The sequence below is a fragment of the Caretta caretta genome, chromosome 11 (assembly GCF_965140235.1).
Source record: "Caretta caretta isolate rCarCar2 chromosome 11, rCarCar1.hap1, whole genome shotgun sequence".
In the NCBI taxonomy this organism is placed as follows: domain Eukaryota; kingdom Metazoa; phylum Chordata; order Testudines; family Cheloniidae; genus Caretta; species Caretta caretta.
The window spans coordinates 52120691-52192779 of NC_134216.1; the positions used below are offsets into that span (position 1 = coordinate 52120691).

General features: G+C 40.4%; 1 protein-coding gene across 1 annotated transcript; it reads left to right on the top strand.

Moving 5' to 3' along the window:
* The first annotated feature begins 17798 nt into the window (after window positions 1–17798).
* Window positions 17799–57259, top strand: WDR75 (WD repeat domain 75). The gene is made up of 21 exons (XM_048868619.2): window positions 17799–18068; window positions 26780–26909; window positions 29196–29261; window positions 31523–31622; window positions 32983–33107; window positions 34991–35061; window positions 35814–35930; window positions 36728–36816; window positions 37711–37869; window positions 38366–38425; window positions 38516–38631; window positions 39301–39476; window positions 40311–40474; window positions 43307–43487; window positions 46021–46115; window positions 47627–47722; window positions 48565–48734; window positions 49364–49423; window positions 54221–54367; window positions 54474–54565; window positions 56976–57259. Exons 1-21 carry the CDS (start codon window positions 17983–17985, stop codon window positions 57181–57183), a joined length of 2508 nt encoding a protein of 835 aa, XP_048724576.1. The 5' UTR covers window positions 17799–17982; the 3' UTR covers window positions 57184–57259.
* The last annotated feature ends 14830 nt before the right edge of the window (window positions 57260–72089 follow it).

A 72089-nucleotide genomic window follows, 5' to 3' on the forward strand; every position in this document is an offset into this window, starting at 1 on the left:
CTGAGCTCTGAGACTCGGTGCCATGGGTTTTTTATTTCAGTGTAGATGTAGCCTAAGTGTGACTGCCTATGTAACCAGATGGGCTGAAACTGTTTGACTGCACAGAGAGCTGAGAAAAATCAGCATACATTGATGGCACCACTCTTTTGCATGTCTACCAGGCACTTTATCCCCCACTACAGCCCAAATTTTCCCAAAATACACTGATACAAACAAAAGGCAGTATGGTAAGTGTGGATGCAACAAAAGTAATGTGCTATTCAGATTAAAGAGTCCTATTAAAACCAAATTATGTTATTACACTACAGTTTTACCTCTCATTGGTTAGAATCTAAGCCTCAAGTTGGAATTCTGTAATAATAAATATTATGGCAGCATTTGTTCTATTCTTACCAGGACACTGTATCCTAGACTAAGTCTTTTAAATTAGAGATGTTCATCAGTCACACCAATATTTAGCAAGATTTACAACATTATTTAGCTTCTGAGAAGTGGTTTAAATGCGAAATACAGGAGAACGTCTTTTCCAAGCCAGTAGAAATAGTGATGCCATCATCAGAGAAACATAGTCTATTACTTCATATGTACAAAATTAGCTATATCTGACCTAAATATATTGGATCAGATCCTCACTGGTGTAGATGGGTGTATTTCTATTGAAGTGAGCAGGGCTGCACTAACTCTCTTACATATCATGCCTCTCTTACATATCATGTCTTTCCTTAATTTAAAAGTGTCTCAATACAAAGCTAATTTGGAAAGGTAAAACCATTATTTCCAACGTATGAAACTGTATAGTTTAAATAAAAATCACTAGTTAAAATACCTTTAATATTTAGCAGTTACTAATATTAAAATAATTGCTTAAGGCATAATTCTTCCCTATGGTGCTCACCTTTGATGAGATGTCACTGTCTCAGTGATTGGGTGCATGATGCCATTACCTATAGAGAGACTTGCCCTTGAACCTTATCACCACCATCCCCGCACCATGAGAGGTCCTGTCCTGCAATGTGCAGAACAATCCTGAGAGATACTGAGTGCCCACAGCTCCAATTGACTTCAGGGCCTCCTGAAGTTGCTCAGCACCTCACATATGAAGGCCAACATCACTACAATTTTTGTATTTATTCTGACTCTGGCAGGTACCGTAGCACAAAGTAGAACTGCCATTTATGGCAAATCATGATGGGTCTGAATCAAAACTGTTGACCTGAACACCCAAACTCTGGGGAAGGTAAATCGAATATCATGGCCCGGGCCATTTATATTCTTTTAATACTTTGAGCTACTAGTGTTCAGTTCTTAAAACCATAACTTTTCTTTTAGCACACTCTAGTGTTCATTGCAGCTCTGAATTATTATTTAGACATAGCAGTAATGTGATACCATTATAATCCAACTCTCTGTGAAAAAGTACTTTCACACTTTAAAGAGAAGGCTAATGATATACTCCATTGTTGAATCTTCTTACATTGACATATCTGTTCCTATGAAGGGGACTAATGATGCAAGCTCAATATTAATCTGACTCATTTTAAATCTTCCTCATTCAGTCTGGGAATGAGGGACTGCTTTTCATTTACCTGAAAAAAGAAATAGCCCTTAAAGATCAGATAATCCCTAAAGAACTCATTCTCCCTTCCAAACATAATCTTCTTTTGAAAAACGTGTTCCTATTGGTGAAAATTAAAATGTAAGTTATTGCCTCTTTCAAACAGAAAATAAATAATGAATGAATTATTCACCTACAATACATTAGCCAATTATTCTGTGTCAGTCACATCACTGCCTAAATGATGGGATTATTAAAATGTGCAGCCCTTCTTGTCTCTTATTTCATTTAATGCAGACTGCAAGTCCTAAAGATTTTTACAGCACTCTTCCTCGTCTCCTCCCCTCTCCCCCAATCACACACTACTGGAAAATTTGAAATGGAAAACTTGGCATTTATAGGTTGTTTATTCTACAATTACTGTTTATTCTAACAGAATTAAAGGACATTTAGGCCCAATCACTAGAGTTTACAAATAGCAGATTTTGATGTTAAAGTCTCATACTTGACCTAGAAAAGTGATGTCCATGTTGTCTGATATGATTAAGAAATGTAGTATATAAACTATCCTCAAGCTACACATAAACTAACTTGAATTTTGACTGTTATATCAACATGCATGTTGTATCGCATGAATTAGCCATTATTTATGATGGACAGCCTTCAGCATACAGTCATAAAAAATATAACTAGGGATTAGTATAAGATGAAAGACTAATAAAAAGAAAATATATTTTATTTTGAGAAAATAAGTAATCTACTGAACTCTAAAAATTAGGGTTGCCAGGTGTCGGAACAACCAGTCAAAAAGGGACCCTGGCCGCTCCGGGCAGCACCAATGAGATAAGCGCCATCCGGAGCTTGCAACCCTCCCCACCTGTGCCCCAACCCCCTGCCCCAGCCCTGATCCCCCTCCTGCCCTCCAAACCCCTCAGCCCCAGCCCAGAGCCCCCTCCCTCAGCCCAAACCCTTCATCCCCAGCCCCAACTCAGAGTCTGCACCCCCAGCTGGAGCCCTCACATCCCCCCACACACATCCCAACCCCCTGCCCCAGCCCTGATCCCCATCCCGCCCTCCGAACCCCTCGGTCCCAGCCCAGAGCCCCCTCCTGCATCTGAAATCCCTCATCTCCAGCCCCACACCAGGGCCCACACCCCCAGCTAGAGACCTTTTGGAGGTCAGTGACTTCATTCTTAGATACAAGGGTGGCAATAATCCAGTCTAGAATAAAGCATGCATGTGCCTAAGTCTGTGTATGATTGTCGGAGCTTAATCTTATACAGATACACTCACACAGATGGAAGCAGACAGTTTGACACCATTGTTTTGGTGTATCTAGTGGCATTGAGGAGTCTAAAAGGACCCCAAACTGAGAACCAACTAGATCTGGGGAGGGGCACATCTTTTTTCCTACCAGTATCACCTTAGTCTTGCTTGGGTTTAGCCTTACACAACTGCTCGTCATCCAGATGCTGATTGACTGGCCCAAGGACACACAGGAACTCTATGGCAGCAGAAGGAACAGAACCCAGGTTTCTGGACTCCCATTGCTGTGCCTTAACAATACTTCCTCCCTTCTAACCCAAATTATTATTTTCCACTCTGTTCAGATGTAAATTGGGAATAGATTCCATCAACCCCAGGAGGGCCTCTGGGGCCAAGGTCAGGGTTATTGAGATTAGGGCTCCCCAGGCTAGGATGGAGGGTGGCAAGGATCCCTAAGTTAGGATTAGTTGGGTCTAGTCGGGTTCTCTGGTCTAGGGTTAGGGTTGGTTCAGGCTGCCCTGAAATAGGAACCAAAATAATTGTATACAAAGAAACCTCCTTGGTGGTCGTATATTGGCATGTGGTTTAAGTTTACATATTGTAAGTGTAAATTTAAGCAAGGTAATCAGAGCTAGGCATCAAAAAGCCCTCACTTCAATCAAATAAAGACCATTTGAGCAACAGCTGGAATCTGTGTAGTCCCTTATCCCATACAGTATTACATATTGGAAGCCACTAGCGTCTCTTATTCCTTCAGCTACAAAAAGCTGTTTCATGATTTTTGTAATGTCTGTACACCTATAGGAGTGTTAAAAATAACAGAACGGAAAGGAGGCACAAGAAGAGAGATAAGCTGCAAAGAAATCTAAGCCACGGCTTGTAACATACACCTTAAAATTCAGAGAAAAATCTTATTACAACAAATCCTCCAGGAGTTGCTCAGCCAGCAGGAAGTGGGAAGGTGACTTACACACTGAGAGCATGAGTCACACGTCTTCCACATGGAACATTTGAAAAGAGGCCTCAAACACAGAGCACTTTTTTTTTTTTTTGTTATTTGGGCCTAGTTTGTTAGTTTCTTGGTCAAAATAGGAAAATGACTCATTTATAGCATCTCTTAGGAGCATTTTACATTACCAAGATGTAACTCGAGTGCCATCCTGTGACATATATATAATTCACACCTACTTGAAAATATCAATCACAGATTTTCCTTAGTTCCATAGTTAATAGGAAGCTATCAGTTTAAATATCATGATTCAGTCTGAACACATTTTATCTGTTATTGTTACAATTAATACTTTAGATTACTGTTCATGAAAGAGAATAAGCTGATTTTCCTCTAATCTATTTTTTTCAAGTTGTCTAGTCACCTTTATTGTTTACCCTATATAGTCAGTTTCCAGTTTTGTTTGTGTGGCCCTTTGACGCAGCAATGGGCAGAGAAACAACATTAAAAGATAGTGAAGTTGCATTGTTAAACTACCAAAAGTAGCAGACGATTTAGGGGGACTGGTGTGGCACCTGAAACTAATTCAGACTCAGTTTTTTAAACTGACAATTGCACATATACTGTTCTTCTTTACCTAACACTTAAATAAACACCAAGGATCACATTCTGCCTTCCAATCTCAACAGGATCTCAAATTCTGCCCCCTAAACTGAACAGGAGCTACATACACATCCAATGGCAAAAATGACCCAAAATGGAAGCACAGCAGGACAAAGCAAACAAATGGGCCACGTCTGCAGAGCCTATTCAAATCAAAATACAACGCCCTCCGCCAGAGTCAGTGTAGCAGGCCAAGACAGACAAAGAAAGGACTACACCTGAGAAATTCTTTTCAAGACAAACTGTAACATACAGGCCCCTAGGCCAAGGGTCCACTGTTCTTTGCAAACAACTTGTCTCAGACCTGATAAACTCTTTATATCAAACATGTATCTTGCAGGGTATTTATCCATAAGGGATCACATGTAAGGTATCTATAGAAAGCTCATAACCTATCAAGACTCAATTATTGTGAGATTCATGTACGGGTAATATTTAAGGAATAACGTAACTGTATTGAAAGTGTGCTTTATGGAGTAAAAGTTAATCACCAGGGGATAGTATGTCTCAGTGATGGTCCATCCAAGTAGAAGGGAGCTGTTGGCCTTGCTTGTTAGCCGGTGATGTAACGCAAGGTCAATTTGTCTAGTCTTACTCCATTTCAACTCTATCACTGGAAAACTAGAGACAATTGCAAGCAATTGAAACCCCTTGCAGGTTAAAAAAAGGAACATTACAACCGACAAAATCACCCTGTCTATAAATAAAGACAAAAGAGTTTTTCAGTATAACAGAAGGTGTGGAAAGGCACTCTCTATCCATTCACCAACGAAACATCTTGTAGAGCAGTGGCGTTTCCATGCAAGTTAAGATCCTGGTTCCTGTGAAGCCAACCAGCTCTGTAACAGACTGAACTTTGGAGGGGAAAACCTACTTTATTAGATAGGAAAGGTAATGTTAATAAGTGTAGGACCTAGTTCACATTTTTTTATATTGTTTCATACGGTAACTGTTTCTTTCCATCACTCTCTCTTGTTTTTAGTTGAATCTCTACTCTTTCTTAAATAAGCCTTCTTTTGTTTTATTACAAGTTCTGTGTGGTTTACCAGAGTGGTGGTTTAAAGTAAACTGTTCCTCTCAGGACAGAGGATCTGGGATTTCTGATACTCAGAGTAGCCAGTGTCGGGGCTGGATATCACAAGGGAGTGCTTCAAAGGGACTCAGACACTGGGGTGCATCTATTGTTAGGCTGCAAGGTGAAGACAGGGATGGCATAGCTCAGAGGAGAGATCTTGAGAGATTAACAGGCTGGTGGTGTTTCGCAGCTAACACCCAGCCATCTGGGGCAAGGCTCTCTCTCATTAGAGGCAGGGGGTAACAAGATGATGCACAGTCCTGGGTTCCTTGAGGATTTTCACACACTGGGAGTTGGGTGTAGCGAATCACTGGGTGAGCAAACTCTTGGGCGCTTTCTGAGAGGGGTTAAAAAGCAGAACCCTCCAGAAACACAGGCTCCTGTGTAGCTATCCAATTGGCTCATCCCTAGGGCTGGCTTGGCTGAGTCCCCAGCCTTCTCCCCCACAATGCATCTGCATACCTCCTGCCATTCCTCTTGCTCAACAGATTTCTCAATTTCCAAATATTTGTGTTTGTGAAAGCGAATGCCCTTGAGCTGCTGTGGTCAGTGCAGCCCCACCCCAATGACTACACTGAAATCATGCAGATTGATTTTTAGGCCAGGACACACACAATGACACAGAAGTGAGAGTGCAGAGAGAGCCAAAACTAGCCCACTCCTAGTGACAGCGCTCAGGAACTGATGGAGAACAAAGACCCTTGGATGCAGAGAGCACCACAGATGATCTCTTTCAAAAAAAAGAGAAAATCAGGTAGGAGGAAGCAGGTCAGGGTCCTGACAATGGCCCAGACTACGGTAACAACCAGGAGACACATCACAACCCAACACTTGACAACAGAGAAGCCCAGCAAGGCTCTACTCCGAACAAAGGCAATGGCCAGAGTCCTGTCCTGGACACTAGTGATGCCCAGGGGGCAGTGTTATGCTTATAAAAAGCCAGTAGCCCTACCCTGATACCACCAGTATCATGGAAGAACCAAGGTATTGTTCCTCCTTTCGAATCTGTTTTCTCAGGTGTCAGGTCACCAACCCCACAAAACGTTATTCCCCACACCCCTCATTAATATAAAAACATTCACCAGCAAGACAGACAGCATGAGGTAGCAGTTAGATCAGAGGACTGGGAATCAGCCAGGAGTCTTGGGCCCTGGACCCAAACATAGAAGGGAAATGTAGTTATCAGGGCAGGTGAGATTGGGAGTCAGGATTTCCAGATTCTATTCCAGGCTCTCATTATACTCCCCCACACCAGAATCGCTTCCACACCTGATGCTCCCAACCCATGTGCCACTTTTCCCACTACAGTTCCTGCCTACTCATCCTCTGAACAAGTACAGTGAGGCAGTAGTCACAAGGAGGACCTACCAGGGTAGGGAGACTGTTGGGTGACTGCAAGCCCCTCTCCAAACTACTTCATGCAATTGCGTGGATCTCTCTACAGAGGGAAAATAACATATGATTTGTTGCAACCAAATTAACTCTTATTTTACATGTTTACGAACCTGTCTGTATGGCAATTATAAGCACGTCAAGGGACCACTTTGGTAGCATACACAGAATCCTAACTACATAGCTGAACTGTGCTAGAGCCTTAGCTCTAGACCAGTGGTTCTCAACTCTGGTCCACCGCTTGTTCAGGGAAAGCCCCTGGCAGCTGGGCTGGTTTCTTTACCTGCCGCATCCGCAGGTTCGGCTGATCGTGGCTCCCACTGGCAGCAGTTCGCCGCTCCAGGCCAATGGGGGCTGCGGAAAGTGTCGCAAGCCAAGGGATGTGCTGGCCGCCCTTCCCGCAGCCCCCATTGGCCTGGAGCAGCGAACCGCAGCCCGTGGGAGCCACCATCAGCCGAACCTGCGGATGCAGCAGGTATCTAATATTCAGTCACTGTAAATGATATCCTAATTCCAAGTCACACTCTCAAATGTGTAGGGCCCTACCAAATTCACGGCCATAAAAAACACATCATGGACCATGAAATCTGGTCTCCTCTGTGAAATCTGCCAGGGAGGGGCGGGGCTGGGGGCGCTCCAGCCAGGGCTCCTACTATGTGCCGGGCTCCAGCTCCAAGTCTTGGCAGGGTTGGGGACGGACGGTACTTCCTCTTCTCTTGCAGGTGCCATTGCAGGGGCCACTCCTGGAGCAGGGTCAGACCCATCTCCAGGAACCTCTCCCCAGCTGCAGAAAGCGCCACACCCCTGCCCCACTTCCTGCCCGTATCCCTCCCCAGATGTACAGGGAGCAGCTGCTGATGGTAGAAGCCCCCATCTGGGACGCCCCATGCAATGGTGTCAGAACCAGGGAGACCATCTGGTCATGCCCCACACCTTTTAACATGGACATTGTTTGGGGGGCAGAGGGTGACATTGCTCTCCCAAATTGCAAGTCACAGGTCCCCTGCCATGAAGCGCAGCCCCCCCCCGGCACAGCTCTGCGCCTGCCCGAGGCTTGCAGTTTGGGTGAGCAATGCTGTCTCTGCTCTCCAAAACTACACCCATTTAAAAAGTGGGGGGCATGGCCCCCTTCCCCTCAGTTCCAGCACTGGTGGCTACCCACTTCTACAAAGGTTCCAGTGCTCTCGTCCCAGCCCAACTCTCCCTGGCTCTAGGCCCAGCGCTCCAGGGTTAAAGGGACCTTGGGCTGACTGTGCTGGGGAGGACTACAGCGTGCCCCTGACCACAGCATCCTGGGCAGTCACCCACCTGTAAGGCTAGTCCTGCCCCCACCAAAAGTGAACCCCCCCATACCGTGCAACCCTCTTGTCTGCGCTGCCCACTGCTCTCCAGTTGCCCAGCTCTGAAGGCAGCACCTCCATCAGAAGCAACAAGGGTGGCAATACTGTGACCCCCCCTACAATAGCTTTGTTACCCACACACACACACACACCCTTTTTTGGGTCAGGACCCCCATGGTTATAACACCATGAAATTTCAGATGTAAATATCTGAAACCGTGAAATTGATGATTTTTAACATCCTATGACCATGAAATTGATTAAAATAGACTGTGAATTTGGTAAGGTCCTAATTTTAACCCCATGTACACAGCATTGTTTTGCTTCTGCTGTTGCACTGCCAGAGAACCTTTTACATTTCTTACCATATTTATGATGAATGACAGTTTGGGATGAATACAACATTGGATGGCTCACCACGAAACAAACTCAAGACCATACTGCACAAACATAAATGACTTTCATAAATGACAATTAGGAAAGACTATGTACTTTCAAGTAAGGACATGACTTGCCAAGCTGTTGGGTGTTTTAAAGCCAGACCTTGAACTAACAAAAGACAGGGTAAGCTACATATAGAATACTGACGATGTGTTTTTGAAGGCTGGATTTCTAAACCACGGCTACAGCTGTACACAGTAAGATTTGCTGCCCTTATAATGCATGAAGAGCCATAAAAATTTTCCACTTAAATATTTTTATTTCTAAAAGGCAGATTCTGGCTCCAAGTAATTAAAGACAGATAAAAACCCTGTCTACACAGCATATTTCACTGCAATTACAATTCTGCAGCCAAGAATATGTAAAGTTTAGTTAATGTTTAAAATAAAATCTTGCGCAAAAGAGCTGACTGTAGATCCCTGCATTCAGCCCTGCTTCTGCAAAACCTTGCTGTGGTCTCACTGCTGCCATCCCCACTCATGGTGTAGCAACTCTTCCCACTCTTGCACCCCTTGCCAATGGCTACTGAGGTCCTGCAGCAGACTTTCTTCTCGTAACTTGGCCCTCCCATCAGGTCACATTTTAATTCCACTGCTTACAAAAAAAAGTCCAGAAACGTCCCAACACAAAAGATCTTTTTTGCTCCCTCGGCTTGTTCTTTAAGCTCAATCTTACACCCCACCCTGCCTGTGTACTGAGGAGTTTACACTTGTTACTTCGTTGGTGAAATCTAAATAGAGAACTCATAACCATTTGGGGGTATGTGCCCTGCTGTTAACAGTTTGCCCTGAGGTTCGTATTCTCGCTCATGAGCCACTCAAGACAGCCTGACAGCCCCTTCCTCGGGCTGTTAAGGGAACCCAGGCCCACCCTCTGCTCTGGTTTCCAGCCCAGAGACCTTGAATTAAGCAGCTAGGTCTGCTCTTTCAGATGCATGGCTTTTCCCTGGGCCACTTCCTACGTCCTAGCCCCTTGTGCCGCTTCCCTGTAGCCTCACTTCTATCTTATCCCTACGTCCTCCCAGCTTCTTCTTTCTCTACTGGAATACCAACCCCTCAAGACTGCCTCTCTGTGCCTTGCCACCACTATAGGTGTTAATTTTATCCCTGTGGCCTTCTTCAATCAGTCTTCTCCCAAACCCTTCCAAGAGAGAGGGAACTATCTACCTCCTCTCTTCTGGGTCTCTGTCTTGGCTCTCTCCTAGACTTTCCCTGTGGCTTTCACATCCTTCTTTTATTAAGAAGGCCCAGCTCCCCAGCTGGGTCTAATAACAAATGAAGTCTAATTAGGTGCAGCAAGATGGGCTAATGGAGATCTCAGATGTTTGTTAATCCTCTGTTCGCCTATGTAGGATAGACTCACTCAGATTACTGCATGAGTAGGTTTGCAGAATCAGACCTTTAATTTTTATTATAATTGGTCTGGCTTGTTAATAAAAGAAAATAATCTCAGAAAATATGGATAGGGTGAAATCTGACTCACTCCCAGGTTTGGGCATTTGAACTGTCCAAAAATAATTGTTCAATTGACCAGTCAAATAATGTCCAAAATGGTCAAATATTTGAGAGCACTAATTTATTAGAAGAGTAACTGAAGTAAGACAGCATGGTTTCAGCAGGCATAGCCTTAGATACTTATGCCTAATTACAAAAAAAAAAAAAAAAACTCCACAAGTTACTTGAGTTATTTTAACTCAGAAAAACACAAAACAATGAAACAAAGTTCTGAAAAAATGAAAGAATTATTACCTTGTTTAGCAATATTAAGTTAATATTTAAATGTGATGATTATTCAAGACTGAACCATTATAGCAGAAAAAAATAAATTAAATAAAACAAACACATAGCAACTATGAAAGAAAAAGGTAATTTTTAAGAGCACTTATGCTAGGTAGGCAGCAGGCCAACTCTTGAAACAGCTTCATGGCTGTTCATCTCTTCTCTGTGTGTTGTGGGAGGTGGTTTAAATGACTTCTTCTCCCTCCCCCATTCCGGTTTGAGTTCATTTCTGTAGGTTTGTCTGGTCAGTTTATAATGTAAACTCTTTGGAGTAAGGACTGTGTCTTGTTTAATGAGCTCTGTAAACCACCGTTTACACCGATGGCCTTGTACACAAAAAAGAATATACATAATGTGATGTTTATTCTGGAAGATTCTAGCTAATGCATCCAACGAAGTGGCTAATCACCACGAAAGCTTTCTCCAATATGTCTGTTAGTCTATAAGGTGCCACAGGACTCTTTGCCACTTTTACAGATCCAGACTAACACGGCTACCCCTCTGATACAAAAGACTCAACTTTCAGTTGGTTCACCTTTCTCCCATGAGGTGACATTAGGGTTAGTGACCAAAGCATTTAAGTAGACTAACAGATGGCACCATGATGCTAACAAAAAGGTAGACCACAGCCTACCTCAGGGCGTGCACATAGGGAAAGACTCTGGCAAGGGGGAGGCAGTGAAAGCCTTTCCCCAGTCACTGCCTCCCCTCAGCAGAGTCTTTCATTACAGCAGGGAAAGGCTCCAGGAGCAGGGAGCTGCCAGAGCCTTTCCCTGCTGCCTCCCCCAGCCAATCTTTCACTGCAGGAGGGAAAGACTCCAGGAGTTCCCTGTGGTAAGGAAAAGTTACAGCAGTGGGGAGGTACTGGAGTCTTTCCCCATTGCCTCCCATATACCAGAGCATTCTCCCGGTATCCATGGTACGCCCACATCTTGAATACTGCATGCAGAGGTGGTTGCCCCATCTGAAAAAAGATATTGGAATCGGAAAAGGTTCAGAAAGGGGCAACAAAAATTATTAGGGGTATGGAACGGCTTCCATATGAGGAGCAATTAATAAGGCTGGGGCTTTTCAGCTTGGAAAAGAAACAGCTAAGGGGGGATACGATAGAGGATACTATAAAATCACGACTGGTATGGAAAAAGTAAATAAAGTGTTATTTATTCTTCTCATAACACAAGAACTAGGGGTCACCAAATGAAATTAATAGGCAGCAGGTTTAAAACAAACAAAAGGAAGTATTTTTTCACACAACACACAGTCAACCTGTGGAACTCCTTGCCAAAGGATGTCGTGAAGGCCAAGACTATAACAGCATTCAAAAATAACTAGATAAGATCATGGAGAATAGGTCCATTAATGGCTATTAGCCAGGATGGGCAGGGATGGTGTCCCTAGCCTCTGTTTGCCAGAAGCTGGGAACGGGCAACAGGGGATGGATCACTTGATGATTACCTATTCTGTTCATTCCCTCTGGGGCACCTGGCATTGGCCACTGTCAGAAGATAGGATACTGGGCTAGATGGACCTTTGTCTGACCCAGGATGGCCGTTCTTATGTTCTGCCATGTCTGTACTCTACTCGCCTGATTTACACAGATGTGGATTAATGTCTTCCACCTTTACACATCTTCCAAAACATAAAAGAGAAATATTGTTGTATTACATCAGATGTTCCAGACTTTTATTAATATATTCAAACATAAATACTGTATATATGAAACATGAGTAGAAAACTTTCTAATAACATTCTATTTGACACAAAACACTGATAGTGCAATTAAATTTCCTGAATTACATTTCAAATTATCACAAAATTCAGCATGAAGCGTGCAAGTATCTTGTTACTTTTTGTATATTTAAATACACATCCCTTTGTTGACAAATTGTTTGGTAAGCAGTAATCCTTTCATTGGTCCTCCATGTATTCACCTAGGATGCGTCTAAATCTAGAGCCTAATAAATTATAAAAAAAAAAGTCTCAGGAGGGTTTGAACATTTTTAAATCACCAACTAACTTTCAAAAAGGAAGAAGGTTTGAGCAGCTTTCTTCAGTTAGCAAATTTCACCCAGCTGAATTACAAAGAATATCATATGGTAACATGGCAAGCAGATCTGAGTTATAGAATCATTTTTCCTGAGGGCTTGTCTATTTGGGGAAATTTACCACTATCATCATATTGGTATAATTGAAAGTATAACTCCCCGTGTTATGAGAGTGTCCACACAGGGAGTTTATACCAGAACAGTTATGCCAATAAATTTCCTTCCCCATGTAAACAATCCCTGAAGCATCATTGCTATAAGGACAGAGAAACAAAACTTTCAACGTAAAAGCTTTAATTGGGATTTTGCATTATCTGCAAGTACCACACAACTAAAAAGCAAGCAACAAGCTGTGCAGAAACAGAACATTCATTTAAAAAATGCTAGAAATTCAGCAGGTGGCTCACTACATCAGAGACATGTATAGTGTATATGTGTGAATACTGCTGCTCTAAAGCCTTCTGTCAACATCAGACACCAGTTAGCTCAATATTCACATCCACAAATATTCAGATTGGATTTCCTGATGTCAATGTCCCAGGCAGAATATTGATGTCAGATACAAACTGAAGTGTAAGCTGGTCTTTCTGATTAAAAACAACCCACCCCACACCCACAAATAAGAAGCCACTTTAAAAGTTCAATTGTTCTGGAGGCTACTAAAAATATTTGTTAGCACTATGGTTCTTATGTAAACCCAGTGAGACTATTCCATTAGAAATGTTTCAAATCTAACAACACAGCCAGATCTACTCAAAACATTGAATATATTCATACACACAAAAACTATTGCTGCAAATTAGCAGAGAGTGGTCCCAAGCCCAGCATTCATTCTCTGTTATTGACACGCTAATGTGGAAACCAAGACTGTTTATCAGTATTAAGTACATGTTCAAAGGCTTTTTCGGATCTTTTCTGAAAACTGAGCAACAACATAGTGAGAGTTAAGAGCATGAAGCAGCTAGTTACAAAAAAAATGTAGACAATTTACCTTTCTGTGGATGTCTCATTTTATATGGCGCAAACATTCACTGAGTAACACTCTCTGGAATCAATTATTGCAGAGAAGATTTTACGAGTCAATAATCTATTTGATGCATATAACTCTTACTATCACTTACCAAATTGCATGCATCAGGACTGAGTTAGACCCCTTAGTATTTCTGAACAGTGAGGCAATATCATAAACAAATGCAAACTAAGTAGTGAATGTTCCTCCAATTTTAATGAGATTTTGTACCATGTGAATTTTACATTTCCAATAAAGATGAAGGTTTTTCCACCACAAAACCGAACAATGGTGTAATGAGGGTATGATACATTATCAAACAGGCTTGGCAGAATTCAAATTTTTTTTTTTTTTGGGTGGTAAATTCAATGATCAGTATGGATTTTATTTTTAACCTTCCTGCCCCTCCCCAACTTTAAATAAATTTTCACCATTTCGCAGCAGTGCTGCAGGGGGATCCCTACACAGCCACGACAGCAGGGCTGCAGAGGACTCCTTGCAAAGCTGGAGATACCGGATTCCTACAGGTGCAAAGAGCCTGGGAAGCTGTGCTTGCTAACTATTACCTATGGATATTTTTTTCGTCGATTTCAGTGTGCCCAGTGAAATAGACATTTACCAATGATGACTAATGATTTAAACTGAATCCTGCCATGACTAATAATAAATGTGCTATTTTGGCAATGGTTAATATAAATTTTTTAAACTGTTCTTTTAATGTTCTACAATATCTCTGATGTAATCCAATTACATGCACAACAAAATTAGATATAAAAAATGTACACCAAAGATATAAACCTTAAATCTCCATTTTCATTTTATGGTCAAATTTCTTAGAGGAATGTGACCTACATCAGAATAAAATTGCATGTATGGAGTTAAAATAGTACAGAATATCAGAAATAACTACCAAAATCATATGGGGATAGAATATATAGGAGTTTTATAAGACTTCCTGTATGGCCCTGGGAAAGTCACTTAGTCTCCCTGTGCCTCAGTTCTCCAACATGTAAAATGGGGATAATAGTACTTCCCTACCTCACTGGCATTGTGAGGTGCTCAGATACTATGGAGATGGGGTCCAGATAAATACTTTAGGTAGACGGACTTGAGTGAATCTAAAAGAACTGACTGCTTAATAGACAAAGGTAAAAAGATTCTAAACAGTCTCTGAACTTTTGTGAAAAAAATAAATGATTTTTATTTTATTCAATATACAGACCAAAACAGCTGGTAAATAAAAAGATCAAGTCTTTCAGCTACAAAGTTTATATACATATAACATTTTTCCAGGTTGGACAGCAGTCTTTACAGATCTTCAGCTAAGTTGGTCCAAACCCAGCTAAAACTTTGATGTGAGACCTAAGGCCTAGTCTACACTTAAAGGTTTTGCTGGTATTACTATACTGGCAAATCTCTGCTAGAGTACACATAGATTATGCTGGCAAAAAAGTACTTTCACAGATATAGTTTATATTGTTCGGTAAGCAAAATAAGCTATACCAGCAAAGGCACTTTTATGTCGGTATAACTGCATTTACACTAGGGCTTTTGCCTGTATAGAAATGTCATAAAAAACCACCACATTACACCCTTAACTGATATTGCTAAACTGGTAAGTTTCTAGTGTAGACATGGTCTAAGAAAACAAATATTATAAGCATTTTTTCTATTAACTCTACACTAAATTTTGACGAGTGTATTAACCTAACATTGAGAGAAATGGAAGCACTGTATTTTGGTTTGGTTTCTCTGAGGTCCTAACGCTACGTGGAAATGTAAAATACCATGACATTTTTCCTCAAGAGTAGAGGTGTTAGCTTAGCATTCAAGCTAAATTTCAATTAGGGTACAATTATAGAATATATTCTAGGAAGCACTAAGTCCGTTGACACTGACATTGCTGCTTAAACAGGACAAGGCTATCTCTTGTTTAAGGCACTGGATTGGAACTCGGAAGATTTTAATTCAATTGTTGGTTCCACAACACACTTCCTGTGTGATGACGGGCAAGTCATTCAATTTCTCTGTACCTAAGCTCCCTATCTGTAACATGTGGATAATAATACTTTTTCCTAACAGAGATGTTGTGAGGATAAATTCATTAATCTTTGTGAGACACTCATCCAATGGGAATGAGAGCCATATAAGTATAGCCCAATGCTGAAGTCCAAAGGTGCAGCTGTTGTCAATTCTGCTTAACCAAGATGAAAGCCTCTCCAACCAGTGGGTGGGTACAGTTAATTGGATTCTAATATAATTTCAACCATCCTATCTCGAGTTCCCCTATCTAGGGTTCCCGAGCATTTCAAGTGGATACAATACTATTCTTCACTTCCTATGCTAAGATACTGTTGAGCATTGCTGTGTGCAGTTGGACAGCAGCTGATACTACCTGAGACAGGGCTGCATTTCTTTGTCATTCCCATATTCATAAAGCACATTAGAATCCTTTAAAGTCAGAGGGATTATTAATTATTTATAAATGCAAGGTATTTCTATGGGAAAACAACATGAGACCAAACACTTATTATCCATCTGTCAATTAAGAAACTAGCCTTTCCATGTTGTTAGCATTAAGGCTAAAATATTTTGTGACTTTTTGTGACCAGCTTGCTTTTGAATAAGTATACTCTTTAAGGCTTCTTTGTATTAAGTTTATGCATTTCATGAAGTTTTAGATACTCAGTTAGCTGCATTAGTCTTGTGTTTATATATATTTCTTTTTTACAACTTAATCTCTTTCAATTACAAAGAATTTTGTTCTGGTCCTTGGTCGCCTCATCAAGAATGTATACAGGTTTTTAAACATCATCAACTTAAATTCTGTATTTTTCAGATACTAAACTACCTAAGAACACTTTTTTAAGGCTTGAGTAGAAACTGTAAAGGAAGCAGATTACTTTGCAATCGCTGAGATTTATTTTAACATTATAATACCGCTTTGGAACGGATTACTCAAAGTCACATTGTGATCAGTCACCCAGACCTCTCAAAATATGCACTGGAACCACATCAGGTGTCATCTCTCTTTGAAATTTAATGCCTTGGGATGGGCTGAGAATTACACTTCATAGTAAAAAGAAAAGGAGTACTTGTGGCACCTTAGAGACTAACCAATTTATTTGAGCATGAGCTTTCGTGAGCTACAATAGTTCAATAGTAATTGAACTGATGAAGTGAGCTGTAGCTCACGAAAGCTCATGCTCAAATAAATTGGTTAGTCTCTAAGGTGCCACAAGTACTCCTTTTCTTTTTGCGAATACAGACTAACACGGCTGTTCCTCTGAAACTTCATAGTACGTTACCCTTCTCTTTAAAGAGGAGACTGTTTAAAACTGAAGGGAGAGCTTTTTCTAGTGCTCTTAATTCTGTTTCCTAATCAAAATACAGAAGCTAGCTGTGCTGAAGAAGAGCTTCAAAAGAGACGGGGAGGGGGCGTAAGAGGCAATGCTCTTTAAATCAATGCCTTCCTAGCCATGTTGTTTTTGTACGACCCCTTTTTTGTATTTCATGATAAAAGGTAAAATTGATTAAGGCCTGCACCCCTAACAGTCATGTGCTGCAATCATGTTAAGATTCACAAGCGCAGTTGGAAGGCTGCATTCCTCTCCGAGCACCCGGTTAACACAAACACCTGGGCGAAGGACAGGAAATGCAGACACACGCGACCTGTATAGGGGCTTGTCTACACTCACAGTGCGGGAGCTGCGCCACAAGAGGACGAGTGAAGATGCTACCTACGCTGGGAGAGCTTCTCCCATGGCACAGGAGGTACGCCCCGTCCCCAAGAGGGGGAGCCATGTCCACCGGACGCCCTTTGGCCTAGCGCCGTCTACACCGGGCGTTAGGTCAGTATAACTATGTGGTTGAGGGGTGCCTGCCACAGAGTTGCCATAGGAACGGAGCCGCGTGACCCGCAGCAACAGGCGTGCCGGGGCACCAGCCAAAGCTCTCGCTGCCGGCCCTGACAGCGTCCCGACGCGAGCTGCGTGCTCACCCCACTTCCCCGCCTCCAGGCCCCGCCCCTCGCCTCTGCAGCCTGATTCTGTCGCGCATTAGTGACGTCACTCGGAAATGCCGAGTCCGGCTTGGAATGACAGCGGGAACAGCAAGAAAGGCTCTGCGCATGCGTTCACTACAGTTTCTTGCCCCTCTCATTCTCCCTCAGGAAGGGGAGGAGCGAAGCGCGGTGCGCTCCAGCCGACGGCGCTCCTCTGTGACCTCACGAAGATCACTGAGAGTTTCCTGTTCCCATGTAAACTAAGGGCGGAAGTGCCCTAAACGCTATGCAATGCGCTTGAAAGGAACGGGCGTAATGGCCTTCCTTGCCCATGGATAGGATGGCAGGGAGCCAATGGAGCAACGTCTACGAGAGAGTTCCGGGGAGTGCACGGCCAGAGCGGCGGCGCTCGCTGGGGGCGGGGCAAGGGTGAGAGGTCGAAGGTGGAAGGTCTCGCAGCGGGAAGATGGTGGCGCAGCAGCCGCTCCGCGTGGTGCGCTGCGGAGGCAGCACGTTGAGCGGCGCCAGAGCGGCGTTCTCCGCCGATGCTAAGTGAGTGGGGCGGATCGGGGGGGGGGGGGGGAATGTGGAGCTTCTTCGCCACGGTCAACGGAGCCCGCTCCGCGGGGCGCGACACGGCCCAGGAGCCGTTGGTGAGCCCCGCTGGCCTTGCGGAGCCGCGCGTGTAACGGCTGCAGGCGGGGCGGTACCAGCGCTGTGGGCGCGAAGCCTGCTGCTCTGTCAGCCCAGCGCTGCCGCGGACCGGCCCCGGGCGCAACCCGAACGGCCCGAGGGAGGCGCCGCCGCTTCCTGCAACCCGCAACTCGGGACAGCGAGTCGGGCTCGAGGAGCCGCCACCAAACCCCAGGGCCTCTGGGGTGGGAGCCAGGCTGGGGTCCTTAGCTCCGGGCAGACCCGCCGTGCCAGGGTTTTGCGGGCCAAGTTCTGATTCATGAGAAATTTCCAAAACGTGGGATTCAGGCTAGTTGGGAATAAAGCCAATTTTTGAAATACTGAAATTTCTCAGATGGCAACTCAGCCACCGGCTGGTCACCTTCTCTATCCTCAGCACATGTGGTGGGAAGGGAAAGATGAGGAGGAACTAGGAAGGCTGCAGATGGCTTGGCTGCTTAAGAGATGTAGGAGTAATACAGGGGCCCTGGGAAGGGATAGCAGGGGGTATATAGCAGTAACTTGCTCTTGTTTAGTATCTGCATTCAGAGACTTTCAAAGCACTTGTAAAAGGTAGTGGGGAAAGATACTCCAAAATAGCACATCAGGGTAAAGCATTAGACTGATGGGGGTAAAAAGTAATTAAATCCTTCCATCACTGGTGGAAAACTGGAGGTGGTCTGTTGGTACATGGCTTGACTTGGCTTAGGATGACTGGTGCATAAATAGTGCATGGATAACTTTGAATGTACAAAAAGAAAAGGATTACTTGTGGCACCTCTTGTTCATATTCCGACCTATTCATGATGACACCACTAGCCATCGCCTTCAGCCGCCAACTAAAACCTCTCCAGCGCATCATCAAGGATCTACAACCTATGCAGAAGGACGACCCATCACTCTCACAGCTCTTGGGAGACAGGCCAGTCCTTGCTGACAGATAGCCCCCCAACCTGAAGCAAATACTCACCAGCAACCACACACCAGAACCACTAACCCAGGAACTTATCCTTGCAACAAAGCCTGTTGCCAACTGTGTCCACATACCTATTCAGGGCCTGATCACATCATAGGGCCTGATCACATCAGCCACACTATCAGAGGCTCGTTCTCCTGCACATCCACCAATGTGATATATGCCATCATGTGCCAGTAATGCTCCTCTGCCATGTACATTGGTCAGATTGGACAGTCTCTACGTAAAAGAATAAATGGACACAAATCAGATGTCAAGAATTATAACATTCAAAAACCAGTTGGAGAACATTTCAATCTCTCTGGTCACTTGATTTCTGATCTCAAAGGGACTATCCTTCAACAAAAAAACTTCAAAAACAGACTCCAACGAGAGACTGCCGAATTGGAATTAATTTGCAAATTGGATACAATTAACTTAGGCTTGAATAGAGACTGGGAGTGGATGGGTCATTACACAAAGTAAAACTATTTCCCCATGTTTGTTCTCCCCCCACTATTCCTCAGACATTCCTGTTAACTGCTGGAAATGGCCCACCTTGATTATCACTACAAAAAGTTCTCCCCCCTCCCTCCCGCTCTCCTGCTGATAATAGCTCACCTTAAGTGATCACTCTGGTTACAGTGTGTATGGTAACACCCATTGTTTCATGTTCTCTTTGTATATAAATCTCTCCGCTGTATTTTCCACTGAATGCATCCGATGAAGTGAGCTGTAGCTCACGAAAGCTTATGCTCAAATAAATTTGTTAGTCTCTGAGGTGCCACAAGTACTCCTTTTCTTTTTGAGAATACAGACTAACACGGCTGCTTCTCTGAAACATGTTTGAATGTACAGTAACTCCTCGCTTAACGTTGTAGTTATGTTCCTGAAATATGCTACTTTAAGCGAAACAATGTTAAGCAAATCCAGTTTCCCCACAAGAATTAATGTAAACGGGTAGGTTAGGTTCCAGGGAAGTTTTTTTTTTCACCAGACAAGACATATATGTGTGTGTGTGTGTGTGTGTGTGTGTGTGTGTGTATATATATATATAACACACACACGGTATAAGTTTCTTAAACAATTTAATACTGTACACAGCAATGATAATTGTGAAGCTTGGTTGAGGTGGTGAAGACAGGGTGGAAGAGGATGGAATATTTCCCAGGGAATGCGTTACTGCTAAATGATGAACTAGCACTTGGCTGAGGTTGTTAATGTGGCCTCACACTGTGCAAGGTAGCAGGAATGGAGGGAGGGGAGACACCATGGCAGAGAGAAACAGAGAGAAACACAGTGTGTGTGTGTGAGAGAGAGAGAGACGCGCATTGCCCCTTTAAGTAGACTGACCCTACTCTAAGTACATTGCCTTTTTAACTAGCTCAGCAAGTTGAGACAGCATCTGCTGCCAGCAAGTTCCCTCAGCCCTGTTGTGTCCCTTCCCTCCTGCCTTCCCCCACTCCCCCGTGGAAATGGGGTAAAGGAATTGGGGAGGGGGAACACCTTGACATTAGCACCCCTCTTTTCTCCTCAAGCAAGCAGGAAGCTCGCGGGAGCAGCACCAAGGCAGAGGGCAGGAGCAGCACACAGCAGTGGGGGGCGGGACATCTGAACTGCCCAGCGGGGCTGTGCTCCCTCACAGGGAACTTTGGGGGGTTGATATGGGGGCTGCCGGTCCACCCTGGTTCCAAGCCCCCACTAGCTATCTCCAATGGGCTGCTCTTTCTGCAAGCAGTGGACAAAGCAGGCGTTTGCCAAAAGTTATAAGGGAGCATTACATAACTTTAAACAAGCATGTTCTCTGATCAGCAACAAAACAGCGTTAACCGGGATGACTTTAAGTGAGAAGTTACTGTGTCTGTTTTTTAACTCAAAGGGTCTGTCTACATTACAGTGGCACAGCTCCAGCACTGCAGCTGTGCTGCTGTAGCATAGGCGCTTCCTGCATTAATGGAAGGAGCTTTTCCATCAGCTTAGGTAATCCATCTCTCCAAGAGGGTAACTAGGTCAGTGGAAGAATTCTTTTGACCTAGCTGCATCTACAATGAGGGTTAGGTTGACCTAATTATGTTTCACAGTTGTTCACAGCCCTGAGCAATGTAACTAGATTGACCTCCGTTTTAGTTGTAGACCAGGCCTTCCACACAGAGAATGTGAGAATGCTGTCTGACATGCTCGTTCTCCCTGATCCCCCTCCTCCTGGACTGTCACCACCACCATGCTATCCTAATACTCTTTGTTGTTTTTTTAAATCCCCCAAAGGATGGAATCTGAGTACTAAGGATGCTTTCCCTTTTATTCTATCCCCCAAAAGGTTCTTGTGGGTTGCAGCTAGCTTATCGCCAATGGAGGAGACTAAATATATCTCTATTTGAAGTCAGTCAGGCCTAGTCTGTGGTACAAAAAAATGTTTAAACGTGGTTGTGGGCAAATAATTGTATACCATATTGTTATTCTTGCCTGGGCATTAAAGAAAATATTGCCATATTGGAGACCAGTTGCACAACTAAAAGTGCCTATTTTCTAATGTAACTTTTGTTGATATTGTGGCCAGGACAATGTTTTTGACACACAATAGAGAATTGTTTTGCAATCTTAGTTCTATATCCAGGTTGGCCCATCCACAATCCAAAAAAGTGATAAATTGGACACTTTTCTAGCCAGTAGTGTGTTGGCATAATTAGTTGTAGGCTTTATCTACATGGAAGAATTTTGGTGTACTAAATAATGCTGTTAGCCCCGACCATGCCATACATCATGCAGACATTTTGCAGGTATGCTTTATGCCATTTCTTAGCCATGCTGTGAACAACTGTAAATACTATTTGTTCTTAGCCCATGCTAGGTTGTCCTATCACAAGACCCCTCCTGAGGGGTAGAAAGGGTGTGTGTCTTTTAATAGTTTTTGGCCTGCATTTTTCCAGAATTTTTAAGTCATTTTAAGCAAACTCAGCTGAGCTAACAAAATGGAAAAACATCCTTTTTGCCTTTTGAGACCTGGCTGCAGTGCTGTGTAGGCAAGAGTCAGTAATGGACTAGCTCATGTGCCTCAGCAACTCCGCTCACCACTTTTCCACAGTGAGCAATTAACTTGCATTTCTGTATCTGGATGTGAGGATAACTGCAAGTGAAATAGGAGTGAATGTGGGGACGCTGTAACATGTGAGTTGCCTGCAGTCAATATTGATGCTTGAATTACCGAAAGGTTAATTCTCCAGAGCAGATGAGCCCTGGTGTAGATGAGGCTTTAACCTAAGTGTTGAAATTATTATTATTTATGCAGGATGTTGTCATGATACTAACTTAACCATAAATTCCTTTTTTAAATCCAAAGTCCGAGTTATATTTATACAGTTGCTCTAAACATGCTTCAAAATCCTAAATAATAAGCAATTTACTACATCCAAACAGTAACAAAACCTTTACAGGTTTCAGAGTAGCAGCCGTGTTAGTTTGTATTCGCAAAAAGAAAAGGAGTACTTGTGGCACCTTAGAGACTAACCAGTTTATTTCAGCATAAGCTTTCGTGAGCTACAGCTCACTTCATCGGATGCATAAAGTGGAAAATACAGTGAGGAGATTTATATACACACAGACCATGAAAAAATGGGTGTTTATCATACACATTGTAAGGAGAGTGATCACTTAAGATGAGCTGTTACCAGCAGGAAAGTGGGGTGGGGGGAGAGAAAACCTTTTGAAGCGATAATCAAGGTGGGCCATTTCCAGGAGTTAACAAGAACGTCTGAGGAACAGTGCGGGGGAGGAATAAACAAGGGGAAATAGTTTTACTTTGTATAATGTCTCAACCACTCCCAGTCTCTATTCAAGCCTAAGTTAATTGTATCCAATTTGCAAATTAATTCCAATTCAGCAGTCTCTCGTTGGAGTCTGTTTTCTAAGCTTTTTTGTTGAAGAATAGTCACTTTTAGATCAGAAATCGAGTGACCAGAGAGATTGAAATGTTCTCCGACTGGTTTATGAACGTTAACATCTGATTTGTGTCCATTTATTCTTTTACGTAGAGACTGTCCAGTTTGCCCAATGTGCATGGCAGAAGGGCATTGCTGGCACATGATGGCATATATCACATTGGTAGATGTGCAGGTGAACGAGCCTCTGATAGTGTGGCTGATGTGATTAGGCCCTATGATAGTGTCCCCTGAATAGATATGTGGACACAGTTGGCAACGGGCTTTGTTGCAAGGATAGGTTCCTGTGTTAGTGGTTCTGGTGTGTGGTTGCTGGTGAGAATTTGCTTCAGATTGGGGGGCTGTCTGTAGGCAAGGGCTGGTATATCTCCCAAGATCTGTGAGAGTGATGGGTCGTCCTTCAGGATAGGTTGTAGAACCTTGATAATGCGCTGGAGAGGTTTTAGTTGGGGGCTGAAGGTGACGGCTAGTGGCGTTCTGTTATTTTCTTTATTGGGCCTGTCCTGTAGTAGGTGACTTCTGGGTACTCTTCTGGCTCTGTCAGTCTGTATCTTCACTTCAGCAGGTGGGTATTGTAGTTGTAAGAATGCTTGATAGAGATCTTGTAGGTGTTTATCTGTCTGAGGGGTTGTAGCAAATGCGGTTGTATCGTAGAGCTTGGCTGTAGACAATGGATCGTGTGGTGTGGTCTGGGTGAAAGCTGGAGGCATATAGGTAGGAATAGCGGTTAGTAGGTTTCCCGTATAGGGTGGTGGTTATGTGACCATTGCTTATTAGTACTGTAGTGTCCAGGAAGTGGATTTCTTGTGTGGACAGGTCCAGGCTGAGGTTGATGGTGGAATGGAAATTGTTGAAATCATGGTGGAATTCCTCAAGGGCTTCTTTTCCATGGGTCCAGATGATGATGATGTCATCAATATAGCGCAAGTAGAGTAGGGGCATTAGGGGATGAGAGCTGAGGAAGCCATAAAAATGTTGGCATACTGTGGGGCCATGCGGGTACCCATAGCAGTGCTGCTGATTTGAAGGTATACATTGTCCCCAAATGTGAAATAGTTGTGGGTGAGGACAAAGTCTCAAAGTTCAGCCACAAGGTTTGCCGTGTCATTATCGGGGATAGTGTTCCTGACGGCTTGTAGTCCATCTTTGTGTGGAATGTTGGTGTAGAGGGCTTCTACATCCATAGTGTCCAGGATGGTATTTTAAGGAAGATCACCGATGGATTGTAGTTTCCTCAGGAAGTCAGTGGTGTCTCGAAGACAGCTGGGAGTGCTGGTAGTGTAGGGCCTGAGGAGAGAGTCTACATAGCCAGACAATCCTGCTCTCAGGGTGCCAATGCCTAAGATGATGGGGTGCCCAGGATTTCCAGGTTTGTGGATCTTGGGTAGCAGAATACCCCAGGTCAGGGTTCCAGGGGTGTGTCTGTGCGGATTTGTTCTTGTGCTTTTTCAGGGAGTTTCTTGAGCAAATGCTGTAGTTTCTTTTGGTAACTCTCAGTGGAATCAGAGGGTAATGGCTTGTAGAAAGTGGTGTTGGAGAGCTGCCGAGCAGCCTCTTGTTTGTGTGGAAGTTGGTTTATAAGCATTTGATCAAGATACTGACAAACAGGTTAAACCCAAGGGTGCTTAGGTCCATATTAGTCAGCTCCAGCGTGGTCAGGCAGGTGTTAGCAATGAACCCTTTAAAAGTATACTTTTTATACCCTTTGACAAACAAAAGTGATGTCATTGCCAATTACTGACTTCAGCTAAATACCAATCTGAGATACTTCTCCCTTAATCCAAATAAGATTTACAACTTCCTTTTACCCCCAAGGCCTATCCTCCCTATCTCTACCCTCCTTCTTGCTGACCAACAGGTTTTCCATTGCACCTGGGTTCACATAGGCTTTACTTTTAAGATAACATTGGTATGTGGAGGTCCATGTTGCCTCGTAAAACAGATTCTTTCTGTCCTATTTAAAACCATTTGCTGTCACCCCTGTTGATCAGGGGCTTTTTTTTATAAACTTTCCCTTATCTCATTAATTTAGTCTTTAAACCAGATATCCTCCATACTCCATTCCTTCTGTCCTACTTGCTAGTCAGAGTCTTGCTTTACAACATGCACATTTCCTTAACCAGATTAAAAGTTAACTTTTAATTTTATATTTTTCCCACAGTAGGGTATATACTGTGGGGTAGGGAAATGCTAAAGCAGGGTTCTCTAGCCTATTTTGTGTGTCTACACAGACCATGTTATAACAGGTTTTGTCCATAACCATATTTAAGCAGAGCTATTTTGCAGTGTAGTTGTGGGACTCCATTCCAGAACCATTCTTCTCTCCACCCTCCTTAGTTGAGTATGCTGCCTTTGGCTGCCCGTAATCAAGGGCTGGAGATCAAAACATAATCATAAACATGTAGGCACGTGTTGTCTTAAACTTGTCTGTTTGGCTAATTTTACTATTTTTTGTGTGACGTGAACATTTAATTGTTAATATTCTGGGCTGCAAAAAACCAAAAAGGGTTGTGGGGGCTAAGGAGAGATTTAAGAGAATTGTTTCAGAAGTGAGGGATGGAACAGCATAAGTGAAATAGTCTTCTGCAGCTGTGAAGAGCGGTGTGAAGGTGTGTAGAGAGTAGATAAACAGAAGAGTGGCATGCATGGCTTTGAACAACAGTAGAGCCATTTTGAATTGGAGCTGGAGATAACTAGGGAACCAGTGAAGTGTCAAAGGAAAATTCATGGAGCATGAGAGTAGGTTAGCTGCAGTATGCTGAAGTTTCACAGGGAACCTAAGGATGCCCTCCCTCCGATGCTTATCATAAACTCTCATTTTTGTTTTGGGTTTTTTTATTTATTTATTTATTTTTAATCTATAAAATAGCAGTGCTGAGAAAGTGCTTGAGTCTTAGGGCAGGTCTAGACTCCAGCCCAGATCGACGCTCTGAGATCGATGCACCGGCGGTCGTTTTAGCGGGTCTAGTGAAGACCCGCCAAATCGACAGCAGATCACTCTCCAGTCGATCCCTGTACTCTACCCCCGAAGAGAAGAGTAAGGTAAGTCGACTGGAGAGTTTCTCCCATTGACCCCCCCTGCGGTAACTCGATCTAAGGTACATTGACTCCAGCTACGTTATTCACATAGCTGTAGTTGCATAGCGTAGGTCGACTTGCCGCGGTAGTGTAGACATAGGCTTTGGAACTTGAGTTTTGGAAAAAATTAGCTGATCTTTATTGTTTGGCCAAGAGTGAGAGCAAGCATTTCCAGGCACAGTCCTATAAATGTAGCAGATACTGATGTTATCAAAGGGGGAGATAGATATTTTATATGTAGTTTGGAGCGGTGTAGGTAGCATCATGCATGTTTTATCTGTTCTGCTGATCTGTACAGGCCTTTATTTTTCAAGGTGATTAAGCCAGCAGCACCTTTAACAAGAACTAAAATATATATGAGTAGTTTTCCTGCCTTTGTAACTGCATGTTAACATCTGATATACTTGTTTGTTCTTCCATTACATTTAATGGTGAAGTAAGTACAAAGAGAAAACAAAGTTCTAAATATGGAGTACTCTCTTTGGTGATGGCCTAAATTTTTCATGTTTAGTACTTTGTAGATTCAAAGTAGTTGTTACTCTTGACAAAAATTAAGTGTAAATCTTTATCCAGAATTCTCAGTTGCCCTATTATATTAACTTTTTGTTTCATCATCTTTTCAGGTACCTTTTATGTGCCTCAGGAGACTATGTGAAAGTGTACAGCACAGCTACAGAAGAATGTGTACACGTCCTGCAGGGTCACACAAACCTGGTGACAGGAATTCAACTTAACCCCCAAAACCACATGCAGGTTGGTTAAATCTTTGTAATTGTGAGTCCTGTCCAGCTAGGCATTTGGTTCTTTCCTGATTTAGTTAAGGAAATGGTACTTGACTTTGGTAGTACACAATCATGTGTTTTTTGGCGTGGCTGGAAAGTGAGAGAAGGCTGGAAATAATTATTTCTTATAACGACTACTGAATTAGCTTCTATTTACTTAGACTGAAATAGCAATTACCCATATTAGTTTATGAATTTGTTGCTGTAAACCATCAGATTAGTCTAATTTACGGAGTGGGAAGCTTTTCTAAAAGTAGAGGTGGACAGATTTTGTGTCTCAGGTCACTTTAAAAAATGCTATACTGGAACAATCCAACAATGGTTCCTTTAATCTAGTTTTTGTCTGTCTTTGACAATTGCCAATACTAGGCTTTTCAGCAGTAGGACATGTAGGACCTGATTGCTCCGTGCCTTGTGGCCCGCTCTGTGCCAGCTATATGGGGAAAAGAGTCACAAAGCAGCTATAAGGGATACCCTGGTGTAGGAGACATGCCAGGGTTATGTCTGGAGTAGGAGCAGGCATGGCTAAATCCCAGCCATTTCCCAGAGGGTATGGTAATCAGTACATGGCTTTAGGGATTTCCTAATCAACCTCTCAAGTGTCAGGCTCTGCATTGGCACAGGAATGAGTGGCCCATAGCACTTACAGTGAATCCAACTGTGCAGCTATACTGTGGAGAAACTTATTCCTGATCTCAGCTAGTGTTTGTATTATGCCCTTATGCATAAATATTGGTAACTCTAATAACTTTTGTCTTCATTACACATGCCTCTCCCCAATATGAACACACCTACCTACTGTAACTGTAGAGCAGTGGTTCCCAAACTGGGGTTTGTGAAACATTACAAGGCATTCTTGGGGAGGAGGTTATTCCCTAATGGTGGACAGAGCTGTCCCTAGGGACCCCAGGCAGCACAGGGCCAGCAGCACGGAGCCCCTGAACTTCTATGAGCTAAGCAAATCAAAGCAAGCATATCTATCACTGAGGAGATTTAAACTTCAAGACTCCTTGTAAGAAATGGAAAGGGAGGTGGATATTTTTTGCTGTTTTTAAAATGAAATAGGCAGCTAGTATTGTTTTCAAAACTATTATGAAGAACAAGTTTAAGCTTTGTTGTAAGGTGCGTTGTCCTGAGCAGTCCAGGCAAACCTGAATTCTTGTGTAGGAGGAACTCTGTGAGCTGGCTTCTTAAATACCTTTATGCTGTTTCACATCTGATACTCCTTGATGAAACATAGGAGCCTTGTCTTATTTCACGCTTATTCAAAGTGATACAAGCTACGAAAATGAGATCTTGAGACAGTGTTGCTGTTTTCATAATGTAATAATACTGTAATCATTAATAATAATAATAGTGTGTAATAAGCATGTCATAAAAACAAATTTTATATTTCGAAGATCACTGCTTTTATAATTTATACACAGATAAAGGAGAAAATCCCTGGAAATATTCATTTTTAGGAGGGGGTTCGTGACATTTTAGTGAAAGGGGTTCACAGGTTGTTAAAGTTTGGGAACCATTGCTGTTGAGTGTGTATGATCTCTTTCAAAACATGGAAGAATATATTTGCATTTGCAACAACACCTTAAATATTTGAGCTAATTCTGACCTTTCCTTGCTACTATACTATCTGTAGCAATCAAATGATAAATTTTGAGAGTACACAGTTATTCAGCTGATGGCATCATTAAGTTTTGCCTGTGCATCCTCTAAGTATGAGATTTTTATCTTGTGAGGGTTGGGAGAAACAAGTGGGGAATACTTAAATTTTCAGCTTTAACTTTGAGTTAGAATATGTATTTGAAGAAGAAAAATTGAGGTGGTTCTGAGCTGCTTCTGTTTGGCTTTTTCTGTTGCTGTGCATAAAGTCTGGGCCGACTTGTAGAAGGGGACTGAATCTATTTCCCAAAGGTCTGTACGTCTGTTATCTTTGCACATGCACTGTAAATGTATATTAGCATTCACATGCTAGGTAACTTTAATGTGATGTTCAGATACGAAATAGGAACACACGTGATCTCAAACTGCATATCTCAAAAGTGTGTACATCAAAGTAGAATAGCAGTATGTGTATTTTGTTAGACGTCAATTGGAACTTGGTGCTTAGCACTTTTGAAAAATCCAGCCACTTAGTTGCCCAAGTATGGATTTAAGAGCCCAACTTGAGGATCTCATTTTGTGTAAAATCTTGACCCTAGTGTTTTGCTTTGCTATTTGAGTTCTTTTCATAACTTATTTTATTTTTCCTTTCCAGCTGTATTCTTGCTCTCTAGATGGCACCATCAAACTCTGGGACTTCACAGATGGAATTCTCATTAAAGTATGTATAAAAAAAAAACAAAAAAAAAAACTGTTTTTGTCATAGTTGTTCATGGATTCCAGAGTTGTTGTTCACTGTTGACCATCAGTTAAATGAATACTGCGGCTGAACAAAACACACAGGGCCAAATTCAGGCTCTCTGAAGCTTTTAGTGGAGATGAACATAAACCCTGGCTTCAAAAGCAGTGTTTGTTAATATGGTTTGTATTTTGTTCCTGAGCAGGCCTCTCACTGAAGGCAGGGCCTTCAATGACATTTTTGACGACCCTTAGCTAATGAAGCATGCAGTCCTTTCTTAAATATTCAGTACACTAAAACCATGGTTATCAGAAGGTCCTCCGTGTTGCTTGAGACTTACTGCACAGTTGTGTGAAGATGACACAATAAGGATAAGTGCAGGGTCCTGCACTTAGGACGGAAGAACCCAATGCACAGCTACAGACTAGGGACCGAATGGCTAGGCAGCAGTTCTGCGGAAAAGGACCTAGGGGTGACAGTGGACGAGAAGCTGGATATGAGTCAGCAGTGTGCCCTTGTTGCCAAGAAGGCCAATGGCATTTTGGGATGTATAAGTAGGGGCATAGCGAGCAGATCGAGGGACGTGATCGTTCCCCTCTATTCGACATTGGTGAGGCCTCATCTGGAGTACTGTGTCCAGTTTTGGGCCCCACACTTCAAGAAGGATGTGGATAAATTGGAGAGAGTCCAGCGAAGGGCAACAAAAATGATTAGGGGACTGGAACACATGAGTTATGAGGAGAGGCTGAGGGAGCTGGGATTGTTTAGCCTGCAGAAGAGAAGAATGAGGGGGGATTTGATAGCTGTTTTCAACTACCTGAAAGGGGGTTCCAAAGAGGATGGCTCTAGACTGTTCTCAATGGTATCAGATGACAGAACGAGGAGTAATGGTCTCAAGTTACAGTGGGGGAGGTTTAGATTGGATATTAGGAAAAACTTTTTCACTAGGAGGGTGGTGAAACACTGGAATGCGTTACCTAGGGAGGTGGTAGAATCTCCTTCCTTAGAGGTTTTTAAGGTCAGGCTTGACAAAGCCCTGGCTGGGATGATTTAACTGGGAATTGGTCCTGCTTTGAGCAGGGGGTTGGACTAGATGACCTTCTGGGGTCCCTTCCAACCCTTATATTCTATGATTCTATGACGTCCAGGAGAGAAGCTGTCCAAACTTTTTCCCAAGATTGGTAGGCTGAAGAAAGGAGGGAGGAAGAGTTATACGCACAAAGATATCTGATTTTTGTGCTCAGTGTAGCTCTTCTGTTCTCCCTTCCTTATCTTAGCTAGTTGATTGGCTCAGGCAGCTCCTCTCTCTATCTTCGACTATCTGGCTTCCAAGACAGTTTGCATGTCTTTCCCTGCCTCACCTAGGGGGGTGGGGGGAGAACGACGACTTTCAGGTAATTGAAGTTATACCATATTTTTTCATTTTATAGACCTTCGTATGGGATGGCTTCTCTCATGAATCACCTCTCCTCACAATATTCCAATTCCCGCACAGCTTACTTCTCAGAATATTTATTTGTGAGGGTAGCCAAGAAGGGCTTTACAAGCTACCTCTGGTCCAAGGATGACAGTTTGAGGGCTGCTGTTCCACTGCATATAAACTGCCTTGGGACTAAAGCTTGACTAAGGGCAACTGTTAAAAGATGCAGACAGATGTGTATTGTGGGATGGGTGCTGAGATGTACTTTGCCTCTCATCTGAGCAGGAACAATGAGTGTTTAAGGTAGCATTTAGCACATGTGTTGCAGTTATTGATGTCAGACTAGATGCTGAGTGTGTCCCCTTGGAGATGTAGTCTGTGAGCTGCTGTGGCGGCCAGCTCTATCCTGTTGCTCCTGAGCTGAGGAGAAGTCCTGCCTTGGAGGGTGGAGGAAGAATAGGCTCCCTATGTATCTTTGTTCCACCCCACCATGTAGCAGAGGGTAGGATGTTAGCTTTAGCCTTCCCAGTAAACAATATACAAATACTGCTAAACAAGACTGACATAAGCCTTTTGTACTGTAATAGGGTTACCAATCAAAATCCTGCTTTTTTTTTCTTTTGACTTCAAATTGAGAATGATCAACTACAAGCTTTTAGCAAACATTTTTTTTAAAAAGCAACAAGGCCCAGGATAAAAAGAATCTCTGACTAGGTTGTAAACTGTTCACTGTCTGACTGTACGAGAACTTCAGAATAATTGACAATTGTCCAGCTAATTTGACGTTCACATTTCATAACTACTTCGTTGGTTTTTTCTTCAGACTTTTGTTGTTGGATACAAACTTTTTGCGTTCTATACGCTTGCTGGTTCTGAGGATTCAGTGTTCACTATAATTCCAAAGAAAAATGAAGATTCATTAGGTACAGTATAATTAACTTCAGTTTGTACTTCGTTGCAGTGTGATATTAAGTATGCTTGAATGTTTAAAGGGACTGTGATAACTTAGTTGAGGCCCCAAATTGTTTTGTAATTTTTGTTCTGGGGGGACAAAAGAAAGATTTACAAAGTCTGATTAATCCCATGGAAATGAGAAGTTTTATTTAACCCTTCCATTGATATAACATGGACCCCAAACACAACAATACTGTGTTGGTGCACTTGACCAGAACCTATCTGGTTTGGTTTTACTGTCTGTGCTGAATGAAATGTAAAAAGTGTACCAACAGCACAGAAGGTGGAGAGTGAATTAATCTGGGTACATTTTCACTCTTAATAATCTACAGCCTTATTAGTAAACCACATATTGTAGGAAAGTGATTTTTGTAAAGATATCTTGAAAGTGTCCTTTAAATAGGTAAAATATCCATTGCTGTACATCTAACAATTACTATAGTTTCAACAAGATACAAAACGGTAATGTGCAATTTAGTATTTTCACTTTTTGGATTTTGATTGTATCAAAGCTTAATCTTAACTTCCAAACAGTTGTGCTATACATACCTAATGTTATGTATTATAGACATAATTATTTGAGTCTCTTGACCTATATTTAAACTTCTAAGTGTATCCTGAGGTCATGTTACCATATTTAAAAGCTACATCACTACAATAACCAGTATCAGTTAAGGCTGGCAGGAAAACAAGAACTTTGTTTTGTGGAAAACTTAGAGTTTCCGTATTTGTTTTCGTTTTGCATCAGAACAAAATCTAAACTTTTCAAAAATTGTCATGCCTGCATAGCCAGTAGCAACTCGCCTGGGATATGGAAGACCCAGGTTCTGCTCTGTTTCTGCAAAAAGTTTCAGTTTCAACAAATGAGCATTTTCCAATTGAAAAAAACATGATGATGGGGGGAAAAAACTGACCAGTTCTAGTATTGGCATAAATTCAACTGTTCAAAGCCTGAGAAAATAGATATATGACTTAACTTGTATGATACTCCTATGAATGCCACTTCAGAGGAAGAACAAATCTATGTAATTTGGTTTGGTTTCTGCTTTATGTTACACAGGAAACCACTATGGAAAAATCTAGAGCTCATCTGTCTGTGTTGCAGTTTGGCACAGAAACATCCGAGACAAAAATATAACATAAAGGTGTTAGGACTTCATCCTTAAGTATGCATCTTTAAGCATGCATTCAAAACAACACTGAAGGAGCTAGTGTGGATTTTATATTGAGGACAACAGGTGCACCCACATACTCGCCTTTTGAACACATATATGAACTATAACATCATGCACAAAATTATTTTACTGACCAAAGTCTTTATTTGACCAGACTCATTCCAGCTTGTTTCTGTGAAACTGCCAAAAACACCAGACCAAGAAGTTGAAGCTAAGGAACTGTCTTTGATTTTGGATGATATAGGCCAGTCGCCCAAATGTACTGCGTTTGGAAGAGAAGTATATTTACCTTTTTAAATGTTTTTCTTTTATATAAAATATGTTAACCACATACTGTTTAGTCTGGTATACAAAAAAATGTGATTAACCACATAATCTGATCACTAAAAGAAGTAATGTGTCCTTGCTATGCAAGCCTAGTATGTAACCTGAGTTTTCCCCTTTACTGCAAACCACTGATCTCGGAAAGCTTGCCTCAACAAATTTGACATCCAGCACTATCTATTCTTATAATTTCATAAATATATAATAAAACCAGGATTGCTGGTGAGTTGCAAAAGTATGTCCTACAATACAACTTCATTGCATTAGGGTAAACATGAAGGAAAATTATACAATTTCAAGCACTTAATCCAGTAAAATGTCCCTTTCTTTAGAAAGAAGAGTCACAATTCTCGTACTAGGCATACAATACACTTTTGGCCTTGAAGGCTTTTTTGTGGTGGTAAATGTTAATTGAAAATTGTGTTCAACATGTTGGACCCAGAATATTATCTGACTTATTTTTCTTGTCTGTTTGCAAAATTTTGGCTCTTTCCCGCTTACTTTTTTTTTAAAAAACACTAAGATATTAAAGATCAAAAGGCTCTGATTAGATGACCAACTTTATTTGTCTCAGAGCACTAGCAAAAGTCAGGTAATGAAATAACTCTGAATTCAGTAAGCTACATCCCTTCCCTCTTCCTTTAAAAATCTAAACTATATACCAAAAAGAACACCTGTCCTCTGGGGAAAATGGGACCACACAAATCAAAAGAATTAATGTTGGTTTTTGCTCTAATGTTTTTAGCTCTGATGCACAAAAAGATGAGCTAACAGTGCATTTGCACTCTAAAAAAAGACTGTAAAAATAACATTGTGGAGTTCCCTGTTTGTTACTCCCAGCTCAGATATAAATTTACATTTTAAAAAACTGTTTTGTTTAGGTTTTTTGGGGAGGGCGGGGGGAAGGTTCCCAAACAGCTGACTTACAAGGTGAGCCTGAAATATAAAAGAGAAGCTATTTGGGGATGGGGGTGGTCCCCTGGGTTATGTATTGTCACCAGTAGTAAATATTATACAGTTAAAACTTAGCTGATTTTTTTCATCTGTGGAATAGAATAGAATCAGCTTCAGTGTCAACAGTAGTAGTGACAGATATAGGCTTTTACTGTACTCTCTATTCACCCAGACCAGATGTGTTGTGTAAGAAGATGCTGTTTTTAGTCATGTTTCAGACCCTGTGTACCCTAATGGATCCTTTGCTTTTATAGAGCAGGACAGGAGCTACAGAAGCTTAGGAGTATTGCTTTTATTATACCTAAAGATAGGAGGGAGTATGACTGCAAATTCAATATTTGTGTTTTCATCTGCGTTTGTTCTGGAACAAAATTAAGTAAGAGCTCCTGGTTCTGGCATAAAATTAATGGAACTCTTGGATTTTTAATAAATAGTACTAAACTATTTTTCTATATGAAAAAGGAATTTGTGCCAGTATCCCAAACAACCATTCATATGCAACCTTATAATAATTGCATATGTGCACAAAGCAAGAGATTCCACACATTATTTTACCCGTGTATACTTCTCTGGGATTGCATGACCGTAACTCCATGCAAAGCTTGTCCCAGGAAGTGGGGGATATATTGAGTAGTTTCTTGGAAGGTGTTATAAACAAAGCAAGTTTTAAAAAATCTTTTAGGCTGTATGAGTTTATATTAGCTGTATTAAAATGGGGAGCAGTAACATCTCACTGCATGCAAGCAACTCTCATCGATTAGGGTAATGGCATCTTGATACAGACCTGCTTAAGAAACATGATCAAAGGCCCATTTGTTGTGCTCCAGTTTCAATATGAATCTGTATCAAATACAAAGTCCTAACTTGCTGTATTGCTGTAACAGGGTGAATATGTGGCATCAGTGCGTGGCCTTCATCTCCTTGTGTGTTTTTTCAAAAAGAAAAAGGTTAATAGGTAAGACTAACGGCTGTAAATGTTGTCAGCTATGAAACCTCATAAATATATATCTGTATGTTAACAGGTCAGCTGTATGCAGATTATTTTAGCTCCATCAGCATCCTTTGATACCACTGATTCAACTGCAGATCATTGCATGGCCAAATGGGATTCTTCATGAATGACTTCTTTTTCATTTCTGAAATCCTAGCAAGTGATGTTGAGTAACTGCTCATCCACCGGCAGATTCTTCAAAATTCTGTTCTGGCAGCCCCCCTTGTTCAATGTGTGTCTGAGGCTGCTGTGGGGAAACGGAGGCAGTTTGGGCTGCAGTGCCATCATTGATTTGTGGGATGCCAAGCAACTCTTAGCCTAGGCCCAGGCGATAGTGTCATCACTTTTCTATTGCTGGATTGAAACAGGGACTTAAATTAGGATGTTTTGTGTAAGGTCCTGAGGAGATGTAGATGCTGCTGCTTTGTTGGGGGGAAGAATCTAGCAAGCTAAGTGGGGATGGTGTCTGTCCTTTTCTTGGGAGGGGTGTACCTAACTTTTGTCAACTTTCTTGTAGTTCAGGAATACTCTCAACCAGTTGCTCGCTCCTTGGAATCCCATGTGCAGTCAGAAGTATCTTTTAATTTGCATTTGTGCAGTGATTGCTCTGATCTTTTTTGACATAGACCCAGCTGCAAGTAGACTACATATGAAGACTATTGAGAAGCTTCATCTAACATTGAACTCTAATTAAAACGACTCTTTAATTTTTGAAGGTTTCCTTTAAGTGCAACAAGTAGAAAAGGCACAAACAACTATTTTACTTGTGTAGCCTGTCACCCTAAGGAAGACTGTATAGCAAGTGGACATAAAGATGGCAAGATTCGTCTCTGGTATGTTAAACTTGACAGCTCTCCAGCTAGCATTGATTTGACATTATAATAATAGAACTTGAGCATAACGAGTCATGAGAGTAGGCACAGGACTTTCTGCTTCACAGTGGTGTTCAGCCATTGACATAATTGGATCTCTGATTGGATCTAGCACCCTCCCTTACCATAGTCAGAAGTGGCTCCTGTAGAAATGATTATAAGTAAGGGTCTATTGAGGATAGCCATCCAGTGGCTCTCAAAGCTGTAAATTATGACTGACCTCAAGGCTGTCTAATTTGCACATGATCACAAATGGAAAATGTGCCCTTAGCTGCATCCTGCAACTTTAAAACTGAAGTGTTTGAATTGGGCCTGTGCTGTGGATGGAGGTTAGAGACTTCTGTATGAGGTTTTGGGAACCCCAGTGAAAGCATGATGGGAGTTCATATTCAGACAAAGCCAGTCAGTGACTAGCAGAGAGGCTAGCTCTTCTCTCCTGAGTGGTTGTGTAAGGGAAATGGACAAGAGAATTTGAGAACTAGCAGCCAGTAACAGCACTGCTTCAGTGCTCCAGATCAGGGGTTGTTCTTGCCCCAACTGGCAGCAATTCCCTAGGGATCTTATGCCTAGTGTGTAGTCTGTGCCTCTTCCTTTCCGTCACCTGAACATACAAGAAAGCCGCATTGGAAGGATTATGATAGATGTTAGTATATTTATTTTACATGTTATTCAATTTGGCATGCCCATTTTTGTTTCCTTACAGATCATTCTCTCCAACACCTATTCTGCTACTAAATTAAATGTTTTCTTCCTAACAGGAGAAATTTTAACCACAAAAGAGAGTACACTTTCTCCACACTGCACTGGCACCATGATGTAGTCATGGATCTAGCTTTCTCTGTAGAGGGTGAGTGCAAATGTCTTAAAGTGCAGGAAGAAAAAAGAAACTGCTGAAGTTTGGAGTCATCCACCTATGAACAAATATTTAAATTCTAGGAATGGATTTATGTCTCCAGGAAAGGTTTTTTGAGGACTTTTTGGGTGGAGTAATGGAAAGATGGAAGCAGTTGTGGCTATTTTGTGTGCACAGCTGTATACTTTTTACAAAAAAGCAAGGAAATCAGATGTGTAAGCATGTTTCATGCCACTATTTTGGCTGGCAGACATGACTTCAAAGATTTTCCTTCTTTGGCAATGTAAATCCTAAACCAACTGTCACCTTTATTATGCAACAATCATCTTGTGAGGAGATGGGGAAACCTAAGTTCTTGTTGGAGTCAAATCCAAATTTAAAAAAACAAGCCAAAGAAATCTTATCTGGGCCCACGCTTTACTTCCTTTGAATTTAGTGGAAAAGCTCTTGTTAACTTTAGTGGGAACATGACTCATCCCCAGAGTATTGGTCTTGCTTCAAAGCCTTTTCCCCCAAGCAGGAAGCATTTTGCAGTATTTAATATTAAATAGAGTTTCTATGGTGTTGTAACACAAAAAATAGTTGACTGCCCCAAGAAATGAATGAAATCGGCTGTTCCCAAGATAGTATTTATTAAGTGACATTTTGATGCTTGCAGTAGCAGTGTTTGTCTTATTGAGTCTGAGAGATCAGATGGGCATGTTAAGAGATTTGAGCCATTTGACCAGTTGTGTAGCAGTGATGTGTAATTTTTTGCTTGGGACATAATTTAAAGAGTTTAAATATAGAATTAGTCTCTAGATAACATAGTGACGAGCGCAGTAGAAATATATAGATGTCAGTTTGGAATAGTTCCTTTACCTACTGTGGTTTTTTATTGCATATAAGGCACCAGCCTGCTGAGTGGTGGGGTTGAGTCTGTACTGGTTCAGTGGCGTGATGGATCAGATTGTAAGAAGGAATTCCTGCCCCGTTTGGGATCTACTATTGAATACATCTCAGCCTCACCGGATGGAACTTTCTATTGTACCTCTCACACAGAGAACAGTAAGCCCAAACCTATTGTAGTAGTATTCATTCCATAAGGAATTCATGAGCCATAGATTTATTAGAATATATGAACTTAAGATTCACTGTTCGGTATTGTACACAAGTTCAAATCTCATCTGAAAGAATAGATGTTTGATCTTTTATTTCCTATGCTAGCAATCATTGGACTTTGTTTACAAATTGTGGGAGCTTGTAACTTAGTTTTTCCATCATTGCAGTTGGTCCCAAAGATTCTGATAAGCTGGTACTTTTTCTTTCTTGTTTCAAACATTCTTCTGCTGCTGACTTTCCATGTGATTTTCAATTTAATGTTTAGTGCACATATATATGGTGCATTTGTAGCTCATTAAGTAGTAGAATGACTTCTTAAAGATTAATTTTGGGTGGTGCATATCCTGATTTTTCCAGTTGTAGAATATAGCTAACTGTTGCTGTTTTACATCACAGAAGCCTTTACCTTGCCTTGCTAATGTATATGTATTTGTACATTCAGAAATAACAATCATACATAGCAACCTGAGAGTTTCTGCTGTAATTCAAGGATTAGTCAAAGGTACGTGCAGTAAAACAATTTTTCTTCTGCTTAGATGGCTAAAGACATCCCTTTCTAACTTGGATCATTTGCTATTGCTCTTCCCTGCAGGCAGTGATGTCAAGACTGGTTTGGTGGTTGATCCTAGAACTAAAGCTTTGGTTCTGAATGGAAAACCTGGTCATCTGCAGTTCTATTGTCTCCAAACTGACAAACAGTTGTACAATGTAAGTTGATAGACTGGTGCTGTAAGTTATACACTTGTGTGACAGAATTACACTTGAAATATGATGTAGGTAAGAGAGAGTAGTTCAATGGTTATAGCATAAGATTGGAATCAGTAGAACTGTGTTCTAGTCTCAGCTTTGCAACAGACTTCCTCTGTGACCTTAAGAAAGTCGCTTATCTGTGCCTTGACTTGCAGAGCTGTACTGTGGCAAGGATATTACACAAGTTCAAATTATTGTACTGTATAAACGTAGTAGGATTTGAAGATTTGAATTGATTCCTTAAAGTTATGCCTTGAAATGCTAATCACAATTCTTATGGTGGTGGACAACTTGGAAGTGAATGTAATAAGACTGTCAGAATCTACAGAAAATGCCCTACACAATGGTCATTGGTGCCTTTATATGCTAAATATTGAAATCAAAGTGTATTTTGGTGTGTTGTCACATCTTCTGTATTGTGGAATCTACATGGCCTTTGCAGACATTTCTCATGTATTAAGGCCCATGTATTGTCAATCAGTTTCACTGTTCAGTATTTCATTTAGTTTTCAATGGTCCTGATAATTTCCAGAACATCTTTCCTTCTGTGGTGTCCTTTTTCCATGACTGACTTCTCCAAACTCTCTCTTGACCTTTAAAATTAATTTTGCTCTTGTGACTCTCCAGCTCGATATCGTGCAGCAGGAATACATCCATCAAGTAGGTCTAAACCAGGTTGACTTGGTGAAGGCTGCATTTAGTGCTCGAGGCAGCTGGTTAGCAACAGTGGAACAGCGAGAAGAAAAGGAAACTGAACTTGAATTACAGATGAAACTGTGGAACTATGATGAGCAAACACAAAGGTACTGATAGTTTATAGTCAGCCCCTGGGTAAACCACAAAATATTTGACTTCTTGTTAAATATTGTGCAAATGACTGTAGTGTCTACATTTAAATAGCACTCTCGTGTATGAATTATCAGTCACGCTTACTTGAATTGTAGTTCTTGAAATTAACAGTTTAAACAAGTTTGTATACTTCAGTAGCCATCAGGTTTCTTTACATGTTAATACCACCTCTTTGAATCTGTTTTGTCACTCTAATCTACTATACCATCTGGCCAGATATACTGTATAGATAAATATGTAAAACCTTGAAACAGCACCCCAATGCTAATACTCACCTGGTCTTCCAGGGTCTGGATTTGTTAATCTTCTGGACACACATAAAGTTCACTTTTTTTTCTTGCTTATTTAGGACGGGACTGGATAGATGTTACACAAAGTTGTTTGGCACGATAGTTATGGGATTGGAGTTTAAAAGTGAAATTTAAATGTTTCTATGTAATAATAATTTTCCATGTTGATCAAGTGTTAGCTATTAGAAGGGGTGCCCAGAGCTTAGGAGGAGCACTTCTAGTAGGTATATCTTAGGAATCTAAATAAATCAGAATTCTGTTCTCCAAATTACATCGTAATTTTGTGGAGGGAATGCAGGAGAACAGACCTGGTAAACTAAATGTGAGATTATGAATTGGCTGGTAACAAAACTGTCTTCAAACCACTTCTTCTCCCTTTTCCAAACCACCATCCTCTTCCTTCCTTCTCCCCCACCCCCCAAAAAAGAAGCAGAACACAAACCTGTTGCAAATTCAAAATGACATAAAATAGTGAATTTAGGTTTTTCTCCCCTATAGCTTTACTCTGAACACCAGAATAAATATGCCACATGAGGATCATGTAACAGCTCTGTGTTTCCGTGACACAGATGAATTAGAAGATGGAACTCCTACCTTGGTAACAGCTGGGAAGGATGGTCGATTTAAAGTCTGGGTGTTGGTGGATGACTCTGACTCAGAGAGTGAGTATGGCCAATATGTAATTTGCTCTTATTCACCACCTGTTGAACATGTGAAAATTGTGACTCCGCTCTTCTCCATCCATATGCAAGTGCACAGGATCAGAAACAAAACAGAAGTACTGCATTCTCTTCTGTGCACCCTAGTACAGAGCTCCATCACCCTTTTGCATCATTTCCCATAGTTAGGAATGTAGGCAAGTTGGAGGTGTGGTAGGGACATGAATGCACAGATCCCACTAGCCTAAACCCTACACTAGTTGTTCTCAGCCAGGGGTATGCAGAGGTCTTCCAGGGGGTACATCAACTCATCTAGATATTTGCCTAATTTTACAACAGGCTACATAAAAAGCACTAGCCAAGTCAGTACAAACTAAAATTTCATACGGACAAAATGAAAGGAATTTTTCAGTAATAGTGCGCTGTGACAGTTTTGTATTTTTTTGTCTGATTTTGTAAGCAGTAGTTTTTAAGTGAGGTGAAACTTGGTGGTCCACAAGACAAATCAGACTCCTGAAAGGAGTACAGTAGTATGAAAAAGTTGAGAACCACTCACCTACACAGAAGGGAACAGTGACCTCCATCCACTGCTCATGAGAGTGATTACAGCCCAACCTTTACTTTGTTGTTGGAAAGGAGGTTTTGTTTTGTTTTTTTCTTTGGGCAAAGTTCTCTTATTCAGAGGTTGCTCATGAGAGCAACACTTGGAAAGGTGGTATCCTTGTTTAATTGACTTGATCTGTTGCCACATAATGGAAAATACTGTCCTAGTACAGTATCTTGTAGTTAAATTCTTATCCGCTCTTGCATGCAGATATTAAACTGCATTCTAAATGCAGACAGAACATAATTCTGTGGATTGTATAGATGAGAAATAATTGAAGACCCTTCACCCACCAGAATTCATGTTGAGACTCATTGTAACACACAGTAATAAAAGATAAGGACTTCATAAGGGTATGTAACGTGCCATAACCCTTCCAACCCACAGATATGAGGGGCTCCCCATTAATGCACTTCCTGGCACACTTCATTTTGACGAACTTTCCTGACATTGGTGTGTCAGTCTTCATAGGTTCTCAAATATGGTTTTTGACAGCAGCCTTTCAGTGATCCGCTTGCAGTTTGGTTATGTTCATTTTGTTTTAATCTTCATAAATAAATAGAATTTTTTTCTGATACCATTAGACTACACAGGTTACCTTTTATCTTTTGGTAGTTTTCTGTTTGCCATAGTGAATTTCTCTGAGCCATTGGATTTAGCTCTTGTACAATGCCTAAATATGCCACGGTGAATATAAACAAAGATTCATATTCTTATTGCTAGCACTTACATAGATATGTTTATGTACTGAAACCCTTCTTACACATGTTGATGAATTTACTTACTATTGTGAACTATTAAAGGACATTTTGGCAACTTACACTCATATCTAAGTACCAACATGCTTTGTTTTCTAGGGTTAAATAACCTTAATCCTCAACTAAATCCCAGTTCCATGAGTAAACTCTCTTTGCTCTTAGAAACTGTGTTGGAGGGAATGCGTTCCCACTGCCCTGACTTGTCTCAATTCCTAACTAACTGCACAGCGAGGCTGCAGCCAGTACTAACTGGGTATGAAGTGGAGAGGTGGATGGGGTTTAATGGTTCTTCCTGCACCCACCATGAAAGTGTTTTGAATCCACTAAACAAGTCCCTCTTGCTTTTGCATCCTCCATACATACAAAGGCTGTATGGAGTTCGGTGTCATGGCATGCATGGGAGTATATAGCTGCTCTGTCTTTGTGTATTTGCATTGTGTATTTGATCTTGTATACCTGGGAACTGAAGAGGAAAGAGCTGCCCCGCAACAGTAGATCAAAAAACAATACAGTGATTTATTTATTGTATGTGTAGAACATCCCACTGGCTTATTTTCATTTTTAGTAAAACCGATTTTTGTGTCTTGTCCCTTTATATCTTGGTACTTTGCCTTCTAGAGAAACAATGTAAAAGCAAAAGAGAAATAAGAACATGTAATGAATATCTTTTTCTGCAACTTGTAAGCATAGTGTAAAGTATAATACTTTTTTTTTAAAAAAATAATCTACTTTCTGTATTTTACCACACCAGCCATTTATTTCAAAATCAGTTGAGAGAATATATTGTTACTGTGAAACCAACTGGGGAAATTCCAAACAAGTTACTTGTTTATCATTGAATAAATCAGCTTAGAAAGAGAGAATTCCTGTTTGTTTTTATGGTAATTGATGATGATGGGAAAGAGATCCAGAAGAAGTTGACAGTTAACAAGGAAGTTTGCTGACAGGTTACTATATTGTGCATGAAGCTTAAAATTTACCTGTGTGTTAATCTGGTTCAGTGAAAATCAAGTATAGGAAAGGACACGTACATTTTTAGAAATAACCCCAAGTGTCTTTGGCCTGGAATGTCCAATACTTTTTAAGGCTGTACATTTTCATTGATAATATTGACCTGCCTTCAGTATAGTGACAGGAATTAAAATTAGATCTTTCTAGCAACCTCTTTTTTTAAAGTTACATTTAATGTAGTTTGCATATTGAACAAAAACATGGCAGTGTGCAAATTCCATGATATGTCAAATTAGTGGTTCAAGTGCAGAACCTAAAGAATGCAACGCTTGCTAGGCGTTTTCTGTACTGACATGGGTCAGATTTTTTTTAAAAACCCTACAAAAATGTACAACTTTTTCAAATATAAATAGTTTTGCTTAGAGAATCTGAATAGTATCTTAACAGAAGTGCTACTCAATTTCATTTAGAAGTCTTAATATAGAAAGAATTAACAAATGTATTAATGGTTCAATCTAACAGAACAAAGTATGGGATGGAGCTGTGATTTTGTGGGCAGCTATCACAACTATCCAGCTACTAACTGCTGTTTCTCAGAAGATGGCTCTTTACTTGCTGTTAGCTTTGAAGAAACAGTCACTGTGTGGAACTCGGATACCTGGGATCTTATATGCACTTTCTGTCATCCACCTGGAAAAATACAGTATGTAACATTGTTTATCATTTGGCTTTTTACTTTCAAGTTTAAGACTACTTAAAAAGGTAATTTCATCTATAGCATTCAAAGAGCACTAGTATGTATTCATACAGAGATGAAATATTTAACATTTGTATAAATCTACTCTGATTATGAGCTTTTAGAGTTGTAGGTACTAAAATATTTGTTACAATATTTATTTAAAGCTGTTTTGCTAAAAGTTGGGCTTGTTCAATAACTTTTCCTAAATGAAGATCAGTCCACCCAGCTCCCTTTGCTGTTTCATCTGCCCCTCCATCTCTCTTGTGTGACTCCCTTCTTCCACTATATACCCATGCCTACTTCACATATTCAGGACACAGTTACTACTGACTCTCTTTCTCTCTCCTTTATTTCCATTATTCTGCAGGGCGGAGCTGAGGATCAAGGGGTTAAAGCTGATCACCCTCCCCCTTTTCCACACCAGCCCAATCACTTTCCTACTTAAACATGTGCATTATGAAAGAACAGCTTAATTAAAAAATCACTAATACCAAATTAAACAAGTGAACTGAGAATTTATTATTAGTGTGAAACTTTTGTCATTTTGGATCCTGGTTAACCCATATTGCAAAATATTTGCTGAGAAAGTTGTCCCATTGTCCAGTATTGTTTGATCTCAACAGAAGGCATCCTGATGTCTAGACACACAAGTTCTTGATCAGGATAATGCAGAAGAAAACCATAGGTCATTGCTGGGGATGAGAGGAGTTGAAATGGAGACTAGGACAATCTCACTTTTGAGTTTCTGGACTTGTGTGAATATACATTTCTGCTTTACCATTCCTTCAATATAGTTCCTGGGTTGATCTAGTTATAAAGATGCCAGGTTGAAAAAATTGCAGGAAATTTGCTTTGTCTGAATCTGGTGTCTTAAAAATGCTAAAGATTCACTTGAAGCATTCACTCCATTGAATAAACTTTTAAGATACACACTTTATTCTCCCTTCTCATTATAATACTGTCTTTGAGAGTGCAGTATTTGTGGAAGTGTTTGGTTGTTTTTGTTTTTTACCAAGCAGATCGGGTTTGGAAAAGTGCTTGTAACTTGAGAAAATAGTTTTTGCTACCTTGGCATAGTAATGGGTATGACCCATCATTATTCTCAGAGCTTTGACCCTTTTATCCATTATCCTCCTGTCACATGGGAATATATATTTCTGAGAAGATTGGCTAATACTGTGAATTTTTTTCTTGGAAGTACTGCCTGTCACAGGTGGTGCTCCTGAGAATGGTGACACAGTACTGCTATCAAGTACCTAGCCTGCTGAGGTGTAACTATTTGCAACAAACGACTGAAAACAAATACTGAGTTATGGCCATCTTAAAAGGACACTGTCAACTTAAAAATGCAAAACTCAATATTTTTGACCTGTTGGTGTTCATTGAACACTTTAGGACTATAACTGTAGTTCTGTGAATTTGTCAGCATTTTGTATAGTTGGTCAGTTTCACGTTTTCCTCTGAATAGTCAATTTCCTATGGGTCTCTCACAATAGGGGAAAGAAATTTGAGCAATTTGTGACTGTAAAAGGACAGAAGCTGGCAGAAAAATTCAGGGACAGGTGTATTAACCACAGCTATGTTAAACTCACTTTTTAAAAAATTGACCAGCTTTTAGGTTAATGATAAGTCTGTAATCTATTAACCCAGAGAATTTTTTTCTTGTTAGCTATGATAGAACCTTTATGGTCTACATAGTGGTGCAATGGTAAATTTTCTGCAGACGGTTAAATATTTGGATGGCCTTAATTGTATGTATTGGACAGCTATGCTGTAATTAAAGGGGAATTATCATTTACATTAGACCTAGAATAACTAATCCTTTTGAAACACACAAACTTGGTTACTTTCTGATATTAATATTAGAAATGTCATCACACAAAGGCTTTTTAAAGACACATTTTCTCTTGAAGTACTAGAAATCAGGATGCTACTTAATTGTACTAGTGCAAGAGAACCAGAAATTAAAATTAGAAACAGACCAGCCTAATTTTACTCTCCAATCTGAGGAGATATACTAAGGAAACCGTATTAATGGTGAAAAGTAAATTAGACTAGTAAAACTGAAAAGGAGAGAGAAAATCTGTAGTACTGTTTAGTAACACAGGTAGGAATGCTTTAAATATACGATTTTTTTTATTACACTGTCACTTCTTTAACACCCATGATTGATTAACAGCTTATTGTGACCAGTATGGAATCAGGCTTATAATGGCATCTCTTTGAAAGTAGGGTGTTTTAAAGAATGTTGTAAGTGTCCATAGACACAGCTGCTTTTTGCTGAGATTTTTTTAAAGATTATAGCGCTTTTGAGCCACTAGAGAAGGATCTAGAGGACTAAATTTTGCAGTTACAGTAGTTAACTGAGTAGAATTTGGCTTAATTTAAAAGGATTTAAGATTTAACGGAAAGCGTGCTTGTGATTGTAATGGTAATTTACAAAGATAAACAGAAGATCTAAGGCTTATTAACTTTATTTTGGCTTTTATTCACCTAGGAACCTGTGTTTTGGGAGACTAAGTTGTTCCAAATACCTTCTTGGCACCACCGATAATGGCTTTCTTTGTTGCTGGAACCTGCTCAGTTGTGCATGTAAGATCGATTTTGTTAAATCAATTAATGTTACCTGCCAGGGCAGTACTGATAATAGTTAGCACTTACATTTTCAGTGTGACCCAGAATACTTTGAGCTTTGATTCTAAACTGACCTGCCACTTAACAGCCTATGGAAGCATAATAGAGGTACTTTACATACTTCAGTTCAATGTAACACTGTAGACCAGGGGTGGCTAACCTGTGGCTCCAGAGCCACATGTGGCTCTTCAGAAGATAATATGCTGCTCCTTGAATTGGCACCGACACCGGGCCTGGAGATACAGGCGCCAACTTTCCAATGGGGGGGTGCGCGCACTCGCTGCTCAGCCCCTGGCTCTGCCACAGGCCCTGCCCCCACTCCACCCCCTGCAGAGCCTCCAGCTGATTGGGGAGGGGAGGGGAGGATGCTGATCAGCAGGGCTGCCAGTGGGTGGGAGGTGCTGGGAGCAGGCGGGGGAGGGGCCGGGGGGAGCTGATGCGGGGCTGCTGATGTGTTACTGTGGCTCTTTGGCAACGTACATTGGTAAATTCTGGCTCCTTCTCAGGCTGGCCACCCCTGCTGTAATCCCTGTTTGCTTTACTAACTGACACTACACCATTGTAAAGCCTGCAGCATTCCTGGCTGAAATGTTTACACTTATATTTTGACTATTGAGGAAATTTTCTGAGCTGGAGTATGATTAGGCTTGGAATGATTAATTTGTATTGGTAAATGTCAGTAAACGTTGATTTCATCATACATGCAAACCGACAAAGTTCTCATCAATAATAATAGAAATGTAGATAGGCAAAATGAGAAAAATTCTGCTTGAGAACTTATTAATTTGTTTTAAAGATAGTTACTTCATATATTTTGCCATGTGATGTTGACAACGGTTATAAGGATAACTTTTTTGAATCTTGATGTCTGTTGTCACCAGATAATTGTCTTACTCTCCCATAATTTCCCACAACTGAACATTTAAATCAGTAATTTTAAAAAAGCTTAAAACCCGCAGTTTTGGGTACGTTCACAGGCGGAGGCTGAGTACAACATATGAGAATGAGGTTAACAGCTTTCTACTGGCTAGAGAAATATCCTGTCAATATGCAAGGGTTATTTTCCATCTCCTTTTTATAACCTACAAACTAAATCAGGTTGTACTGAGTAGTCGTTTGGAGAAGAGTAATGAACGGGTTTGGGATAGCAGGATTCCAAACAATATTGTATGTTTCCTTCTATCCAGTACAAGTATGACTAGATTATGCAAATCAGAGCCTTTTTTTTTTTTAAACCCTCAGGTCCAGAGTGTGTGTGCACAGCAAACTCCAACTGACTAGATAATCCAACCCTTTTTCTCTTATACTGGTATAGCAGGATTGATATAAATATCTGTTTTGACTCCCCTGTGAATATTAAAGTTTGAGTCTTCCAGGCAGAGGTATAGCTACAGGTGTGTGTTCGACATTTGGCTTCTTATTTAGTAAAACATCTAGCTTCCTTTCATGTCTTGTGGTTTATTTTTTAGTGGAATGGAGTGCCCAGCTCAACGTCATGGTGCTGCAACCTGACCCTCTTTCAGAAAACATTGCTGCAGTCTCAAGGCTCTTGGAAGGTTCAGACCGTAAGTACAAAGGTTTCCTTCGCTAGCAAGAGAGGGTGAAAGCTGCAACACTGAAAACATAGCTTCTAGAAGATTGTATTTTTATTGTTGAAGACCTGGGTTTTTTTTGGTTGGTTGGTTGGGTTGTGTTTTTTAAAGTCACAAAATAGACTGTAGTTCCTTAAATTTTGTCTGTGTAGGAAACTGGGCCATGTCTGATACCAGCAGGTAAGTAGGGCTCCCCTGCCACCCATCCTTCCCTGAACACAGTTGGTTGCTACTTTGGCAATGCAAATATGGGTCAGTCACTCTTTCTGCATGGGGTGTTCTTAGTAGGGATGTAAAATGTTAACCAGTAAGCATTAGTCTTACCGATTAACCTGCCTAAACCGTTAATCCCTGGGCCAGCCAGTTTTCCGGCCCTTTAATTGGTTAACCGTTTAAACGAAATATGTGTAAATCTTTTTAACGGTTAATTTTTTAAACTGTATTTACATCCCTAATTCTTAGTCCTTTCCACACTACCTAAATTTAGGGGGGCATTTGTTTCACTGTGTATAATGTCTAATGTAGATAGAGCCTTAATGCAACGTTTTTAGTTCTTTTGCTTTGCAGAGAGGTTTAGTTTCTGTTTTTGCTCTCTGGCTGGGAATGCCATGAAGGTAGAATGTACATTCTTGGGGATGGATGCCGCCTATCATTCAGTCACACATTATCCATCCAATTAAGGATAACTGCACACTGAAGTTGAGGGGAGTCCCATCCGGCCATCTTTAGCTATGACATGTGGGGCCTTGTCTAGCCCTAGAAGGGTGGGAAGAAAATGCTTTTGTTTATTAAAAATAAAAAAATTGTTTTGCCAGTGTTTGTATTTAAGCCAAATGAGCCAAAGCCATTCTGTATCCAGAGAAATGTCTGTAGAGAGAGAATCCAGTGGGCTGTCTTCATTCCAAGAGATGTGCCTGAATCAATTGGCTCAGAAAAACACCAGTGGTTAAGCAGATCTCAACTTTACTTCCTGACTGGAACACAGGTAAGAAGTGACAGGCAGGGAAGGGGGAATAAGAGAACTGTTGCTTTAAAACTTTCATGCTAACTGCTGATCAAGCAATAAAAATCCAGGCCTCTGGTAGTCAGTGTAATGGGCTTCCATTTATGAATTTGTTGTTGCTTTTAACGAGCATAAGGTATAATGTGGTCATTGGTTTTCAGTTTCCAAAACAGTCCAACTTCTTCCTTGATTACTTTTGATTCCACTGCCTCAACCGGATGAAAGAGCAACACTACATAATCTGGGGATCTATAAAGAAAATTGCCATTATTGCCTAACACTTATCAGACTACCTTATGAACTATTTATTGCTCTTTATGCAAATATTTTTTTTAAATCGTTAAATTATTAAATCCAAAACCTACTAGTTGCCCCCCAGAGCTTTGTCTTTCCTTCCCGCTCTTCCCCTTTCCACCCTCCATCTCTTGGTCTCTGACTTTTCCCCTTCATTGTTTTGTTGTGGTTTCTGTATGAAATATGCTGTGGGGAATGTATGTCTGCTTTTATTTCACTCAAATGACAAATTTTCGGACCGTGAAACTATTTTGTAAATAATACATTGAAGTGTCGTTCCACTCCGTAATCTGACTGCATCATTCTGCATGTTCTAGGATCTACTGACATTTAGCACAAAGTCCACAGAAGAAAGGCTTACACCATCAAGTAAACAGGTATTTTTACAGTTGTTCTGATAGCCGGGCTGTGCAAAGGAGTTCAAAATTCATTCAGTTGGAAACTTATTTGTCAGATCTAAATTCTCTTCTGTCATAAGTGTTCAGATGACCTTGACATGGAACGAGAGGTGCTAATCTAAAGATGTAGTCATGTTTAATTTGATTTTTTGCTTATTTTTTAGCAGTATTGCTCCTTTTATAAAGACTTATTAAAAGCTGAAGTAACAAATGGCTGTCCTTTCTCCTGGCAAAAAAGTGTTGCATCTGTACTAAAAAGCACATACCTTAAAAGAGGTATCTTGGTATTTTAAAGTGCTATTACTTCTCAATTGGCATGGCACTGCAGCTCTTTAAAATCTTTAGTTTTCTGTGTTAACTATTTTCTTGTGTACTTAATAATAGAGATGCTGCATTCTGTAACTTCTGAAAATGCTTTTTAATGTAGAGCTGGGAAAATGCAAAAAATTGACTTTGTGCAGAAGTCAATTCGTGTGTTATAAATTACACATACAGTAGAACCTCAAAGATATAAACACGAGAGTTAAGAACTAAGTGGTCAGTCACATGCCTCATTTGGAACCAGAAGTATGCAGTCAGGCAGCTGCAGAGACTGGAGGGGGGTGGGGGGAAGCAAGTACAGTACTGTGTTAAACGTAAACAACCAAAAAAAAAAAGGAAAGTTTTTTAACAAATTTGACAAGCGAAGGAAACTGTTTTTGTGCTTGTTTCATTTAAATTAAGATGGTTTAAAAACAGCATTTTTCTTCAAAGCTGTATTTAATATATCAGTATTCAGTTGTAAATTTTTGAAAGAACAATAACGTTTTGTTCCGTTACGAACAGCCTCCATTCCCGAGGTGTTCGTAACTGTGAGGCTCTACTGTAGTCATATTGTTAATGGCCCTTTGTTTGAGTTTCATGGAAAGTGGAAATTTGATTCATCTTCACGAGCATTAGTGTTAAGTGAATTTCAAAATTATATGAGCAAGTATTGAGTGAATTTAAAATTCATATACAGAAAGCTTTCATACTAGGGGCAGGTCTATACTAGAATCACTACTTTGGCACAACTGCATCGGAGAGCATCTCCTGCCGACATAGCACCAGTGTGGACAACGCTTAGGTCGCTGTAACTTCTTTCACACCTTTAGGAGTGCTTCCATACTCATTGAATCAGAATAAAAACAGTACCACTTGATTAATTCGATCAATCCCAATTAAGCAATGCATATCAAAGTTCAGATAGCTACTATTCACAGTCACAATCTAAAACAAATCACTAAGACTTAAAATAGACTTCTTAAAACTATATTCATCTGTTGTTTGAGAAAATAGTAACTGTTCATCATTTATTCTGTACTCTTTAGTTCAGTGGTAGTGATACTAGTCTGAGAAGTGACTGTAAAACTGCTGCCATAGGGTGTCTGACTCGAGATCCAGGCTGCTAAATTGACAGTGTTGGGGAGGTAATTCTAATTTCTAGCCCTGTGTATACACCTGGAATCTGAAAGTCAAGATGGGTTCTTTCTAGCTCCATGCATCAACATGTATACTAAAGGATACATTGTTAGAAGTTAATTTGATGCATGAACCAGTATAGAATCTAAATGGCTTTTGTAGTTCCTTGGAGCTGTACCTCTGCTCCCATATAGGGGTAGGGAAGATGTGATTTCGATTTTGGGGGTTTCCACTGGATTTGTGTGGCCCCTCTTCCTCCACTGCCCCTCTCAGGTTCCTTTTTAAACTGGCTTTTACAGGAGCCATGCAAGTGGCTCCACTCAGCCCATGCTCCCAGACCTCCTACTCCCTTGAGGATGGGGTCCAAATTGCAGAGGAAATGTGGGTGAGTTACAATGTTAGCTCCACAGCTAACTCCCCTTCTCCCTGTGATCCTCGATTCATGAGCTTGGGTTAAAGGAGAAAGAAGTCACAAAAGTGACGCATATGAGCCATTAGCAATTATCTTTGAAAAGTCATCGAAGATGGGAGACATTCCAGAAGACTGGAAAAGGGCAAATATAGTGCCCATCTATAAAAAGGGAAATAAGGACAACCCAGGGAATTGCAGACCAGTCAGCTTAACTTCTGTACCTGGAAAGATAATGGAGCAAATAATTAAGCAATCAATTTGCAAACACCTAGAAGATGATAAGGTGACAAATAACAGTCAGCATGGATTTGTCAAGAACAAGTCATGTCAAACCAACCTGATAGCTTTCTTTGACAGGGTAACAAGCCTTGTGGGGGGGGGGAAAGCAGTAGATGTGGTATACCTTGACTTTAGTAAGGCTTTTGACACTGTCTTGCATGACCTTCTCATAAACCAATTAGGGAAATACAACCTAGATGGAGCTACTATAAGGAGGGTGCATAACTGATTGGAAAATTGTTCCTAGAGCATAGTTATCAGTGGTTCACATTCATGCTGGAAGGGCATAACAAGTGGGGTCCCACCTGGATCGGTTCTGTTCAATATCTTCATCAGTGATTTAGATAATGGCATAGAGAGTACACTTATAAAGTTTGTGGACGATACCAAGCTGGGAGGGGTTGCAAGTGCTTTGGAGGATAGGATTAAAATTCAAAATGATCTGGACAAACTGGAGAAATGTTCTGAAGCAAATATTCTGTAATTCAATAAGGACAAATGCAAAGTACTCCACTTAGGAAGGAACAATCAGTGGCACACATACAAAATGGGAAATGACTGCCTAGGAAGGAGTACTGTGGAAAGGGATCTGGGGGTCATAGTAGACCACAAGCTAAATATGAGCCAACAGTGTAACACTGTTGCAAAAAAAAAAAAAAGCGAACATCATTTTGGGATGTATTAGCAAGAGTATTGTAAGCAAGACATGAGACATAATTCTTCCACTCTACTCCATGCTGCTTAGGCCTCAACTGGAGTATTGTGTCCAGTTCTGGGCGTCACATTTCAGGAAAGGTGTGGACAAATTGGAGAAAGTGCAGAGAAGAGCAACAAAAAATGATTAAAGGTCTAGAAAACATGACCTCTGAGGGAAGATTGAAAAAAAATTGGGTTTGTTTAGTCTGGAGAAGAGAAGACCGAGAGGGGACATAACAGTTTTCAAGTACATAAAAGATTGTTACAAGGAGGAGGGAGAAAAATTGTTGTTAACCTCTGAGGATAGGACAAGAAGCAATGGGCTTAAATTGCAGGAAGGGCGGTTTAGATTGGACATTAGGTAAAATTTCCTGTCAGAGTGGTTAAGCACTGAAATAAATTGTCTAGGGAGGTTGTGGAATCTCCATCACTGGGGATTTTTAAGAGCAGGTTAGACAAATACCTGTCAGGGATGGTCTAGATAATACTTAGCCCTGCCTTGAGAGCAGGGGACTGGACTAGATGAGCTCTCAAGGTCCCTTCCAGTTCTGTGATTCTGTCTGCGGGGCCCAAGAGCCGTTGGATGCCAGTCCCCTCTTCACGCAGATAGTGAATTGAGGTAAATCAGCAAGCAGCAAACGTTGATTTAAATAATTTGATTTTAATTATGGTTTGCATTTTTACTTTTTAGTTATTTTCCAAAAGAAAAGTTGATTTCTCATGGGTTGGTAACCATTAAAACATGTTGTTGCATTGCAACTAAATGTAGCCTTTACATTATATTTTGTGCTTCTTTTTGCTAACCAGGAAAATACATTAAATCTATACACACTGATTTAAACAATTATATAGCTTATTAATAAAAAATCATAAGAGTTATGTTAGAAAATGGTGAATGATTCATTTGTTATTTACTAGATTAATTTTTTTTACTTGCATTGCGCCAAGCTGTACTTGGGTGGAAATTCAAATTCAATTAAAAATCTGCCAAAACAGAATTTTTTTTTTTAAAGAAAACTACCTGAAATGTGCTGGATACTAAACTTTTTTCTTATCATAGAGTTGAGCAAAATATTTTTCATATTTAAAACTCAATTTATTAAACAGGGGTAATATCTGTAGTTAGTGAATTGAGCTGATTTTTTGGTCGTCATGTCCTTCAAGATTTTAGAACTAATAGATCTCATCCTCTCACACCTAGATGTTCTTCATAGATTAGAAGAGGAAAACAAGTATTCCTACCATTTCAACTCCCATTTAGTTTCTTAACTTTGAATGAACAAGTCATTGAACTGAACTAGGGGAATAAACAGAAATAAAGAAAATATTCTTCCTGCACCTGCAGAAGAGGCTACTGTTAAAAACTGGGTTAGCACTACAACAAATTCTGGTTCCATGTGCATAATCAGTGACAAACCAATCCAGTGGTTTGACTTTCTTTAATATTTGGCAGCAAATGTACTGCTTAATATTTTTGTATTGGATTTAAATGACTTTAATAGATGTATAATCTAAGTTTGGACCTTATCAGTTTTTATCCACCCTGCATGCAGAGGGATAATATGCCCTTGAGTAATTGAAGTAATCAGATCTTACTCAGAATGTGCACAGAAATCAGATCTTTTGAGTAAAAAGGTGCTTTTTTTGTTGTTGTTAAAGTCACTTTTCTGATTATAACTGAATTAAAGTTTAATGTGGAGTGTTAAAATGTAAAATTTAAAGAAGAATATTCACAATATCCAAGTGAATTAGGCTGTATCTGAACTGTGTGTTGGAAAATTCTAAACACTTATTGCTGAACATTAGCATTTTGTTAGCTGTTGGCATTCGTATGAGAGAGAGAATTCAGATTCTTGGCCCTGAAATATTGTCCTTTTCTTCTTCTCAGAAAGGAAGGGCTCTTTCCCCTTTTAAACTACCTATTCTGTGTTTTACTTTGCTCTTTTTAGCTGGCAGTAGAGGAGAGTCTCCCTATGACCCCCTTTTATTTGCTATTGGGAAAGCACAGGCATCAACAACAATCAAAAGAGAATGCAGATCTTGGCACAGCAGTTGACCAGAGTCACTTAGCCCAAGATTCACCTGCAATCAAAGAGGTGAGAGAGTGAGAGAGAGAGTGTGTGTATGTGTGTGTAATAAATGTATATATAAAAGCATGAGAAATGGAACTTCAGTAAAACCTCTGTTTTCTTGTCTCCTCAGCTCCTACACACTCCTGCACATGTGTTGCCATCTGCTTCTTTCTTGTGTTCCATTTTTATTAATTCAATGCTGATATCCAAGGAGAATAAAAGGTAAAAAAAAACAGTCAAGGTGGCTTAAATAAGTTTCATATGTCAACTAGATCTTACTTAAGTGTTGTGGCACTTTTCCTATTTTTTTTATTCATTCCATTCGTTATCATAGTTCATAAGAATGATTATAATTAAGGTGTCATTGTCTCAGGAAGTGAATACTCTATCTGTAAAGGAGATCATGAAGGCAAAATTTAAATAGTTGAAATTGAGGGAGAGAGGCCCCCACAGGAGTTCCTAGGGTTTTTTTAATTAGGATTTAATTTATTGATAGCATTGCATAGCAAGTTAACAGGATTAACTGGTTTAGCGGTAATATGCAACAGTTTGGTATGTCTGAGGTGTCTTCATTTATGAAGATTACTCCTTTGCGAGATAAATGTATGTTCTTGTTTAACTAAAAAAAAATTATCCATACAGATTGGTGGCCTATGATAGTAATTTTGTAGTAGATTTATTTGTATGCTAAGTACACTGAAGCCAGTGAAATACTTAGCATGCTAAGATTAACCATTAGACACCCTATTCTTGAAAACTTTTCATACATAAGTGTGTACCAAACAATGAATTAGATCTCCAGAGAAACATGGTAGGTTTGTTTGTTTGTTTTTAATTATTGTTCATATTGCGGTAGCTCAAACCAGGATTGGGTACCCTGTGCATTAGGCATTTCACAAACACTTGCAAAGACATACACCAGACACTAGAAACCTTTGCTGGTACGAGGGGGGTCATGTTTTCTGTTTTGTTTTTTTGTAACCTTTCTGTACCAGCAAAAACTGTCATGTAGATGCAGTTATAGCAGAATAAAAGGTTTCAGAGGAACAGCCGTGTTAGTCTGTATTCGCAAAAAGAAAAGGAGTACTTGTGGCACCTTAGAGACTAACCAATTTATTTGAGCATGAGCTTTCGTGAGCTACAGCTCACTGCATCGGATGCATACAAAAGCAGAATAAAAGTGCTTTTGCCAGTAGAACTTGCTTCGCTCACTAAATCAGCTTAAGCTATACAGGCAACAACACTTTTTAGCTGGTATAAGCTGTATCTACATTAGGAGGGTTTGTCAGTCATCCTGGTTAGAATTTCTGCACATACAGTCTAACAGCTTATCCTGTAAATACTTACACATATGTAACATTACTCACCTGAAATCCTATTATGATTACTGGGTCTAGCCAAATAAGTAAAGTTACACATGAGTGTAAGAACTTGTAGGATTGGACTCTAAAAAGACAGTGACATTCAAATATGTAAAAATTGTATAAATACATATACATGCAAATATTTATGCACTTTATCTTGATGTCAGTATCCACATCTGCCTGTCAATGGTATATAACTTACTTATGCATAAAGTGTGTGTGTACATATATAGGGGGTACAGTAGAGATTTCTTAATTCAGTGATGAGTATAGGACACCCATGTTACTCGCAAGCAGAGAGTTATACAGGTCATCTCAGACAAGTTCCAGTTACACTTTCAGACAACATGCAGCAGCACATATTCTGTAGGTAACTATTTTAAACCTTTTTTATTGGGACTCTTTTTTGAAACCCATTCTACCTTAATATAATTTGGTCTTCTGCACAAGACTGAGGGAGTGTGAGCGGGAGAGAGGACACTATAACCAATAACTTTTTAAAGTTTCTCTGAAAAGTTACTGTAATGCTTTTTCTATACTTAGAAATGTCAGCACTTTAAGGTCTGATATCTCTGCATTCTCCAGGCCTTAAAGACGACATCGTGGCCTGTAGGGAGGGTGGAAAACCCATTCTTCCAATGGTATAAAACATGCATTTCTGGTCCTGTAAAATCATGAGATTATACCTATTACTGATGCAAGACTGAATATATTCTATCCAGTACCTTATTACTAACATAATATGGAGAAATAAAATTGTCAAAGATTATGTTTCATTTCAAATAAAATGGCAGGTATTTGAAAGTGTTCAAGGGTTTGGATTGTTATAATCCAGGAGAAATGGATTAGTGGGTGGAGAGTGGGTGAGATGGGCAAAGGTGTGTGATGCATGCAGTTGAGCTGTTCAGTTTAAGGGATTGTTCTAGTGCCCATTAAAGCCAATGGGAATTTTTCTATCGACTTCAAAGGACATTGGATCAGACCCAAATATTAGGCCTTATTATAGATATTTGTAGTGTGTTTGTGTATATACGTGCTACATATGCTGAGAGTAATCTGTTTAAATTGTAAATTCTTTGGGGCACATCTTTTCCTTGTAAGTAAAGTACCTTGCAGTGCTACATAAATAAGTTATATAATGTATATAAAATTCACCTGCACAGACAATTTAACTCCATATCACGATTTAGTATCGAAACTATATTCTCATTCCTTCCTGTGGTAGAATATGCTGATAGTCTCTTTTCCTCTGTCCCCCTACTTTAAAGTGCCAGAGAAGCGGTTGATGAAGTTGAAATGGACAGTGAAAAAGCGGAGGATGAATCAGATGAGGATTTAGAGCTTACGGAGATGGAACAAGATATAAATCCTACAGAGTTTTTGGGTGAAATTACCCAAACTAAACTGTCTAAATCTCAGGAAAAACAACTGCGAAAGATAAGAAGAATGGACTACAGTTGGGTAGCTGCTCTCTAGAAACAAGACATGTTGCATTTTATATATTCTTATGAACTTAAATATTAATGAATTAAATACTGTGTTCTATCAAAAAGCTCTCTTCCAAGCCTTTGTCTTATGTTTTTTATTGGATTCTAATATTTAATGTAAAAGGTATTATTTCAAAGCAAGTATTTTGCAATTTTAATTTTCGTTAAGAAAGGAAGGCTGGTTTTGGCACTGAAGCACAGGGTCAGGGTTCTGTCCCCAGCTCTGTCTCAGATGTACTGTTACCTCAAACAACTGTTAACCTCTGTCCATTTATTCTCCAATCTGTAAAATGTAGATGAGGGGCTTGATTCAGTTCTGCATTTTATTGGCTGGTGCCCACAAATATCTAAGGCACAAGAAAGTCTCTGAAAGGATTCCAGAACCACTGCTCTGTTGTGGGTGGCCTACAGAGGGCCCAAAAGTATTGATCATGAAGGGACAGGCAGCTTTTCCAACTAGGATTTCTATAGACTCTCAACCTCACTTTATAGCAGCTGCTGCTATTTATATTGTAGATCCTGGAAACCCCAGTTGAGGATCAGGGTCCCATTGTGATAGGCTCTGTAAAGGCAAGTAACATAGAAGATCGTTCCAGTTGCAGAGAACATACAATCTGGGTGGTGGACAGGATGTGGCAGATGGACAAAACACAACAGGGTGGAAGAAGGAGGTTACTAACAGTTTAGCAGAAGTCTCAGCCAGCCACTCCACAGGCAGAATCTCTGGGAGTTCAGTGCAAACCCTGACTGCCCTTATCCCCCAAAAATAGCAGCTTACCTGTCCCATCACCACCACTTCCCTTTGCAAGCATGGGTGAATGCAGCCTAATACTTCACAGGTTTGAAATACCTCACTGACATTTGTTGAGCACTGAGAGATCTTTGGATGTCAGGTGCTTCAGATGTTGAAAGTATTTGTGCATCAATACTTTCTAATGTAACATGGCAAAATTTCCAATTGACTGAACTTCACTCCACTTGAAAAGAAACACAGCATCTGTTCTGGAAGGACAATGAACCCTTTAATGGGCTTCTGGTACATAAATGAAGCAAAGAATAATATAACAGCTTTAACTGTACAGGCAAATCTTTTTAACCACTTACATAATGGGCATTTTGTTGCTCAGCCCCCAACTTCCACTGTTTAACGCCAGCGTTAAAATCAGTGTTAGCTTCCTCATCCCTCCTCCCCCACCAATATAAACATGCCCTTAATTATTTCAATGTAGGGTGTAGGAAGGTTCTTTGAAAAGCTTCCTTTCTTGAACACTAAACAAAGGTCTCCAGAACCATTTGGCTGGGCATATCACTTCCACCATTTCACTAAAACACAGCTGTTCTTGTTTTATAGGGAATTTATTGTGTTGACTTTTGAATTTTATTAGCAATTTATCAATCACTCAGATCTGTTAATTTAGCCTTGAACAGTTCAAAGCAGGAACCACAAATGCTCAAAGATTATCTAGAGTATGGTGCTTAAGTAGCTTTATCAGCATAAATCAAGCAATGAGGTAACTTTGCCTTCTGAAATAATCAGTGGGAAAAAAATTGCTCAGCACTTTTTGCTGATCTGTCCAATGTATAAAAGTGTCAAGGAAAAATCTTCTATGTGGAGCTCTAATGGAATTCCAGAGGGTTCCAGAAGTATCCAGAGCATCATGCAGGGTGACAGTGGCCAAGGCAGCATCCAACCCTCTTCCATACAGATGGGAAGACTGAACCAGCGTGTTGGAGACTTCCTCTTTTCTGCCATCTTTGTGTAAGAAAATGAAGAGAACACACAATACTTTGGTATGGCTTTTTTAGGGTATCGTTTATTCTGCTCTATTGTTACAAATAGAATGGAAGTTCTTGTGTATTAAAGTTTTGCGCACTCATAATAGAAAATGTATGTACTGTAATGCTACAGAAGGACTACAGATAAACAGTTAACAGGACACTTCATTCTTATTGTACTTGAGAAACTGCCCAAGAGTTGAAGGAAAGAACAATTGTTGAGAAATATAATACGGTCAGTCTGGTTTAATTGCCCATCAAGCTTATTTACTATGTGTGTTTTTTCAATAAATAGTTTATCGGTGGAATTGCGATGTCATCATTGTTTAACAGTTCTGTACCTAAAACAGCATATGATGGTATATACTGAAAGGATTTGCTGAATGGCTATGCTGGGGGAGAGGGTGTCAACCATATGGTATTCAGTAGCCTAAGGAATTCTAGCTTCTTTGTCTCTGAAGAACAACATTGCTATGGGTACCAGCATGGCCCCACAGTATGCCAGTATTTTTATGGCTGACTTAGAACAACACATCCTCATCTTTCGTCTCCTAATGCCCCTACTGTACTTGTGCTACATTGATGACATCATCATCATCTGGAAAAGAAGCCCTTGAGGAATTCCACCATGATTTCAACAACTTCCATCCCACCATCAACCTCAGCCTGGACAAGTCCACACAAGAGATCCACTTCCTGGATACTACAGTGCTAATAAGCGATGGTCACATAAACACCACCCTATACCAGAAACCTACTGACCGCTATAATTACCTAAATGCCTCAAGCTTTCATCCAGACCACACCACACAATCCATTGTCTACAGCCAAGCTCTAAGATACAACTGCATGTGCTCCAACCCCTCAGAGACAAACGCCTACAAGATCTCTGTCAAGTGTTCTTACAACTGCAGTACCCCCCTGCTGAAGTGAAGAAACAGTTTGACAGAGCCAGAAAAGTACCCAGAAGTCACCTACTACAGGACAGACCCAACAAAGAAAGTAACAAAACGCCACTAGCTGTCACCTTCAGCCATCAATTAAAACCTCTCCAGTGCATCATCAAGGATCTACAACCTATCCTGAAGGACGATCCCTCGCTCTCCCAGATCTTGGGTGACAGGCCAGTCCTTGCTTACAGACAGCCCCCCAACCTGAAGCAAATACTCACCAGCAACCACACACCAGAACCACTAACCCAGGAACCTATCCTTGCAACAAAGCCCGTTGCCAACTCTGTCCACATATCTATTCAAGTGACACCATCATAGGACCTAATCACATCAGCCACGCTATCAGAGGCTCGTTCACCTGCACATTTACCAATGTGATATATGCCATCATGCGCCAGCAATGCCCCTCTGCCATGTACATTGGCCAAATCAGACAGTCTCTGCGAAAGAATAAATGGACACAAGTCAGACGTCAAGAATTATAACATTCAAAAACCAGTCGGAGAACATTTCAACCTCCCTGGACGCTCAATTACAGACCTAAAAGTCACAATTATTCAACAAAAAAACTTCAAAAACAGACTCCGATGAGAAACCGCAGAACTGGAATTAATTTGCAAACTGGACGCCATTAAATTAGGCTTGAATAGAGACTGGGAGTGGATGAGTCATGACACAACCTAAAAACTATTTCCCCATGCTAATTTTTCCCCTACTGTTACTCACACTTCTTGTCAACTGTTTGAAATGGGCCATTCTGATTATCAATACAAAAGGTTTTTTTTCTCCTGCTGATAATAGCCCACCTTAATCAGTTACTCTCATTAAAATTGGTATGGTAACCCCAATTTTTTTCATGTTCTGTGTGTGTGTGTGTGTGTGTGTGTGTGTGTGTGTGTGTTTTTGTTTGTTTGTATATTCATTACTACTGTATTTTCCACTGCATGCATCTGTTGAAGTGAACTTTAGCCCACAAAAGCTTATGCTCAAATGTTAGTCTCTAAGGTGCCACATGTACTCCTCATTCTTTCAACATTTTATCAGCGAGGAATACAGGCTCAGTAGCTGTTCAAGGGTAGGGTTGCCAGGTGTCCAATCAAAAAGGACACCTGACAGTGTCCAGTCAGAAACACTAGACACCAAAAGTCCAGTTGCCACCTACAGGATCTAGGGGGGGCATGTGGGGGCAAGTGCCCCAGATTCGCCTGCTAGGGCAGGGAGAGGGGCTCTATCCACCACCACCACCCCCGCAGCCAGGCTCGTGCTCTTTCGCAGGCAGCCGCCACAGTGGCTGGGAAGCTGGTGGGCTCTCACGCCGACCCCGAGTGGAGCGGCTGGTGTGAGAAGTGGGTGATCCTGCCCATTCCGCTCCCTGCCCAGGCCCGGCTACTTAGGGTCAGAGTCTGAGTGAGTCAGAAATGGGTCCGAGAGTGCCTGGGCTGCCTGAGAGACAGCTTGGCTGTGGGAGGTGGTGGCAGGAGGCTACCCCTAACCCAGGCCCAGCTGCTTGGGATGGGCTGAACATGCTGGTGGGGGGGAAGGGAAGCAGGTGCAGTGGAAGGATACTTCCCCCTTCAGGTAACTGGTGGGGTGGGGAGGGGAGAGTGTGGTGGTCCCTGGCCTGGACACAGGATGGAGGGGAGGAGTGAATGGAGGGGGTGGGTCCTTGTGGGAGGGAGTGGAGCAGGGGTGTCCAGTGACCAGAAATTGGAAAGTTGGCAACCCTATTCAAGGGCCAATATCATACTATTCACTGTAAAGCATTACCCAGTTTCCTGTGTTCCTACTGTGTCTCTCTAAACATGACCAAGTTCCAGGAAGAGATCAGTGGTTATTCCCTCACCCAGAGTCTAACTCCACACTACTGCATTTAGTATTGCATTCAAGCTATGAGCCTGCCCTTACATGATCCATGAAGGCAGTTATGAGCCTGATATATTATCATTAAGTTCCTCCCCTTACATTCTTCACAACTTTATAATTCTCATGTAGCAGAAGTTTCAAAAACAAACTATTATGTGCAATTGTAGGATGTCTGGACAAAATAGCACCAAATATAAGCAACTATTTAACCCCCTCAAATCTAATACATGAAGTGACTGCAATGAAGTTGGCACACAGTGTCACATAATATGATAAATGTGTGGACAAACTAAATACCACCAATGCAAAAAAAAGTTTGTTGCTAAAAGCTAAACTATGTCCATTCTTGCTTTAATTTATTTTCACCAATATTGGCAGGCATTCATTGTAATGGAAAAACTAACTAGTATCTTTAGATCAATCCCAACAGTTATATTTATAATATGACCTCCTACCAGCAGATGGAGACAGAAAACAAACTTTCTTTTCATTCAGGTGTGTACCTGAGAAGCAAAAAAAAAATAGTGGATTTTACATAGTCCTCCTTATTGAAGTGAAAACTTTGAGTCCATAGCTTTTTAGTAAATTCATCAGGTGTTAGTATGAAATGTCCACAGGTGCTGACTGAGATCCAAGTTCTCTGTCAGTCACCTGATAGATCCCTTAAGTACTAATCTGCTCTCTATAGGACAATACATGGTTCTAGATACTATTTTTAAGAAAGACAACAGCACCATTTCTAAAATATTTTCTACTCCATACATTTAGGGAAGTGAGTATTCACATGTATAGAGGGTACAACAGCCTTGAAAACATGGTTTGTGAGAAGAATTTAGCCTTGAGTTTATGTAACTTACTTACTCAAACTGACAATGAATGCCCAAAAGGAAGTACATGATGGACAAGATGATTCCAGTTTCAAAGGAAATTATTCACATTTCCTTAAGCATACTTTGAAATGAAAGGTGCTGTTTACCATAGTTTATTATTTTTAATTATTCAGAAAACTTGGGATGGGTTGACCATACTTGGCACCAAGGGAATTATGCAGCTCCTCTTAAACTGGTGGCATATGTCACGCTATCTCAGGTTTTATGTATCCCATGTATGTTTTTCTTATTTTGTTTGGTTATTTAGGAAGTTTGTTTGGCTCTGCGGTGCTGTTTTGTTTGGTTTTTTCTTCCCCCACTTGAGGTAGTCTTCTTACTATGGAAATAATATATAGCTACAGATGGAGTTTCGTGATAGGCACAAAGGCAGAAGAATGGGCTTTGTTTACACCACATTTTGAAAAGTTATTTTAGGCACTTTTAGAGTTTTTATGTTTGTTTGTTTATACCTGTCTTATGTGCTGTATTCCTGTAGCCTTGGCTATACGCAGGGTGACTGGGGAAAAAAGAACACTTTTAAAACCTCCAGAAGGTATATAAACTAGCTTGTCTATATAATAAGGTAATTTTAAGTCCTGCTAGTTACAAACTCCCAGGGACAGAATCACAAGTTTTATAACATTAGAAGAGGGGAAATCTCAACTCTCCAAAGACTGTGGCTTGTTCTTCTAACCCTGGTGGCTCATAAGACAGCTGATCTTAAAATTATCCTTGATCTAGGACTGAATATTGCATGTCCTGAACCTTAGTTTAGGTTTCGGGGGGTAGGGGGGAGTCTTCATTTTGAGTAAAAAGAAAAAAAATGGTAGATTTTAAGTAGAAAAGGATGGCTGTTTGAAAGCTGCTCAGGGGCTTGGAATGTAAACAATTCCACCAAAAAAGGATTAGTGAACAGAGTGTAGGTGATGTGAGTATCAAAGACGTAAAATAAATGGAATTTATCACTTGGAGACAGTGACAACATATATGATGGTGAGTATGTGTATAGGCAGTTCCTACACACACACACACAAATTTTATAATTTTCCTTGATGTTGGTTGTGAAGAAAATTCTTTGCAGAAAAATCTTCGTAGTTTTTTTCCTTTCTTTTCTTTGCAACACACTGTAGTTTACAATAAATATTCTGTCTCACCCAGTGTTTTTTGTATTTTAATAATTTAGCCAGCACAAGGCTCCAATATCGTACCAATATTTAGGCATGTGAGTTGAATAGGACTACTCACATGCATAATGTTATATGTGCTCTTAAGTGCTTTGCTGGATCAGGGCCTATTATTGTAGGTGCTGTTGGCACAGCAGCATGTTAATAAATTCTAGTTTTAGAACTTTGAGAAAAAATATCAACATTTATGGAAATTTTTAAAAATTTCTCAGTTATGAAGTGATTTAAAAATGAAATAATGGCTAATTGGCAGCTACATACTGGAGCAAAATGCTTTTATGGTCTCAGAGTATTTCATCTGAAAAAGTCACAGGTAAGAGTCATTCAGAAAGATATGATCACACTTTGTACTATTACGCCACCTGAATCGGAGAGGCCTTAAGATTTATATGCTTTCTATTGTCTGGGTACACCACAAGAAGAACAGGAAACTTGTTAATGGGTTTTAATCAGACCCCAACTTTATTATATAGATATCTGGGACCACCCGCCAGATAAAGTATACAGTGCAGGCAAATCTATGCTTATTCAAATCAATTCTCCATGGCTTCCACCAGCCCTCCTTTGTTTCCATCCAGGTCCCCGAGCCGACCCATGGCTTGGACCTTACCATCCACCAGCCTTGTAAGAAGGTTAAGGAAGGCTATGAGAATGGAGGGTGTTGGCTCCCTGCTGTACCAATCATAGGAGTCCCCGAACCCCCTCCCCCATTCTGTTCCTTTATCCAATACCTCCTTTTAAGTCCTTTACCAGGCCATTTATCTGGTCACTGGCTGCCCTCCCTATGGAGTACCTGCACTGAACATCCGCCCAATCTTACAAAATAAGTTGCGACATATGGCCTACCACGCTGCATGGACAGAGAGACTTGCCCCACCCTGGTTTCGTACATTTATGCACATTCCTGGGGGGTGGGGGGTGGGTCATTGCTGCAAAGCTGACCCCTGAGACCTTTCACAGAAGTTTCTGACCTCTTCCTCTCCAACCCCCAACCCTCCGAACCACAAAGCAGAGCTGCCCTTCTTTGGGTAAGCCCAGACAAATTCTGCCCCCCTTAGTTGTGGTGTAATCATTGCCAAAAATAAGGTAGGTTTAGAACACAATATTAGAGGTTTTCTCCTAGAAAGTACAGCACAACTGGAATTCCACTTTCTAATCTTTGTTTTGAAATATGTTCTCTATGTACGCTATCCTGAATTCACGGGAGTGATGGAGAAAGAAGTACCGTTGTAGTCTTGTCTGTTCTGTTTAAGCAGAAAATGAATTACTTCTTGGAAAATCTATAGGTGTTATTGACCAAACTTTGTACCTATCTACCTTTCTTGATCATGTTTTCTTTAAAAGTATTAAAATTATGAGAACACAAAACTGTAGCAGACAGGAATTCAAAGTGTTTCCTGAACTCTGGTTCTTTTTTCTAAAGAATTTGGAAATGTTTTATTTTTCTTTTTGTATTTGTAATACGAGCGCCACAGAAGAACACAGATGGGAGACTGATTTTTATTTCCTGTCCCCAGGCACGTGGTATGGATCAAGGTAATACCCCTGTCACTTGATAAGACTCAATGTTCATCCGCTATAGGCATTACAGTTACATTGTTGTAGGATAAAGGCAAGATTGAATTATAAATAAAACGATTAGATATAAGCAACATTTATCCTGGAGATGTACATAGAACTGAAAGTACATATATCAAGTCTTGAAACTATTAGGTATGGGACAAAGAAATAATTGAAAGAAACAAGGAAGGCGTTTGTGACAGGTCTAGTTGAACGCTCCCTCTTGGCCATTCATCAGTCTGCTGTGAGAGAATCCATGTTCTTTAACCCTCCAGAGTCTGAACCGAGTCCAGGCACTGCCCCTGTCTTGGGGTCCCTAGGCACATTTTTGGGGTGCAAATCCTTTACTTAGCACCCCCTTCTGAGTGCTGCAACCCCACAGTCCAACTGGCAGGCCCCTGTTATCAGTGCTTACCCCTGAAATTCCCCAAAAGCTTAACCACACCGTCTCCCAGGACTCCAGTCATGTAGGCATTCTGGATCCACTGGTTTACTCTTCAAAGGCACATGATAGGTGTAATACATAACACACAGAGAGAGACTTTGCACAGGATTCTAAAACACCATTGCTCTTTTTGTAATTGCATGAGAAATACACAGATCTATCCAAAAATAATAATAACCTACATGCATTTCCCTGCCTTAGTTTCCTCACCAGTCCCAAGCATTCTCTGGGCCAGGATCAATGTCCTCTCAGGGAGTCTAGGGTCCTTCTCCTGCCACTCATGGCTTGATTTCCTAATAATGGAGCCGTTCTTTCTTTCTTCTCCCAGGTCTTCTTGTTTTGCCTTTGGTTGGTCCTCAGCTAAACCAGGTACCTGTGCTTTGAAAGCATGCAGTCTTTTCCTCTCTCCTGCCCCTTCCTATGTGGCTCTCGGAGTCTTCCACTAACCCATCCATCTGCTGGTTTTTAAAGCCTAGCATCTACACCTTGGTTTCTTTGACCTGCATTTGGGGATTTTCCACCCCACAAACACAAGCTTCTCCCCTCCTTACCATATCCATTGTGTGGTCAGAATACAAATGTTAAGGATAACTACTTTCCATTGTCCCTAGTCTGGTGGTTACTTCTACAAGCCCTGTCAGCCCTTGGTGGATTCCACATTTACACAGAGGCATTTGGTGATCTAAAAGAAATTAAGATAATCTCACAACACAAGATTTAAATAGATGAGCCATGTTTGGTTCTAAATGTAAACCAGGGACAGTTTCTCTCCAGGGACAACACATCAGGTTTTATGGAACATGGATTTCTTATACAGACTTTCTCAGTCTTGAGGCCTCACTGAATCAATGTTCACTCCAGAGAACCAGAACTATCCAGCACCAACTGCATAATAAATGGTTGACAAATATCAAACACATTCCATATGTGACAAGCATTCCATGCCTGCCATAGACTGAGGTTCCGATTCTACAGTCAGCTCTGTGCAGGTGGACTCTGTGCCTATGCAAAGCCCCATTGAGAATTTCCCTACACTCAGCTTAACTGCAACATCAGGGTCTAATGTACATTTTTTTCCCAATAGAATCTTGTACTTAGTGATTACTAATCCTTCCTACCAGAGACTTAGCTATTTGTTTACCTTTCAAAGAGGGTAAATTGTAACTATTATTAAATAGCAGTGACTATATTGTAATAGCTCTTTTTCTTTTATCTTTCCCCCCAATGTGTTTTAGTTTTTTTTGACTGGGGGAAAAAAGTTAAAATATTACATAAGTGAAAGAAAGAGACATAATTTATGTCTCAAGATGTTTTCTCTGTCTTCTAGATCTTCATATTTGATGCACTATGCATTGTATATATCAGACTGCCAATCATTTGGCTATTTTGCACTGGAGTCCCTCTCTTCATATATCTCAATCAGCCAACACCCAAACATGTGATTTGCCTTTTAAAACCTGGGTAACAGTCAAAATGATTATTAACAATGAATAAAAGAGGGAGCTACTTGAAATGATGTAATTTCAATGATGTAACCTTTCAAAATGTGTGTTTCCTGTAACTTTAGGCCAAGGTTTTAAAAACTGGGTGCCTAAAGTTAAGCTACTAAATCTGGAGTTAGATGGTTAAATAAGTGGTCTGATCTTCAAAAGTACTGAGTACCTAGCAGTGCTGTGAGAAGAATTTCAGTTACAGGAGTACTTACAATCTTTCAGAGTAGCTGCCATGTTAGTCTGTATTCGCAAAAAGAAAAGGAGGACTTGTGGCACCTTAGAGACTAACAAATTTATTTGAGCATAAGCTTTTGTGAGCTACAGCTCGATGAAGTGAGCTGTAGCTCACGAAAGCTTATGCTCAAATAAGTTTGTTAGTCTCTAAGGTGCCACAAGTACTCCTTTTCTTCTTATGATCTTATGAGTTTGTCAATGGGATTGGAGTTTGTCCAGTGATGGCAGATATATCATAGAATATCAGGGCTGGAAGGGACCTCAGGAGGTCATCTAGTCCAACCCCCTGCTCAAAGCAGGACCAATCCCCAACTAAATTTTATGATTTGTTATTTTTTTCAAACTTCTGCACAGTATATGTACACCTGCATTACTATTTGCACACACAAAAATTGCTTCACCTACTAAAATGTAGTCATTTCTGGGATGGAACATAGTGGTTGTTTAGCTGTCTTCAGCAACACTGCATATTAGAAGGAAAAAAGATGTAGAGTATTGTACCTAGTTGAAATTGTAGAGGGGATTTAGGTAGGCAGATTGTAATTATGTAAATTGGAATTTAGCCAAGACATTAGAGTTACTCACCTCTAGTTCTTGCAAAAGGCATGTAAGTCACATTTCTGCATAGCTCAGAGCTTTAACCAATGTATTAACAGAGAAAAAGAGAGAGTAGCTTCCCACAAAAGCAGGGTATCTTTGAACCATCTGATTAAGATTTCTCAGTGTACAGCACTGATTAATTTTGCATTACTGTTAAGACTTCAGTGTGAAATCCTGGCCCTATTAAATTCAATGACAAAACTCCCATTAACTTCAATAGTGTTAACATCTCACATTCATACTCTAATCACAAAGAAGTTAATTTTCTATTTGTTGTCTGGATGTGTACCAAAGTCTAAAAACAAACCTGAAAACAATTTTCTGTCTGGTATAACTGGCTTGGCAAAATTTGCTACTGTATATATTGGTTGCCTTAAGATTGTTTTTCTTAATATTTTGGATCCATTCACTAAACTTATTCTTTTTGTTACATGACGATACACACTGCACAGCATGTAATCCAAAGAGAGGCCCTTGCAGCTCTGGGAATGTGTGCATTATCAATCTCTCTCTTCCACTGCAACAATAACAATGGAAATGTTTTCAAAGCCCTTTTTATGCTCAGGAGAAAATCATCTTTTTAATATAATAAATAAGGATTCCCCTTACTACGTTGCAATGTAAAATATATTGATAGAAAATACTTTCTGTTTGAATGATACATAACTTCTCTCCTTGTGTCACAGTGGTTAATAGTGGGGTAGCCTTTTGACCTTTTCTCAAATTCTTAAACGAAACCCATCCAAGAATTAAGGATTGTTTTATAAAAAGTATTGCCAGTGGAGCCCTGACCTCCATTTTCTGTTGACCTTTATACATATAGTGTGTTGCCAGGAATTAGCCTTATCTAGCAGGAACAGACATTGTAGCCATAAAACTTGTCTAATTTCTAGGGGGGAGGAGAATAGTTCCAGGGCAGAAGAGAAGAGGTGGTCCAGGAAAAAAAAGTAAATAAGTTATTTTTATGACTTTCTCATATTTCCCTTAGCTTTTACTTTGTTTCGAAAGAGCAGTAAATCTTTAATTACTTTAGGTCAAATATATATCATAAAATGGACTATCAATTTCTAACATTTTATGCAGCATCTTAAATTGCAATGCAAACAAATGTCTGAAGATTTTTTTTTATTTTATATTCCTGATTGCATACATGAGACCGCAGATTTGGATTGTGATTTTAAAAAGCTCCTCTGGAGACCACAAGAGTTTTCATTTCTCCCCCAAACCGAACAATAAATTGCACAATTGAAAACTTGGCTTCTCCTGCCACTTGACTAGCTTCTTAATAAATACAAAGGATTGAGTAACTAAACAAAACAGAAGCAATATATAATAAACTGCTCTTAGCTAAGAGATTTTTACATTTTCAAATTGACATGCTTGTAAAGCTGGTCATTTGAAAATTTTTGAAATAGATATTTTGTTTAGGTTATAACAGTGACATAGTTTTTGTAAAGTGCCCTTTTCACATTACCTGAGCAGCTAGAATTTCAGAGAGCCCAGAATCCCTCCTTGTGCTTAGCTTTCACCTTGAGCAGAGGAAGTACAAAGTTCTGAGCTCTATATGGGTTTTTTTCTAGTCCTCATTAGTGCTTTTTGGTTTTTGTTTTCTTAAGATTAAAATGAAGCTACAGGCGATTTTGTGAACTTTTTAGTAACTCTTTTGACAGATATGACAATTTGGTTTACTGCTAATTGATGGAAAATAAAACCTGCCTAAAATGAACTTTTATTCACAACTATGTATTTAACCAGTATTTCCTGTTCCTTGCTTTTAATAGCTTTTCCTGTTCCTCCTGACAAATTTACTAATTACAGTGTTTGTCCCCAAAATATTTATGTCCATGTTTTCTCTTTACATTTGTGCACAAAAGTCATTAGAATCTGCTTCTAGAAACTATCTTAAAACCCCAAAAGGGCTAACAGAACTGTGATGTTGTCAGCAAAATGACAGCCAAGTGCTTCCTGTTTATTCTCTGTTAATGGCTTTCTTAGCAAATCTGAGCAATATCTATTGCTCTCTGAAAATTAAAGCTGTGTTCTGTCTGCTTGCTATATCATTGCCAGCAATAAAGATTTTGGAATTGGAACTCAGCTGGCAGTTTGGTTAACAGTGCATGAAACAGTCAAAATACAGCTTTCTCCTCCCCTGTTTGCATTGGCTATGTGAAGGAGTTGACCACAACAAGCAATTAATAAAGTAAGAAAACTTGGTTTTGGTAGTCAGCTTTTCAGATGTGAGCAAGAGGACGTGCACAGTAAGCAGCAGCTGAAGGAAGCAACAAGGTTCCATTTTTAAAATATTTTTTTTCCTGACTGTAGTTGTAATATTAATGCTTTGTTGGAAAGAACAATTCTGGATTAGCAGGGGGAGGGACTAGATATCCTAACTGATTTTTTCCATACTAACTTGGAAATCTCTTCCATTACCGTGGTGCAGGCTGGGCTGCCCAGGCCCCAAACTCAGGTTAATGCATTTATTAAGAGCAGCAGTGGGACTAGAAGAGCATTTCTTAATTCCCAAACTGCTAAATGGCTGCAGACCTCCAGTTCCATTGAGAACATTTCCTATGGAGGGTGGAGCAGCCATTCTACTGGCTGTTTCCTCCCCAGCTCCACCCCAGGAAGATTGAGGGAGGAGCCATCAGGTGAGGAGGGAGTGCAGGGCACATGCTCCAACAAAAAATTGAAGGTAAGTGGGACTTGTGGTGGGAAGGAGGGGGAAACAATCCTGATTCAGCCTGAATCTTCTCCAAGATTTGTGTGCATATCACTCAGCCTGCCAAAGACCCAATACAGTATGTAGCATATGGCAAACCTCAAGAATGAGGGTCAAAAATAGTTATTCCTGCAGGAAATTTAAAATGCTATAGGAGTAAATTCTTAAAGAACACTTTCTACAACCTCAGTTTCATGTTTCTTTATTTGTCATGTAAATCATTTTGCTACTAAAAATGAGAGAATACCAAATTTTTGTGTAAAGCCAGTAGAATTGGGAGTAGGATGTTTGAGTGAAAAGGTTACATTTGAGAGGTATGTTTGTGAGAATTTCAGAGGTGCTTCCCATTGAAATTCAAAGGCAGGAAAGTTTCTCCTGGTTTTTGATTTTTTTTTCAATTTGAATTTTTCACAGTCCTAGTTTAAAACTAAATGCCATCAATAGCTTAATTTTATTTGGGAATTAAAGAACCCAGTTAAGGAATGGGTTGGTCTTCTCCTGCAGTATATGTTGTGCCAGGCTTGGAGCCAAAATAATTGCTGTGATCAAAATTGCCAAGATAAAAAAAAGTCCCAATTTTTGCTGGTTTCCTTTCTCTCTTTTTCCATTTAAAATGATAGAGATTGAAAGCTTCTCTGTTTCCCACAAGTCACTTCAAAATCATAGAGTGCAGTGGGGTATAGGCTTGTAAAATCTACAAGCAAATGCAAGAAAAGCACACAATGTTGGTACCAAAAAGCTTTTTAAGAAATGGAATTGCCCATATTAAAAGAGCCCTTTCCCATTCAGCATTGTGGAAAAAGAAGGATGGGGTTGGGGTAACTATCCAGTGTGCTGTGAATGGAAATTTTGTACAGCACTCCCTCCCTGATTTGCTACAGTATGTTATTTCTGGACTGTAGAGCCTGTTGGCAGCCTTGGATCTTATGCTTGCTGGGCTACATGTCTACGCCAGTGGCTGTTAATCTTTCTGTTCCTGTGTGGAATCTACTTGGTAGCTTGAAAAGTGAAGGGGAAAGAAGTCCACATGGCTTGCAGAATATAATCAAGTGGTTCAGATGCAGCTAGCAGGCCACACTGCTTAAATCATAGGTCTTCAAAATGACATAAAACAGACTTCCAGTGAATCAGTTTGGTGTAAGTTCAGGACTGATTGGGCTCTGAATAATGCATTGTTACTAAAACGATTTATTACTGAG

What these genes read in the sequence shown, in the direction of transcription:
- WDR75 (XM_048868619.2), top strand. Translation starts at nt 17,983, where the DNA reads ATGGTGGCGCAGCAGCCGCTCCGCGTGGTGCGCTGCGGAGGCAGCACG. An exon ending in ACTTCCTGACTGGAACACAG is followed by an intron (nt 48,735 to 49,363) that starts GTAAGAAGTGAC and finishes TGCATGTTCTAG; the next exon opens with GATCTACTGACATTTAGCAC. An exon ending in ATTCACCTGCAATCAAAGAG is followed by an intron (nt 54,368 to 54,473) that starts GTGAGAGAGTGA and finishes TTGTCTCCTCAG; the next exon opens with CTCCTACACACTCCTGCACA.